Source organism: Alnus glutinosa, chromosome 3 (assembly GCF_958979055.1).
Source record: "Alnus glutinosa chromosome 3, dhAlnGlut1.1, whole genome shotgun sequence".
NCBI lineage: Eukaryota > Viridiplantae > Streptophyta > Magnoliopsida > Fagales > Betulaceae > Alnus > Alnus glutinosa.
This window is the reverse complement of record NC_084888.1, coordinates 13,055,934-13,128,022: the sequence shown is the minus strand read 5'-3', so window position 1 is coordinate 13,128,022 and position 72,089 is coordinate 13,055,934. Positions and strand designations below refer to the sequence as shown.

The window sequence follows — 72,089 nt, the reverse complement described above, 5'->3', positions numbered from 1 at the left end:
TATTTTCTTTTCTCGTTGTAAGTCCTCTATTTATTTTTATGTTCTTAATAAAATTGAATATTTTTTTCTTAGCAATGCGTAGCTAATTTTTTCAACTAAGGTCGAGGATGATACCTCATCTTTGAAGAGAAATAATATTCTCATGAGAGTTTATACTATCCGATTTTATTGGGTTTAATATTTCTAATGTCTTACTACTTTTCAATTATTGAGATGATTTATTGGATATCTATTATGATTTCCGGATGCATGTGATGATTTGAGATAATCTCATTTAATTGATTGCTTGAATTTTTCATTTGTCAAAACATTGGATATTCATGTGTTTTGTTCTACGAATACATTTGATGATTCGATTTAAACCGGATATCTTTTTTGATTTGTGCAAAGAACGGATTCATTGAATGATTTAATTAATTTTTGAAGCATAGTAGAATATACATAAGATTTGTACGGTGAGAACTTCAGATATGTATTAACAAACATGAGAATGTGTTGCTGTGATTTGGTGAGCGTGGATTCTAAAACCTTAGTACATTTTCTTTTGTGTTATTTTATTTTATTTTTCTTTTATTCACAAAACCCCAAAATTCGGAACTAGGTTAAGATAGAATTAGTTTAAATATAAATTAATTTTTGCAATACAATTCCCTGTGGATTTAACCTCGCACTTGCACACACACTATATTGCAAACATATCGTACGCTTGCGAGTTAAATAAATTTGCACATCAATTTCCAATGAAAATTGGTGGGGATTTCCGGTAGTTTTCTAAGAAGCTTTCAAAGGTAAAATCCCTAGCCATTTTCTTGTATTTTCAGATTACCCACTGCCTAATAGCACGAAAATTTCATGGTATTGTTAGAGCTTTGTTTAAGTTGGGATTTTTGGTGGGTTCCATGGGGGTTTGGCCCCGATTGGCTTCTGATGTTGTGTTTGATTACTGATTTTTGTTGTGTTGGCTGATTTGTGGTGTATCGTAGTGAAATATGAATCTCTTGGGTTTTGTGGACTTTGGTTAGGATTCACTTAGAGAAGAAATTCTAGGGTTTCATGGGGAATTTTGGGGTGATGGTCGGATGATGATTTCTTTGAGGTAGAGCCGGTTCTAGTAATTTTAGCTTGTGTTTTGGTTGCTGGAAAATCGGTTGGGTTTGTTGATGAATTCTCTAGACTTGTTGAAAAAACCGAATGGGTATTGTTTGTTGATTGGGTGATTTCCGATGGCTGTAATTTGATGGGTGAGTTCTTAGTTTTAATTTGTATTATTTTTATAGATTTTGATAAGAACCGATTGATGTTTGTTAAGTTTGGTGGATGATTTTAGTTTATGATTATGGAATTTGGTAGGTGACTTGTTAATTATTGATGATAGTTATTGTGAAATTTTGGTAGAAGGTAATTCCAATTAGAGGAGATTGATGCTTTATTGTAAGTGGTTGATGTTTGAATGGAAAGTGATTTTGATGGATGAAAATCCAAATCTAGTTTTATGCTTGTAAATGGCATAATTATGTTAGTTTATGTTTATTTGTTAGGGACTAAGTTTATTGATGTTTTAGGGTTGATGTTAACTAAATTGGAGACATGGTGGATTTGTGGTTTGTTGCGTTGATTTGCCATGGAGTAGTATTAGAAAAATGTATTTTTGGTTAGGTCGGCTTGTATGTATTTTTGGTTATGATGACTAAAAGAGATGTTGATATTAATATGTAAAGGAGGATTTCAAAGTAATTGTAGGAATATAGTGGAATTGATCTTTAGTATGAGTTTTGATGTGTAGTTGGTTGATGAGAGCTAATATGTGCTCCATGATATGCTTATGATGTTGGATATTTTAGGTATTGATGAAGTTGAATTAATTTGGGATGGGTTGTCAATCAATGGATGAATTCTTCATTATAGTGGTATAGGTAAGTTGACTATGAAATTGTATTAGGTTGTGGTTGTAAGTAATATGGTTCTAATCTTGGCGCTAATTGAGGAATGAGACAAAGTAGCTAAGTATATATAAGACTTAATATGGAGTACAAGGGAATAAATAGAAGATAGCTAAAATAAATTCTAGAACCCATCTATGCCTATAGTAATTAGTAAATGATTAAGTATTAAATGTAGTGGTTAAGGTTAAAAGAACATAGAGCGATGATGTCCAATACAATCTTAAGTCGATAAGTATACATAAATAAGTGATAGAGATGCATAATAGGCTTCAAGTTCATTTAGTAGTATAATTAGATATTTAGTGTATTTGTCTATGTGTTATAAAGTACCTAAGTGTATTGGATTTGTGCTTAACTTAGAAAGCATTCTATATACAAATGTATATGGACCGAATACACTTAACTAGCTTAAATGAATAAACAACTATAAGATTTATAGTTAATAACAATAATAGATAAACTAATGAATATAGTAATACATATTTGTATTAATAAACAAAGATATCATAAGAACCCAAACCTAATTGATAACTTAATAATAGTTTAGGATACCTAGTTAGCCTTAGAAGCGGGTTATGTGACGTGTGAGCACACAGGTAGTTTATGTGTCATAAAGTATAGATTTCAATAGCGTAGTCTAACATTACAAATGTTTGCAGGCTCGTGTCATAATTGGAGACTTCGATTGGTTCTCCAATGTTGAGTCCAAGTGACTAAAACACGGGAGAATATTCGAGTTATGAGTCCTATGCAACCAAGGTGATATTCTACTTATTGAGAAACTACTATTTTTATATATTATAGAATTGCAAAATATATATGTTGTTTTGTAAATCCGAACCAGTTGTATGTTGAATATATCTATTTTGGTTGATAGTTTTAGAATCTAATATTGTGTGTTGCATGATTTGGACGAAGTATGAAATTGTTTAGCAAAGTATGATTTAACAGCATGATACAGTAATGAAATACTTACTGGTCAAGCATAGAGCATAAAGCATTTAGCATACAACATACATCATGCAGTAACAGACCTTGGGGGACCCAAGCCCCACAGTAGCACAACAACATGCATAGAATATATAACATGATATATATTGTGTGTGGTTTTCATAATTACTATGTGTAGTTTACTATACGTATTAGTATGCCTTAGAGTTTTAATGGCAAAGAGCTTATGTATACTTCTATCGTCTGGTTGCATGATTTAAGAACATTAAGCTTAGATGTACAAGGGTATTCTCATTGTTCGGGTATGAGTAATACAGTGTCCTGAGAGTAGGTAGATGGATTGTCATTGACATGAAGTTGTAATGCCCTAGGATTTGATGAGAATGATAGTATGCTCGTACTAAAGAGCGAAATGGCATGTTTTAAGGTTGGTGTACTTGGATGTGACGCTATTGGTTGGGGTATTAGTGTGTTTTAGGAGTAGGTAGATGGATTGTAATTGGTACATCAGTGAGAAGTGCTTAGATATTGGAGTTTTACTCTGGTAACCGCATGGACAACTATGTACCATAGACATGAAGTTGTAATGCCCTGAAGCATGGTGTTATCACAGCTGGTAACGTCAGATCTCTCTCCATTTGAGCTACCAATATAAAAGTATTATTGTAGATGGGTGTGTACGTAGTTGTTTTCGAGTAATTGAAACTTCTACATATGGGTCCAAATATATATTTTAAATGTTTTCTAATAGTCGGTGTTTGCTATATCAGCTATGGGGGTTTTCAAACAAAGGTTTATAAAATTGGTAACTGTTATAGTGCTCGCAAGACTATAAAGGAAAAGTTGGTTCATTGCGAAAACTCAGTCAGTTTTATATCATTGAGGTCTCGGTATTATGTACTGAGAGGGTGAACTCATTCTTTCACCTATACAGATGTGGCAATCCCCCCACAACCGTATAGATGATATTCCTTTGGCTGCAGGTACTCCAGTATAGTTGATGGTCTTCTAGTAGTGCACTTGGGATATTATGGCTGAAGCTCGCAGCAACGGCTGTAATTGGTGGACCACGGGTTATCCACCTGTTTATAGGTTTGGTTTATGGCTTGTGACGCTTGTGTCACTTATTCTTGTAAAGCCATTTCTATTATGTATTTATATTGAGGAAAGACTTTAACAGATAGATGTTAAATGGCTCGTATTGTAATTAATTTGTGATAAATGTTTAAGATGTGATTTCCGCTATTAGGTTTATGTTTTCTGCTGCATAGTTAGATAGATATTATACTCTAATTTACCAGGTTGGCTTTGCGACATATCGTCGTGCCACTGTAATGAATCGTCTTATGTTTTATAAATGTTTTGTACAAACAAAAAAGGGTCGTCATAGTCAAGCTGTCCGGACACTGTCCTGTTTTGGGAAGAATTGCGCTATTTTGGAAAGGCGGTCGTAGAAAACCTTCCGGAGGCAGCTAAGTAACCGTCCGGACGTTACTTGCCAGAGTCCGATTATGAGTTGAATTAAGTTTTCTGAAGCCTATAAATAAAGGCCTCTAGGCTTGTAATTTGTAAAATTAAATATAGAATTTCATAGTCCTTAGAGAGGGTGTTTAAGAAGAATTGAAGATCTGCTAGCTTTCTAGTCGTTGCCAGTGTGTGCTCAATTGTTAGTGTGAAGTCTATCTTAGGGGTTGGCCCTAAGGTAAATGATTCCATTGAAGACCCCTTCAAGTAGGATACTTGGTTAGGAAGCGTTCACGATGGGTTTCATGTCAGAGTTATAGGGACGATCACTGCATCAGGGTATGTGAGTGTTAATTTTTATGTACTAGGTTTGTCTTCTGAATAGTGGATATCCTGGGTTTAGCTACCCCGGATTGATTTTTCTCTTCCCAGAGTTTTCACTTCGTCAACAAATATCTTATCTCTTTTATTTTCCGCATTTAAGATATTTTGTTGCACACGAACACACACTTGGTAATTTAGAAGTCATATTTTATTTTCAGATGTTTTGTATTGTTTTTGTGTTTTCTTGTATTTTACAGGTTTTTGAAGAAAATCTATCAAATTCCAAGATTATGACGAACTCGACAAACTCACTTTTGGAAAGATTCAACTCCAAATCAATTTTGAGTTTAAGAAAAGAGAAGTCAGCAAAAATTCGTTATTTTTGAAAGGAATTCAGAATGAGCACGTCTCTGTAATTTAATCATAACTTTTGGTTCAAGTATTGAATTGCAACGAAATTGATGGAGTTGGAAAGCTACTAAAAGATGGAAAAAAAAAAATATGTCACAAACAGGTTTTTCCTAATTCAGACGTTTACCATGCCAAAATTTTCACGCAATAAAGGACCGTAAATCTGTACGAATTTGGAATCATTTTCCTACTTGAATTGAAATTTCAGAAAAGGAAACGACTTGTACTTATTCTATTTGGACTAGAAGACCTATTTACAATTTTTCTAGGTTTCCTAGGGCTTCTAGAGCTTCTCTAATTCCTATAAATAGGCTTATAACCTTTGAAGAAAAAAGACACACAAGCTTTGAGGAAGAATTAGAAGCTACTTCAAGAAGGATTTTGGTTTTTCTTTCTTCCTTTATTTATTTTCTATATGTACATAATTTTAGTCAATATTAGTTCTAACTAATACTTTAATTAGGGCTCGATTGAAGCCATAATTATGTCTCGTTAAGGTTTTCAATTGCCGCTTTTACTACAATTCATATATTGATGCTTAACTTGATTATCTCTTATTTTCTTGAATTCTTCTCATGTTTATGATTGATCATCATATACATGTGGTATGAATTTGTTATTTATGTCAATTTGGATGATCGAGTCCTGGGCATAATAAAGTAACAAAAGAACCTCATCACAGGTTTTTGGATTAATCTACATGAAGACAACTGGAATAGAAACCATGTTCCAGCCTGAGTGTGTTTACCGATTTTCATAGATCTATGCTTTCTTGAAGAAGAACTTAGTAGATACCATGCTAAATCCTTCAAGGAAGAAAAGAGTTAGAGCAGATACCATGCCTAACTCGTTGCTTAGGGAAATCAATAGCTTTAGGAGAAGATATCATTCCCTTGTGGCTTGTAAACATTAAGTATCAAGTTATGAATTGCAGCAATGGCATTGTGAATCTTAATTGAGTATGATTAGCGGTGGATATTGAAGCCATACCTTATATCCTATTATATTTCTTCAATATTTTTGTTTCTTGTCTTATTAGATCTTATTAATATTTTTATTTCTTTTCACTCATCTTAATTATTTAGGAAAACTTTTTAAGTATAATTTACCAATCCTTGTAGGAATGATCTCGTATTTGCCTACTATACTATCGTTTTGATCTTATGCACTTGCGAGTAAAACGTACAAATATTTATCTATTTATTTAGGTAGATATTTGCACAACCACTCACCGCATAACAATGGTCAATCATAAATTAACAAGGAAAATTCATACTATGCATGATATAGGGCTCGCCTTACTCGAGTAGTCAAGAAATTACCTCTAAAGAATAAATATAATCCATCTTTGGTTGGCACAGACTGTTCACCTAACCACTAAGATGCGGTACAACCCGTCTTCCCTAGATATGGATTAGCTACGTCTTTAATAGGATACACACAATCAATGGAATAGTATAACCCATCTTCGGTTGTACGAACTATCTACTTAAATTACACTAAACTAGGGTGTAGTACAATCCGTCTTCCCTAGGCATGGTCTATTTAACCGTCTTGATCATATGTCAATTAAAACCGTTGTATAACAATCATTCACATAATCACAGAAAATATGAAGGATTGAGTTCAATCAATATAAAAGACTTTCTTAGACAAGATAAGAAATTCATAATGATTGAATATAAACATTAAGATCAATTCTCACAGTTATACAACCATCATGCATATAGAAAATCCCAAATTAAAATACAATTAAACCATTATTACTTGGAAAGGGCTACATCAGCACCCTAGTATGAATTTAGCCGCTCATTGTGGTGCTGAGATGGCCTCCTGCCATGTTATTCTCATTTTCAACTTGTCGAGTCTCCAAGAAGAATTTTCTGTCTAAAGCTGAGCACACCTTCTCTTGAAGCTTAGGGGTCTATTTATAGAGATTAAGAGAGGCCTAAAAGCTCTAGGAATCCAAGTAAAATCGGAACTTTGTCTTTTAGTCCAAGTAGGAGATTGAAAATTCAATCCAAGTAGGAAAATAATTCCAAATTCATTCAGATTTGTGGCCTTTTATTGTGGGATGATTTTGGCATAGTAAACGTCCGAATTATAAAAACTATATTTCTGACATATTTGTTTAAATTTTTATTATCTTTCCAACGCCATCAATTTCATTGAAATCTAATATCTGAGCCAAAAGTTATGATCAAAACACTGAGCCATGCGTAGAATCTAAATTTGAATCCAATCCGATTTTGACTCTTAGTGAAGAAATTCTAATTTAATCATTCCCTTGATTTGATTAAACTTTACCATATGATATAAGTCTTCTATTATGATTGGTTAAGCTTACCAATGTCTTCTACAAAATCAATGGAATTAATTACATCTTTATTTAAAACCTGAAAACAATAAAACAACACAAAATTAAACAAATAACAATGCTAATGAATTAACATATATAAGTTAAGGAGCTTGAATGTGCAACATTCACCACTTATCAGCTTCGACAGAACTTCCTCCCAAAAAAAGTGTTCTTGTAAATTTGCTTGAAGGACCACCTCCCTAGCTGCATTAACAGAGAAGTGTGGAGAAAATTGAATCAAACCAATATCAGACATAAGAGACTTCATTTGTGACTGAATGTACCCAAAATTTTGTTGATTCCAATACTTTAGAGCTTTTAGTTCTTATCCACCTCCTGCTCAAAGAGAAAGACGGAGAACCTTTATCAGGACCCAACCAAGCATTAGCAAAAATCGAATGACTATTTGAATCTCTAGTCCAAAATGCTTCAAACTGAAAAGGCTTAGCGAGATTTTGATAAGTACCGGTCGTGGATAACAAAATGGGACAATGATCAAAGTGAGATGCTAAGAAATGATTAATAAAAGAGTTGGGAAAAAGGTGAACCCAATCTTGATTAGCCAGACCACGATCAAGCCTCTCCCTAATATTAGCCCTTCCTAACCGGTGATTACTCCAAGTAAATCTATTCCCCACAAAACCAAGATCTACCAAAGCATTCGTATGAACAAAATCCAAAAAATCTGAATGAGAAGTGGAACCAAAAGAATAACCACCACTTTGTTTAGAGGGAGAAAGAACAAAATAAAAATCACCCATAAGGAGCCAAGCGCCATCAAAAGAATTACCTAGATCCGTCATTTGAGACCAAAAATAGAGCTCTCATGCATCTTGTTAGGAGCGTAAATGCAAGAGAAAAACCACGGAGTAGTAGGAGGCTCCAATTTCACCATGCAAGAGATAGCATTACAATCAAGTTTAACATGTTCAATATCAAAACCAATTTTCCAAGTCAGACAAATTCCACCCCTAGAACCAATCAGAGGAAATTCTAACTTTGTAACAAAACCTAAACCAATCATAGTAGCTTGAAATCTAGAAGATATCACTTTAGGCTTTGAAAGAAAGAGAAGATCAGGATGGTGATTACTAATCAGAGCCCGAATAACACAAATTGTTGGGGCACGTACATCAAATTTCAAACTTCAAATACATCAGATTTAAGCTTTAAGAAGTAAACCCAGACCTTCCTGCTTGAGTCATCAACAAATGTTATAACACCCCGCTTTTACAAAAAGCGTAAGTGAAAATTTTTGAATTTTCACGTGACATTACTAATTTATCAGAGGTAAATATTGGCAACGGAATATACGTAAATGTAATATTGACACTTCAGAGCTTCTACTGAAATACCTCAAAATATATAATAAGCCAGTCAGTAATTATACAAACAGTAGTAATAGTTATGCCAAACAGGGCTAGATAGTCATACATGCCAAAATATCTACATATAACTGTAGAATTAAAAATATTGTCTTGAGCTAGGTTAGATGAACTACAACAGGGTAGTCCCAAAAAGAAAGGTTGTCCAGCCTTACAAAAAACCGAATCAGGAACCATCTACGAGTCGGGATAGTCCTGATATCCTTCTTTTTCATAGCCTGAATCATTACACAATACAGAAAGAAGACAGCAACATAAAATACTAAAATGAGTCCACTGTTTCCAATAATATAATGAATGCTGATCTATTTAATAAATGTAACATAATGCAAGGGTTTCATGATTATATGTATACACAATATATAATCTATGGTCACGAGCCATAGACATAAATTGAACATAAAAATAATCATAAGGCAATGATATGACAGTTTTAAATGCAGAGTTTTAATTATTATGTTTTGCACTCCTCTCATGATGGAGCCAACGGCCTGGATTAACGTGTTGTGGAAGCCAACGGTTCCCCTCACTTAAAGCTTATTTGTTTGTTACTGGAATCCAAAGGTTCCAGCAGACTATGAGCCAAAGGTCATAACCCGTTTATTTATTAAGTGTCACTGAAGCCAAAGGTTCCACTGGCAGCCAGCCATCACCCCCCAGCTGGTCACTAGCTTTGTTATTAACCATTTTAGTTAAAATAGAAAATATGTAAAATCACATGCGCAAACAAATAAATAAAGCAGTAAACATATATTATAGGAAAGTCAACCAGCTTCGTCCTCAGTAAGTATAGAGATACTTACTAGTTTCTGCTTCAAAGATTTTCTTCTACAATTGCATAATTATCATCACGTAATAATAATAGATTAATAAAAGCATTTATGAAAACATTCATTATTATTACTATATCTTTTCCTAGAAATTGCAACGGCTACGGATTTAGATATAATAAACATGATCTCGTATTTATTTATTTTAGTTTAGTGCTTACTTTCACCAACTCTTCATAATAGTACTACTAGAGTTATTCATTCTTTAAGAAAATACTTGCACATACATACATACATACATACATACATACATACATACATACATACATACATACATACATATATCTTTAGCACATAGTGAACTTTTAAAACAAGAATACAAGTGTCATCTAATTAAGCACACATATGAACTTGCCTTTTAATTAGCACACACATCCAAATAATACACACACTTATAAATACATCCTTTATAGTGAAGCTTATAATAAAAGCACACACACACACTTATATTTTCTTGATCCATTTTAAACACAATTCTCCCACTCCAACTTACTTTTCTCATGTAGTAAACACTCACCCACATGCTTACACATATACTCATATGTCCATAATATAAGTTAGCCAACTTTTCACACAACTTACATATATGTACATAATTAAAAGTAAGGGCAAATCATAATTTCAAAATAACAATAGGACTACTTGTTCTATGAGAAGTTTAAGGAAGAAGATACTCACCAAAGCTTCTTCAAAAGACTCAAAGGGTGGAGAAGAGTTGCTGTCCAAAGAAAATTCCACTTATAAGGTTTGGTTCTTTAGTCTAAAAACAAGGATAGTTTCTGCTCATACTTCTCTACTGATTTTGTGATGAAGGGAGGGTGATTTGAGGCTTAAATTTGGCTTGCTAGTTGCTGGGAAGTAAGGTGAAATGAGAGGATTTTCGTGCTATAGCTATTGCACTAGAACAAGAGAGAGTTTGAGCTAAAACTTGGTTTCCTCTTCATGAAAATCAACTTCCCATGCATCCTATATATAGTGATCTTGAAGGGCTGAGATCAAGCCGTCAAGGAAACTCTTCAATGGCCAGATTTGAGCCAACCAATCACCCAAAATCGTAGCCCAAATCCTCTAGGCTACTATTTCACATCTTAGGTAATGATTATATAATATTTATAGAAATCTTGTTAGCTTTGTTGGGCTAACTAGACTAACTAAAAGGGGATATGATCGTGTGGTCCTAAGAGCAAGGTGTGGGTCCAAAAATCAATGGTTGAAAATTGATCCTTGTTGTTCAACAGAAACTGTGCTGCACTGGGTAAAGTCGCTCGATCGACATCGACCCATAATCGCTCGATCGACCATAAAGTCGCTCGATCGATTATATCTACCTGCAAATTTTAAGTCGCTCGATCGATCTACATTGCTTCCAAAGTCGCTCGATCGACTTTAATTAATAACTTCTTACTAATCCAATTTCTCTACATGCATAAATATATAATTTATTATACTACTAATTCTTAAGCCTTGTGCTTATGCATGCACGTATTGTAATAACTTAAGCATGGTGTTTATCCTGGGTATTACAAATGTAACATAGTATCGCGAGCCACCAAGAGATGCCACTAGGGAGGGACCCCACAAATCCGCGTGTACCAATTCTAGATTCTCTGGCTTAGGTGCTTTGCCAACTTTTATGAAACTCACCTTCTTCTGCTTCCCTAGGATGTGGCCTTTACATATGTCAGACTCAACTGACTTCAGTTTCAGTAGTTTTCCCTTAGACAATAATACCTTCATCCCTTCATCCCTTTCTCGCTCATATGCCCAAGTCTTAGATGCCACAATTTTGAATTGACACTGCCATCTACAGCAGCAACTGTATCTCTAATATTTGTAGTCATATAAAGAGTACATGCCTTGTATCCCTGAGCCAAAATCTTGGCTCCAATGCTAACCTTCCACTTACCGCTATGAAAGTTAATGGAATGTCCATCATCAAATTGCCCCACTGATATCAGGTTTTTCTTCAGCTTCGGGACATACTTGACTTGTTGCAGCTTCCATACCGAGTCATTGTGGACTCAAATGCGAACATCACCCATACCCACAATATCCAGTGCCGATCCATCAGCCAAGTACACCTTCCCGAAATCTCCAACAACATAGTTGTCGAGGCAGATCACTGTGGTATGAAATAAGGCTCCTGAGTCCAAACTCCAAGAGTCAAGAGGACTGTCAACAGAGAAAAGTAGAGCATCCTGCACTTCTTCTGTCACCACAGCATTTGCAGAATCGTCGTCAGTCTACTTCTTCTTTAGTTCTCTGCAGTTATTCTTGAATTGGCATATCTTGCCACAGTTCCAACACTTAGGTTGTCGCCCAAACTTGGATTTGCTCCTACCCTTTTTGGATTTAGATCTGCCATTCCCAGAGTTTCTCTCTTGACCTTTGCCCATTTCTTCAAAGTTTAAGGTTGTACTAGAACCGGAGGTTTCACCAGCATCCTTCCTACGTAACTCTTTCCTGCAAAGTTACTCACAACCATTCTTATGGCTTTCCAGCTATTTGGCAAAAACACAAAGACGATCAACATCATCAAAATCAATTTCCATAGAGAATAGTTGATTCATGATAGTGTTGAATTCATTGAGATGTTGAGCCACCGATGTAACACCCAAGGAGTTTATTAGGTGGACTAATAATATTTTAGTATAAATAATAGTTTTAAGTTGGATTAAATATAATTGATGTCTAATTTTATATCCTCAGTTTGAACTAAGAAGTTGACAGTTTGAACTAGGCTTTGATTCACATTATGGATAGTTTAACATTTAAGATTTAAATGTTTTGATTTAAAATAGATTAACTAAAATAGAGGGAAATTTGTATATAGTTTATACAAAGATTAATTAATAGGTCTTTAATTTAAAAATAAAATAATAAGAAAATTTTAAGATTGGACAAGTCTGTAATAGAAAGAACAAATATATATATATATATATATATGATGGGTCTTACGTCCATGGTGTTAAGAAGAAAATAATAATAATAATAATATAAATATAATAATAAGAAAAGTCTTAGAATAAGACTTTGTAAAGAGAAAAGGTTAGTCAAACTTTTTCTTCTTAAATGAAGACTTTTTCAACAATTGTAGACGGTGGCGAAGCTAGGAATCTGTCTTAGTAGGGGCGAAATTAAAATAATAAAATATAATAATAAATATTTTTTTTTGTTCTTTTTATATATTATATTTTTATTATAATATATAAAAGTATGGTAATTACAATTCAAAATATAAATTATAACATAATATATGTATCACAAAAAATGTATCTATCAAACTTCATAAATATATGCCTAATTGATATATCAATTAACATGTAGGCACTAATACAAAAAAAACAAACAAAAAAATAAAAAAATAAAATACAAAATACAAGGTATCTAAAACTGCATCATACACGCCCTTAGAGAAACAAAATCATTAAGTATCAAATCTGAATTGAAGCTTTCAGAAATTTCCATTTCAATGTAGACTTTTCACACTAAACAACTAATGGCCTAATGGCACATACTCTAATGATATTCTAATAAAATTATTAGCATATTCCAATAGCTATTAATCTAACAAATCAACAAACAATGTCTTAATAAAAAGAACAAACAATAACAAATAACGTACCTGAAAGTGGCAAAAATTCTACTGAAATTTGTCACTTGGCCAGTTGGCCCACTCTCAAAGTATAAAAAAAAAACCTTACAAAAAAAAAATGACAATGTTGTTCTTATCAAAATAATAAATAAAAAAAACTATAATATAAAAGAAGAGTCAATAAATTTATTTATAATCACATTGATGCCAAAAGAATAAATAAATAAATTGAATTCAACTATGGAAGTTTGAACAAAAATAAAAGTTATAATTTATTAAGTAATAAAGATGAAAGAACTTTGCAAATTGCAATGACCGTAAGTAATAAAGAAAAACAAAACAAAGAAAATTAACTTAAAAAAAAAAAAAAGGAAAAAAAAAAGTGGTTGTGGTCCATGTTGACAAGTCACGTTGCAACTTGCAATGACTAAAATTCTGAAAAAGTATCTAAAAAAAAAAATCTGAAAAGCAAAACAAAGACAACCTGTCAATCACAGATTTTCATCCTTATCCTGAAAACTGAAAAGCAAATGAAGAAAGAGAACAACTTAACAACCATTGTTTCACACAGTCACACTCTCAGCTCAGTAATAGAAAAGAAAAGAAAAAAAAAAAAAAAAAAGTAGAAGGCTTACGGTGCGAGAGATTGCCGAGGAAGAGGCGGAGATGCTGGAGGCCAAAGAACAAGATTTATGTTTTTTTTAAAAGATTTGTGTTCTTGGCTTCTGATGGTTGATTTTTTTTATTCAGAAGTTCTAAAGTTTCCCAAGATGGAGAGATAAATGTAATTTTTTTTTTTTTTTTTCACAAAATTGTTCCATTCCTCTTCCTGAGCATTTAATGGTTGTTGTTTCTTTTTTGACAAAATTTTCTTAGACGGTTGGTTTTTCCATGTAATTTTTTTTTTTCTTCTATTATCAGCATTGGGTGGGCATCAGCATCAGCATTTTCTTCTTTTTAATGTAATTTTTTTTTTCAAATATCTGTAAAAAAAAAAAAAAAAAAAAAAAAAAAAAAAAAAAAAAACTTTAGACATTTAGGGGAGGCGGGCGCCCCAGCCCGCCCCCCTTTGTCTCCGCCACTGATTGTAGAACATGTGCATTGATGCAGTGTCTTTGTGTGGAAGAATTTAGTGTGCTGAAGAAAATTCAAGAAAGGAACGTCCAAGCTTGAATTGAAAAGAAAGTGTGAAAGCAAACGGGATTCCGGTGCCTACACTGATTAACTTTTCATAAAATTCCAAACTTGTTCCAAAATGTCTGCCTATAAATAGGCCAAACCTGCGTAGTAACTTTTCATTCCAAAAAATTAACTCTCTCTCTCATTACGCAGTGCAATAGAAAAATAAAAGAAAAATAGATAAATATTTAAAATAGTGAGGGAACTTGGGAGTTACTTGAATTGGGATTGCTAGACATAAATTCTTTTATCCTTAGTTTACGTCCATTCTAGTTATTAGAATTTAAATTATGTTAATATAATGCCTAAATTATTGGGGGAAGTGTGATTGAATATCTCAGGGAAGGATATTATATTCAATCATTCTTTTAAAATTACAAATGCATCGTTATGCTGCCTAAATATTTTTAGGTATTTTACAATAGCGCCGTTGTGATGCTCGATTAATTTTAAGTCATTTTAGATATGTCATTATGATGCCCAAATAATTTTAGGATATTTTAGATATGCCTTTATTATGCCCAAATAATATTAAAATATTTATAAATGTCGTTATAGTGCCCAAATTGGATTTATGACATTGTAAACATGGCGTTATGCTGCCCAAATTTTTAAGATTTAGAATAAGACTTAAGAATGAGAAATAAAGAATATATGCTAATATGGAGGTACAATGTTAATGCAAAATATTTACGAAGGCACAAAAAGTCATCCTAAGAGAATAAGCCTGAACGGTAAGTTTAAACTTACTGACCTTGCATTATTTTACAAAAGCATGTTATATATGTTTTCTTGAACCCTGTTATTTTAATTACACGTATGAATATATTTTGAGATGTTTTACATATGTGTTAAATGAAATATGTTTTCAAAAGAATAGGATTGAGTTTTGGAAGGAAAATGTGATTTGCGAAAATGATAATATTATATGAAAATTATGTATGAATGCATGCCAAGGCCTACCAGTTAGGTAGGGATTATGAGCCTAACACCTCGAAGCTATGAGAGGGACAAATTATTAGCACCTTGCGGTTAAGTGGGGTATCACTTGACACCTCGAAGCTATGAGAGAGATAAATTATTAGTAACCTTGCGGTTAAGTGGTGTAACACTTAGCAAACTCCAGAGGATAAGTGTGAGTATAAATTCATTTTTTGAGATGTTATGCAATGTTATGTGCTAAAGTATGTTAATTTTAACTAATGTTTTACTTATCATGCTATAAACCGTTTTACTGCTTCGTATTATAAAATGTGGAGTTAATTATGTAGTAAGAAAATGCAAAGAAAGATTTTTATGTTTTATTATTATGTATCAAACTGTCTATCACCGGGTTTACTATTTAGCATACTTTTATTGAAAACAACTTTGTGAAAACCCTGCATACGTGGTTGTCTAGTAAGCATTAGTGATGAGATATTTTATAAACAATTGATGGCTCAGATTAGAAATGGTCAATTTGCTTGAACTTGCTGAGCCGTGGACTCACTCTTCCACCTATAAATTTTTATAAAAGCGGTTGAAGAGGAAGAAGAAGAAGAAGTGGACCTGTATGAATGTCCGGTCTATGACGACAAAGGCTGACTGGAGGCCTAAGTTTTTGGAAGAATTAGTGTACTTACTGTCAATGGTGGAAATACTAGTAGTTTTAAATGTGTGTATTTTTGTATGCCACTTATGGCAAATTCTGCTCTACAGTGTATTATTAATAACCTTGTAAAGGATGTAGCCTGCTGTTTGTGGCAGTCCTGAGTAAACTAAGTTTTTAATTGTTGATATATACAATATGTGAAGTTTTTAGATGCTCTGGTACAATTATACTTCTGAGGAAAAATCTGATATATATATATATATATATATATATATATATATATATATATATATATATTTTAAAAGTCTGCTGCTATTTTATGTAGTAGTGTTACATGTAATTTTAGATAATTACACTTACGACTTGTTTAGAAAGCCGGGGCGCTACAACTGAAGCCGCTTCCGCCATCTTTAGGTTGAATAGTTTTTTCATCCTGTGCACTTTTTTGTCAGCCGACGGCTTCTCATACATGCTTGACAAAGCTACCATTAGACCTGATGTGGTCTTCTCCTTTACAACGTTGTGTGCGACTAACTTTGACAGTGATAACCTGATAACTGCCAGGGCCTTACGATCAAGCATAGCCCACTCGCTATCATACATGTCGTCGAATTGTTCTCTTAAAAGAGGTTGATGAAGTTCTTTCCCATAAAGAATATCTTTAATTTGTACTTTCCAATACCCAAAATTATGTGTCGTCGAACTTCTCGATCCCTATCTTTCATTCTTCTCTTGCCATCGCTCACACTTGAACCAAAGGCTCTGATACCAGTTGTTAGAAAATTAATCCTATTACCCAAGACTCGTGAGATGCGAAAAATAAGAACACGGAATAACAAAGATAAGCAATCACACATGACACCAAGATTTAAGTGGTTTGGCTTAACAAGCCTACATCCACTGGCGGAGACAATCCAGAGAAAATCCACTATCAAAAGATGAGTACAAGAGAGTAACAAGGTGAGAAAACCACTTAAACCCAAAGCGTCAATACTCCCAATTCTCACTTTTACCCAAAAGGAGAATAATAACAAAAAATAAAAACTCTCTTTCTTTTGGTGCTATCACCTTCTTCTTTCTCTCAATTGTTTTTTCGCACAATAAACAAGATAACCGGATCATGCTTTTATAGAGCATGAAAGTCTGTTGCTCTCTCCTTTTCCGGCTTATATTGTAGAAGTAATCTAAAACCATAAAGGACTAGAAAAGCTAACGTGGCCCACACACTCCAACTTGGAAAAGGACTCCAAGACCGGTGCTGAAGAAGTATTCCAAAAACACAATGGAATTGAGAATACAACTGGCCCACTTGACTTGATAAATACCAAGTCACACATTCTCAACAGGCCCGTCCCTAAAGATGATTGGTCCAAGCACAAGCGAGCTTGGCAACTCAACTCAATGGCTGCACAAGACGAATAGTACAACTATGCAGCACACAATCTCTCCCCTTAGCTGGAAACTAAAAGGGATTGACATGTCAACAGACTTTTAGGAGGATTAAGCTGGGCATTAAATGCCCCCCTCACCTCCTCCATCGAAGGAACAGGTTGGGCATTAAATGTTGTCTGACCCATGACAAGGGGGAGGTAACCAGAACACTCCATCACTAGAGCTAGTGAGCTACCCCCACAAATCCGTTATACACATGGCAGGGTTGTACAAGGAAGACATTCTCATTCAGAGGAAAAGCAAAGGTATAAATAGGAAGGCAAGCCCCTAACTCGACACACACGAAAATATACCAAAATTCAATATGGCTCTTCTTGGAGGGAAGAGCTCTCTTCGAGTCTATATTGATTTTAGCATCGAAAGTATCCCTCGTCGGCTCACCACGACAAGCCTCTGAAGCTTTCTTTTCTAGCTTTTGTAGGTACTCTTTGTATGGAAGTGGCTGCACGAATTTCGTGGTCATCAGTTAGGGTCATCTATGGGAACCAGAGTTGTATGCTCAAATGGCACAAAACATAGACTAAGTGTCATGTTTTTAAAAAAGGTTGATCAAATGATGAATTGACAATGTCATAGCAACACAGTTAAATCATGATAAGATAATAGTGAAGTATATTACATTACAATCTAAAAAAGGGTAACATGGTCATTACATGGTGCGGAAGAAAAATAAACCAGAAGAAACACTGTTTTTATATAGCTTTTAGATAGATTACTAGTTAGGAAGGCACGTGCTTGGTTCCCAGTGTGATGTATCCTTGTTATTATAGCATTTTGATGAACATTAAAAAATATGACAAAATGAAATTCAAGCAATTGTGACTTTTGATCAAAGAATAGCATATGCAATACATATGGAAACACTGAAAGTTGTAAATGTACCCCATTAAACAATTTCCACTACGAACCCAAAATTTAGCTTAAATTCATCCATATATTCAAACAATACATAAATACATAACACAAACATACATGCACATCCATGTTTCCATACACGGACATATAAACATGAATCACAAATGATGAACTATTTTCATCTTGCAATTTCTGAGGTTTTCAAGGTGGTCATCCAAGTATACCCTTTTTCACCACCAGTAAAACCCATCATGTTTACCATAGCTCAAAGATGGTCATCCAAATATCGATCAATCTTCTTTTTTCCTTTTCACTTATTTTTTTTTATGAAATTTCATCATATTTCCTTAAATAACAACCTATTTCCTGACAAAATAAGCTTGTTTCTTGATGAAAACTATAATAATTACTCATTCACCTTCCTAAAACCTGAAGGTGAAGAAGCTATTGAAGGCATTGGAGGCAAGGTTGCCGTCACTCGGGACCTTGCAAGTTGAAATGAGAGTGGCTTTCTTGAGTTCATTCTCTTCAAGAGACTCATTTTTCAAATGAGCACCTTTCATACAATAGAAGGAAAATCAATGTTAGAATCAGATATTCCAAGTATGGAATTTGACTAAAAGGGCAAGCCAATCTACATCAATCTAATCATAATCGAAGTACAGAGAAACAAATATCTAGCAAATATATAGATGGTATATACATATAATGAAAAAAAAAAAAATCTTTCTTCTAAAATGTCTAGGATAATCTTCAAAACATTAAGACGAAGGAATCTATATCACCCAAACCATGAACTACATAATTTTTCTATAAAGAACATGTCGTCCTTTCAGAAGTTGACAACATCATTGCTGGAAATAAATGCCCTAAATAGCCCACATTTCGAAACATAATCATTTTAACACTGAAGTAGAATAATTTTCCTAAAAAGAATACGACATTTCAATAAGTTCTAGACCATCTAATCAATTATGCAAATTCTACTCATAACAACTGGGAAACTCACAATTCACAAATCTATCATGGAAAGCATGTGAACATCGAACCAAAAACTTGTGGCATAGAACCATGGCAATGCCTAATTGCCTATAGTTGTTCGTGACCTGCAAAATACATGTCACATAATGTCAGTTATATAAAGAACCTTATCAAAACACAAACCCATGACCCCAAATGGCCTAAAAATTCAAAATTATCATCAAACCCATCGACCAAAAAGATAAAGATTTTCTTTCCTCTATTCCCTTGCCTTTGCTTTCTTTTCTTTTATTTTCCCCCAACAAAACAACTCTCAAAAAGCACAAAACTTTAAAATTAGGCTAAAAACTCAAGATTCTTATCAACCCCATCAAAACTAGAATCTCACCTTAGGAGAGCAAAACCCTTAACATGATCCTTCTCCTTATGCAATACACCAATATAAACAAAAAGTAAAGTAACAATTCAGGATCAAAATTTATTTCAGCACCAAATAATGCATGGAAAAAGAAAAGATTGTGTTTTCATCTAAAATGGTAATTAATGCGAGGACAACATAATATACTTTAAAACTAATGCACTAAAAGCATCTCCAACAGATGAGGCAAATGCCTCAAAATAGTCAAATTTGACTATTATTAGGTTTTTTTCCCACTCCAATAGATGAGCTAAAGTAGCTAATATCTTTATAGAATGAATAGTGAATAGGCTCTATAGTCTATTCACTGCTCATTCTCTAACTAATAAAATAATGAAAAAAATATATTTGCTGCAGTTCGTATCCCATTTTCTCTCCCTCACACTTTTCATTGATTCTAGAAGAAAGGCATTCCCGAACGAAATGGGGTGAGCTTGAGAGGGAGAGAGTGGAGTGAGAGAGAGAGAGAGAGAGAGAGATAACAGAGAAAGAGAGCTGAGTGAGAGAGAGCAGAACGATGGAGCTGAGCGACAGAGCATCGAGTAGGTGCTGGGTATTTGGTGGTTGAAGGGGTCGCGACCCAGCCGAGACCACAGAGCTTCAGATTTCCATAAAGCAACGGTTGAGGAGATACCACTAAGCAAGTGAGTTTCATTCGTTTTTTTTTTTTTTTCAATTGATTTATATATGAAATTGGTATTTGAGTTGTGGGTTGGATTTCTATTTATGATATTAGGTTGGATTTCAATTAAGTTCATTATTTTGAGTGATAATTGTATGTTCAATCAACCTACGAGATAATCATCCATGAATGAAAGAAATGAAACTGAAATGTGATTCTTGTAGCCCACATACAGCTTGTTTAGTTTGGTATTGGTTTGGTTGAGTGGAAGAGTGTGGGTTCTTGTTTGGTATTGTTTAATTTGGCATTCCCTGTTTTGAGTGTAGGTTCCAGATTGTCAGTATTTTGTTAGTCTTCTCAGTTTGGGGTGATGACCGTGACGACCTTTTTTTTTTTTTTTTTTTATACAAATGTAAAATGAGTCATCGCAGTGGCACGACTACGTGTCGCTCAGCCAACATATGGCACATGTCCCATAACGTGCACCTGATAATCAGAGTAACATCTATTTAACTATGCAGCGAAAAACATAAACCTGAATAGTGAAAATTACAACTTATACATCTATCACAAATTAATTACAACAAAGAGCCATTTAACATCTATCTTTTTGAGTCTTATTAACACAATAATTACATAACAATAATGGCTTTACAAAGAATAAGTGACATAAACGTCACAAGCCATACTAGACCTATAAAATAGTGGATAACCCGTGGTCCAACAATTACAACCGTCGTAGCGAGCTTTAGTCATAATATCCCAAGTACACTGCTACCAAACCATCAACTATACCGAAGTACCTGCAGCCAAAAGTACATTATCTTCCCGATTTTAGTGGTATCCACATCCGCATAGGTGAAAGAATGAGTCCACCGTCTCAGTATAAAACATACTAAGACCTTAGTGATATTAAACTGAGTTTTCATAAAGAACCAACCTTTTATTTTATTTTTAGTCATGCGAGCACTATATCAGCTACAATTTACCAATAGCTAATACAGCAAATACCGACTATCCAGAAAATATTTAAAACATACTATATAACTGTGACCATATGTAGAAGTTCCAGTCTACCGCTTGGAAGATTCTACATATAGACTTCTCTATAATAATACTTTTCAACGGTGGCTCAGACATATGTGCACACGATCACTTCATTACAGATATCACGTCTACACATAAGTCTTAAGCAATAAAACATGGCATCTTACTCTTCCATAGTAGGAAATCATCCTTCAACAAAATACTCACAACACCATCTCTAATTGTATTTCAGCTTCATGCCTTGACCGTCAATAGATAATGAGAGCATTAGAGTTTAACTCAATTATGCTAACACGTCTTTCCTGAAGAGCAATAATAGTCAACCTTCTTACTCATAGACATGCTATTACTCGCACCTGGACAGTCATGAATCCATGTACATTCAAGTTCAATGTTTTTTAACACATGCGACTATCTGATAGAAATATACATAAGTGCTTTTCATTTAAGACAATTATGCTTACCAACACATCTAGTAAAAACTACTCATAACATAAAAACATCACTCATAAAACAATGATATATATGATATGCATGAAACTGGGTTTATTGGGGCTTAGGTCCCCCACAATGCTGATAGCTGCTGTTTAACTATGTTTACTGTTGTTTACTGCGATCTGTTACTGTTGTACTGTTGTTGTATGTATGCTCTATACTACATGCTCTATGCTTTGTGCTTGACTAGTATATATTTCACTACTGTATCATGCTATAAAATCGTGCTGTTACTAAATCATGTTCCCTTAAAACTAAACAAATCCAACATTTTATCAAACACTTTGAAATCATTAAAATCATAGTTTTTTCATAAAACATAAACAGTTTCAACATGACATGTTCTCAAATAATTTGCATAATTTAAATCTCAACCGCAGCACACACTCAAACACTTTAAATCAATTCAACATACTTCACCCATGCATCATTTCTTAAATATCATTGATATAATTGAACATAATCAAACTATTCAAATTATCCAAAACATATATTTCATCATATGGTCGGTTCGGAATTATAAAACAATATATATTTTACAAATCCATAATATATAAAAATATATTTTCTCAGTGAGTAGAATACTCACCTTGTCTGCATAGGACGCGTGACTCCAACATTTCCTTGGATTCTAGTTACTCGAACTCTACATTGGAGAGCCAATTAAAGTCTCCAATCCGGACACGATCCTGCAAACATTGGTAACATTAGACTACGCTACTAAACTCTATACTATGACACATAAGCTACCCGCGTGCTCACACGTTGCGTCACTCGCTTCTAAAACTATCTAAGCATCCTAAACTATTATTAGGTTAACATGATTTTAGGTTCGTATTTATTTCGCTTATTATCTTTAAGACACATTTTCTAATTTATTCGTCTATTTTATTATTTCATCACATTATCATTGTTAATCATTTAATGGCTCGTTTATTTATTTACTAAGTTAACAATATATATTTGACTTATATAGATGTATATGTATATATACATACATATATACATATACACATACAACGCTTAAACTTAATCTGATGATATCCTAAAACACTTAGTGTACATGGATAGGTGAATTAGCTACTTGGTCACCCCATATTGGATTCATATTAATTTATATGTTCCTATAAGCTTGCTAACTTATATTTACCAACTTAGAGTTATTTGAGTAGTTTACATCATAATAGTTGTCTCCTATGATATTAGTCTTAGACTCTATGTTTATGTCTTAATTCGTTTCTTATCCTTTAAATACAATTACTAATACATTTAACACTTTTATCCTTATTAGTTCTTAGCCATCCAAGTAGCTTAGATTATAGGACCCTAATCTTAGTTAACATATTAACTTAACCACTCATATTAGATTAGGTAACAATCACATATTGTGTAATATATATATATTCATTTACTAACGCTTGAGGCATATACATAGATTTTTTATTAAAACTACATAGACACATACATTCCCCAAAACTACATTCTCTATTGACTTTATACACAAACTCAAATAAAACCCTCTCAACCAAAACTACATATATAATCGACCACTACAAGGAATCACCAAATCCATCTTATAAAATACAATCCCATATACCATTGAACTCAATTCATTACATAATGGCAATGATATATTTCCTCCTAAAACCTCCACATAACTAACAACCAACATCATCAAATTATTAACCCAAAACCAGATTTGGGTTCCATCAAAATCGCTCATCAACTCGATCAAAGCCCGTAGCCATAAACTCCATCAAAGCCCTTCCAAATCAGCCCTTCCAAATTACTCTATGACAGCCCCTCATTCACAACCAAATTCCATCAACAAACCTCAAGAAAGCATCATCAAAGAATCATAACATAAACCATCTAAGTTCCAACAATTCTAATAAATCAACCTAGCCATTAACAATTCATCTTTAGACATCAAAATCAACTCCTCCACTAAAGCTAAACTCATAAAATATAATCTAAGCCAACAACAATTGTATAATCAACATACACATACAAGCATGACAAGAAATCTAACCATTAATCACAACTCACTTTTGGCTATAACAATCTCAAGCAATAGGGAATCCAACCAATGAATTACACCAATTGAAATAACCCAATCAACTAAAACTTAATCTCTAACTAGTAAGCATAAACCAACATCATCACCCAATTTACAAATCTCAATCGGTTAAACCAACCAAAATAACAATCCATCAAATTTAGGGTTTATGCCCATACTTCAACAATTAACAAATTAATCCTTTGATTCAACAACTCATAGCTAAAATAATATATAGGAATTCACTATATATAAAAGCCCCAAGCTAATTTTAGGGATTCAGTCGAACACCCAAAAATTGACCTAATTTAGGCAAAATTAGGGATTACGAATTTACCTTAGAATAATCGGTAGATCAAACCTTTGATGTTGATAATCGCTACTCTAGGCTTGAAGATGATGGAAACTTTCACTTGGAAGCAAGACCCATATCCAAAGCTCAAGCTTCACGTGAAAAAGAGTAGAGAAAGGCTAATATTTTACATTTTCTCTTCACTATTCTAAATTAAATCATCAAGTGTGATTTTACCACATTAAGTGGTCTTACTTAATTTAATTCCTAATAAACTTATTAAATAATTTCTTGGACATTACAATTACTGTTTTGGGTGATTTTGGTTATTTGTATTCCTGTTTTGAGTGATTCTTGTATGTTCAATCTACCTACAAAATAATCATCCATTAATAAAATAAATGAAAAGAAATGAAAAGATTGTGTGCTGAATGTTTGATCTTATTTGTATGCTCTTTGTTCATATAATGCAGCCTAAAGAATGTGTGAAAATTCAATATTTTTTCTTTCATTGAGTGTTGGCAAAAATATAATAAAAAAAGAATTGAAAAGTAATATTTAAATGCAAGTAGAGAGTAGAATAAAGAATCTGTTGGAGAGAATATAGAAAAAACAATAGCTAAAGTAGAGAGTTGTACTTTTTCAATTGCTATTTTCGCTATTATTGTTGGAGATGCTCTAAGAAAAAAATCAATAAATCCTTCCAAAAAAACTGTTATCTACAAACTCAAAGGGAAAATGGTAATTTTAATGTAAAAGACAAAAATATCCAATAAATTTCTTAGGCAACTGAAGGGAGTAAAATAGCAATTTAATAATCTAAGGAAATGATAAAAGACAAAAATAATCCTGCCTGATGTAACTCTAATAAAAAAAAAAGAGAAAAGGACAGAACCGTAACCTCACCCTATCAAATAAAAAGAACTGTTGAAAAGGCTTTACTATGTAAAGATAAAGATATTTTAGATTTAGATTTACAGGCGTGCTTGTTCTGTTCTTACATCTTCATCAATGGCTCGCGTAAGTCTCTCTCTCTTGTGATTACAAATCAACATAATTTCACAGCATAAAATATTCATTGAAGATTTAACATCGAATTACAGAGTGATACAACTGGGAGTGCAGATCTTTGTTTGGCTGGTAAGCAGTGGCGGAGACAAAGGGGGGCAGGCAAGGGCGCCCGCCCCCCTAAATGTCTAGAAAAATAAAATAAAATAAAATTACAGGTATTTAAAAAAAATTACATTAAAAAGAAAAAAAAAATGTTGATGCTAGCCCCCCCCCCCCCCCCCCCCCCCCCCCACTAATAACAAAAGGAAAAAAAAAAATTACATTTACATGGAAAAACCAATCGTCAAAGAAAATTTTATCAAAAAAAAAAAAAACCGACAACAATCATTAAATGCTCACTTGCTCAGGAAGAGGAACGGTCGAACAGAACAATTTTGTGAAAAAAAAAAAAATCATATATCTCTCCGAAGAAACTTTAGAACTTCTACACAAAAAAACTAACCATCAGAAGCCATTAAACCAAGAACTGCGCCTCCAGCATCTGTGCCTCCTCCTCACCCCTCGGCAATCTCTCGCACCGTAAGCACTAAGCAGCAAGCCTTTTACTCTTTTTTTTCTTTTCTAGTACCGGGCAGTGAGGCAGAGTGGATGAGACAAACTGTTCTCTGCAGAGTGAAGGAGACAAACTGTTCTCTCTTTAGTTTCTTACTTTCTTCTTTGCTTTTTTCTTTCAAGATAAGGGATGAAAATTGAAATATGTGGTTCACGACTTTTCAACGTTGCCTTTTTTTTTTTTTTTTTTTTTTTCTTTTCTGTTTTGTTGATTTTCTTTCTTCTTTTTTTTCTAACTAATCCTGACTTTTCAACGTTACCTTTTCAGATTTTTTTTTCTTTCTGTTTTGTTGATTTTCTTTCTTTCTTTTTTCTAACTAATCCTGACTTTTCAATGTTGCCTTTCAGATTTTTTTTTTTTTTTTTTTTTTTTTTTTTTTTTTTTTTCTGTTTTGTTGATTTTCTTTCTTTTTTTCTTTTTAACTAATCCTAACTTTTTAACGTTGCCTTTTCAGATTTTTTTTTTTTTTTTTCTTTCTTCTTTTTTTTCTAACTAATCCTGACTTTTCAATGTTGCCTTTTCAGTTTTTTTTTTTTTTTTTCTAACTAATCTTGACTTTTCAACGTTGCCTTTTCAGATTTTTTTTCTTTTTTTTTTTTCTTTTTTCTTTTTCCTGTTTTGTTGACTTATCTAACTATTCAGATTTTTTTTTTTCTTTCTATTTTGTTGACTTCTCTGACTTTTCAGATTTTTTTTTTTTTTTGACTTATCTGACTTTTCAGATATATATATATATTCCTTTCTATTTTGTTGACTTATCTGACTCTTCAGAATTTTTTTTTTTGAATAGTTGCAATGTGAGTCATGTGACTTGTCAACGTGAGCCACAGGACCACAACCGCATTTTTTTTTTTCTTTTTTCTTTTTATTAAGTTAATTTTCTTTGTTTTGCTTTTCTTTATTACTTACGGTCATTGCAATTTGCAATTTGCAATTTGAAGCATATATAGTAGTATTTGTTTGGATTAAGATATGATGATCTATAGTTGTTGATAGTTTTTTTCTGCAATGTTTAACAGTCTTGTTCTGTTGGTGTGGCAAAGTGACAAGTTTCAGTAGAATTTTTGCCACTCTCAGGTCGTTATTTGTTATTGCTTGTTCTTTTTATTAAGACATTGTTTGTTAATTTGTTAGATTAATAGCTATCGGAATATGCTAATAATTTTATTAGAATATCATTAGAGTATGTATCATTAGGCCATTAGTTCTTTAGTGTGAAAAGTCTTAACACTAATAGATAAATAAATTTTCAGGTTTCCAAAAACTTTTAGATTACAACATGAGCAAGTCAAAAACAATTGATGCATTTTTAAGAAAAAAGATGCTGATTCAAATTCTAAAATGTATTCCTCAACATCTAATCATCAAACTTCAGCTCCTGGACAAGTTGCTTCTAAGATGCCAAGAATTGAATTTCAAGAAGTTGAGTTAGTTGACATTTCTACACTACAACATGATCCAGGGTTACGTCCTCAAATGTGGGAATATCTTGTTAATCAACAGGATGAAATTAGACATGCTTATCTTAAAGACGGTCCATATAGATTCATTCCTCCTGATAGTTCTGGATATCCGTTTTCAGGAAAAGGAAAAAATCGTCGGAGATTTCAATCATCTTGGTATAAAATGTTTCCTTGGTTAGAATACTCTCCCACAAAAGATGCTGCTTATTGTTTATCCTGTTATCTATTTTGTAAAAAGCCAACGGAACGGTTTGGAGCTAATGCATTTACTATTGACAGATTTCGTAATTGGAAGAAGGTTAATGATGGTATGAATTGTGCTTTTTTGGTCCATATGGGAAATGGGCCATGTTCGCCTCATAATAATGTTGTTAAGTATTGTGACACTTTGATGAACCAATCTCAACATATTGATAAGGTGATAGATAAGCAAACTTCAAAAGAAAAAATGAACAATCGATTGCGATTAAAGACTTCAATCGATTCTATTCGGTATTTAATATCTCAAGGATGTGCTCTTAGAAGTCATGATGAAGGTCCCAATTCATTAAATCATGGCAATTTTCTTGAGTTGATAAAACTTATCTCCATTTACAACGAGGATGTTGCTAAGGTTGTTTTAGAAAATGCTCCACAAAATGTATACTTCACATCATGTTCAAAAAGAGATTTTACATGTCTTGGCAAAGAGGGTACGAGTAGGGCTGGCAATTTTGACACGACCCGACAACCCGACACAAACACGATACGAAATTAGCGGGTTTGGATCCACCTTAAACGGGTTTGGGTCATAAACGAGTCGACCCGTTTATATTGGTCTTGCGGGTCGGGTCGCGGGTGACCCGCCAGACACGATTAGCTATTTTTTTCTTCTTTTTTTTTTCTATTAAAAAAAAAAAAGGGGAGAATGGCGCGGAATGGCCGAATGGGAAATTGCCTTGGGGGGAAAACCGGGAATGGGCCAATGGGGGGGGAATTATCTGAAAAGTGAAACTGAAAACAATAAACATAGTGAAACACTGAAACTGAAAACAGAAAAGTTGAAAAATCAAAGAATCAAAAATTCAAAATTCAAAACAGTGAAAAATAAACAAAACTGGAAAAAAGTGAGAAAACTCAGAAAAGTGAAAGAAAAGTAGAAAATGGTGAAAAGTGAAAACCCTAGCCTTTTCTTTTTGGATTTTTCCTTCAGCTCACCGCGCTGCCACCCTCTCTTCTCCTTCTGCCTCGCCGAGTCACCGCGCCGCTGTCCTTCTCATCTTTTTCAGCTCTGCACCGCCGCCCTTCTCTTCTCCTTCAGCCTCGCAGATTCGCCGCAACACTCTCTCTCTCAAGTCTCTGCAATGAGTGCAGTCTGCTCTCCCGGTCTTTCTGCCACTCTCTCCGGCCGATGTCGCATCCAGTACCGCCGGGTCTGCCGGTATGTTAGTTGATTTCCATTTTTAATTTCTTATAGCCATGATTATTGTGGTATAAAATCATAGTCCGATAATCTGTGAATTGTGATGCTTGCCTGCTTGTTCAAAATCTGTTCAGAATTTTTTGTGAAGATATTTTTTATTTCATTATTTGAAATGGGTTTTGTTTGTGATTGAAAATAATTATTCTTGAGGAGTTTTCTGTGATGATGGCATTTGAATTGATTTGCTTACTGTGAAGGACTGAAGACCCACATATCATTGCTAAATAAACAAAACAAGGTTTTTCCCATGGAATATGGGTGGGGATTATTTGCATGATATGGAAAATATGTTTTGAAATACATATTTGCGTTTGTTTTGTACGTGGTTAAATGACTTATGCTGTCTAAATGAAAAATTGTTATATTTATTTCTTTTTGTGTGGATTTGCAGAGTCATTTAACGACGGACAGACCCTCGTGAACTTTTAATGTATAGATATCTTTCTAATTAATGACAGACCCTCATGCTTCCTTTTCATTTCCTTGAACTTGGGTTCTGATTACTTTGTAGGACAAGTGCCAAAATTGCTTGAATCTAACAGTAGTACTGTGGAAGAGAACTCTTGTGATTGCCTAGCTAGCCTCTAGATTCCTGAGGATCTCTTGATTTTTTGTGATTCATAGAAATGAAATAGTTTAGCTGCCATTGCATTAGATATTAAATTTTAAAAGTGTAATATTAATTATCGTCTAGATTTGAGCATGTATTCTGAATGGTATATAATTAAATATATGAACAATGCAAAACCTTTTTTTTTTTTGTTTGGTCCCAATATTATCACGATCAACTTGTTAAAGTGATATCATTCCTAAAGTTCGATCCGACATGGATATATATTGATGGAGCACTCATTCTCACTTAGCTTGTTACGTACACACATGTTCGATTCTCTTGTTTTTAATCCCTAGCAACTTAGCAAGGGGTGGGATGGAGATTTCATGAAACTGCAGGCAACGATAGTAGTGTTGTTCTGTTTTTTCCTTGATTTGTGACGTCCTTCAAGTACAAGGCATCTTCTCTTCGCCCAGCTGAGAAATAAAATATCGATATATAGATATTTGAGTTCTTGTCATTTTTGTGAGGGTTTTTGAGTTCTTGTCATTTGGGTTAGCACTCTAGTTTAAGTTGGTTTATGACAAGTACAAATTTTAAAAAGTAGGCTCTTTATAAGTTATTTTTGTTTCAACTTGAAAGGAACCTTCTTTTTTTTTTGGAAATGATTGTCACTGTTGAAGTGAGTGCCTACATTTGAATATCTTCTTTCTATTGCTATACTGAGTTTGGGATTCTTGTTTCCATTGTCTTGTAAATTGTAATTAAGTACATCTTGTTTTCCACTTTTCCCCCATTTATTTTAACTGCCTATATGTTAAGCTCAGTTTGGTTAAAAGGGTTCCTTTTTTTTTTTTTTCTTCATTCTAATTTACTAACGATATGTCATATGTGTGTAGGTAATTAACGAAGATTCGGTTATATTCGATGACGATGTGGTTGAAATAGATACAAGGGAGGATCCTTCTATTCATACAAATCCGATAATGACAAAAAAGGTCCCGAAGAAGCGTAGGAAGATCTCAACTGTTTGGACCCATTTTGATGAAGTTTCTTCTACAGATCCAAATGACACAAGAATATGGGCAAATTGCAAGTTCTGTGACCATAAGTATATAGCTAACAGTTCACATGGAACTGAAAATCTACAGAAGCATATGAAGGTTTGTGGAGGGAAAACTGATCATGATATTCAGCAGATGCTCCTATCTAGAGATCAAGGAACTCTGTCTGTAAGTGGCTCAAAATTTTATCCTAAAAAATATAGAGAATTGTTGGTTGGTACAATTATAAAGCATGACTTGCCTTTCTCATATGTTGAATATGATGGTGTAAGAGAAGTGCATAGATACTTGCGTAGTAATATACCATTAATTTGTAGAAATACTGCCAAGGCTGATTTGATTAAGATGCATATGTTGGAGAAACAAAAGATTAAGTCTTTCTAAAATGTTTGTCAATGGAGGATTAGTTTGACATCAGATTTGTGGACTTCTTTGACAACCGATGGGTATATTCACCTCACTGCACATTTTATTGACAAGAATTGGGCATTATCTAAAAGGGTGTTAAACTTTTCATTTATGCCCCCACCACATAATGGTGTATCTTTGGCTGAAAAGATATGTAGTTTGCTAGAAGAGTGGGGGATTGATAAAAAGGTTTTCTCTATAACATTAGATAATGCTTCTGCGAATGATTTGTGTGTTGTGAATCTCAAACCCAAATTAAACATGAAGAAAGCCCTTCCTTGTGATGGTGTGTTGTTTCATATGCGTTGTTGTGCCCATATTCTTAACTTGATTGTGCAAAATGGATTGAAAGAGATATCGAGATAGTGTCAAGTATTTTAGAGGATCACAAATGAGAAAACAAAGTTTTCTTCAAGCTGTCAATCAAATGTCATTGGATAGTAACAAGGGATTAAAACAAGATGTGCCAACTAGATGGAATTCGACATATCTTATGCTTGAGAGTGCAATTCATTATAGGCGTGCTTTTGCTTATTTGGAGATGATTGACAAAAATTATATGTTTTGTCCTAATGCACTTGAGTGGGAAAAAGTGATTGATATTAGTAGTTTCTTGGGATGCTTTTATCGTGCTACATGTGCTTTTTCTGGTACCAAATATCCCACAGCCAATCTATATTTTCCCGTGGTAGCATTGATTTATTTGAATTTGAAGCAAGAGCTTGTGAGTGAAGATGGATATAAGAGATTAATGGCAAGTCAAATGATCTCTAAATTTGAGAAATATTGGCCAGAATTCAGTTTAGTGTTGGCCATTGCAGTTGTTTTAGATCCTCGTTACAAGCTGCGCCTTGTAAAGTACTACTATACTAAGATTTATGGAGCTGAATCTCAAGAGTATGAGAATGTGACCAAAACATTAACCAAATTTTTTATGGAGTATAGTGCGGCTAGTGCTCCTGCAACTTCAAGCTCCACAGTTGTTCAACCTCAAGAAGGCTCAGATTGGGAAAATGTAAATAATATCACAAGTTTCTTACTTTCTTAGCTTGTTAGTAAGTAGTAACTTAGTATATATACTCTTAATCACTTATTAATTTTATGTTTATATTATCTCTTTTTATGTAGGATTTTCTAGCATTTGATGGAGTCGATCCTGATGCACAAAAGACTCAATTGAAACTTTATTTGGATGAACCCAAGCATTTGGATAAGAATACGACATTTGACATCCTTTCATTTTGGAAAGGAAATAAATTTTGTTATCCTGAAGTAGCTGCCATGGCTCGTAATGTTTTAAGTATTCCTATTTCTACTGTTGCTTCAGAATCCACTTTTAATATTGGTGGATGTGTGATTGATTAGTATAGGAGTTCACTCAAGCCTTATATTGTTGAGGCATTGGTTTGCACTAGAGATTGGTTATATGAAGAGCAAGGTAATGTTAGTTATTTGCATATTTAATTTCTTCATTTACTTGTATTTTTTTATCTTACTTTAATGACATTAATTTCTTTTATCTTTTGATATAGAACAAACTTCAATGAGTGTGGATAACGAAGAAGAGGATGTGTTGACATTGGATAGTAGCAGTTCTTGTGAGATCCTATGTTCTTTCTTTTGTTCTTATGTTATTGTTTGTGTTTTAGCATTTGAGGTAGAATGGCCAAACTTTTTCACATCCCAATGTAATTATTTTGTTTTTTTTCCTTTAGGTATTGGAGTTGAATGACAAAGATGGACATGACAAACTAACTTGCGTTGGACCCAATCTGATGGACAATGAGCATATTCATTCAAGGGATCAAGACTCAAGAGTGGACAATTATGATGTGATTTTTTGTATTTGAGAATTTTTTGCCATAGAAAAGGCTCTATGTTATTACTTATTAGAACTCTTTCTAACCTCCAAATTTTGAACTATCGTAGAAGTTCTTTATTGCCAAAAGATTAATTGTTAAATGTTAATGCTACTTTAGAAATTATTGATAGTTCTTTGCTTCAATGGGGTCAAAGTTGATGTGTGCTTCATCCTCTCCAATATTGAATTCATTGCAGAATCACTTGCTTAGTGATCCCTTCAAACTCTCAGAATATTTCATTTTTGTATTTCCCTTTTTGCTAAGGTTGTCAGCATCACTTAATTGCTAGAAAGGTTACTTCTTTCATCATTAGAAGTGTTTGTATAGTCAACCAGAGATGCTGGAATTGCTAGTTCTGGGTGATTTAGTACGTTACACCTCTCTAGTTGAGTCTATTCCTTCTAAAGTTGACAGAATAATTTTTTTTGTTTTTTGTTTTTTGTTTGCCTTCCATTCCAAAAGAGGTTGAGTGTATTCATTCCAAAAGAATAATAAATAAAATAAGTAGACAGTTGAGATGGCTGCCTACAATCAGGTACATATAATCAAGAAATTTTAATATTCATTCAATTGTCTGATCTTTTATGGGTTTTCTTCTCTTCTATTCTGACCTGTAATGCATATTTCAGGTCAAGGTTCATCTCTAATTATATGTGTGGGAATATTGACGGGCTACACAGAAACATTATTCAATATGCTATCTCAGCTCTCAGGTACATGGCAAGAGATTAACTTAGATTCTATCAATATCTTGAACTTGTGACCCCCACCCCCCTTCTTGTAGTTTTTTTCTATTATTTTATTTTTTATTTTTTATATATAGATATATTTATTATTTTCTAACTATGCCCCATCTAATTGTGGAGATATCATCAGCAGAGAGTGCAATAGAATGTCAAGTTTTGTTTTTTCTGTCTGTGCAATTAAATGGCTCTAAAGTGCATAGAAAAGAAGTGGTAGAACATGTAAGTCAAATGTTTGTGACTTGCATGGCTTTAGCAGCATGTTTTTGGTCCTCTCTACCTTCCGATCTCATGAGTGAATTCATTGCAACTTATCCTCCCTGGAATCAATATTTTAGTCACCTCCTCTCCAACCTTTTTCACTTTTGCATTGGTTTTGTTTTGTTTTCTCATTTTTCTGTTATATTTAGTTTATGGTAATGAAGATATTTCAATTGGAAGTACCTGCACCTTTTATGTCGGCACAATGTACGATTGAGTCATGCAAATGAATCAGTAAACTTTTTAAGATTTTTATTTTATCTTATCTTGATATGAATATTTTGAAATAAAGAGTTGCAAAATGCCATTTCAACATCAGTATCATCATCTGACAGAAGTATAGACTATAGAACCATTGTTTATTCCATATAATGTAGCCATGTAAGGGTGGCATGAAGTACAAATTCTTTTTATGTAGAATGAAGTTACAACTCTAACCTTGATCTACTATGACATAAGTTCTACATAATTAATTTTCTTATTGTACAATTTTTTTTTCCAAAAACTATAAAATCTAAAATGTATTGTTAAGCTGTCCCATGCTTTGAAGTGTTACAATCATCCAAAAATGATGTTATTTTTTCTTTATATTTAGACTTTAGTTATCAATTCTGATCCTTTAGTTCATATTTTTAAATAATCTCATAACTGGTAATTCTGTCCAGGCCAACTTGTAGGTAGTTAAATTCAGTCCTCTATTACTACTTATCAAAAAAACAAAAGCATTCTCTGTTACTAGAAAATTATGCAATGATCCTTTCACCTGAAAATTTCTAGTAGGTGTTGAAAGTATTTAAGAAATATAATGTCATGGGTAAGGTAGCCGTGGATACAGCTTCAGCTTCTTGTAGAAGTATCAACGCTCTTACTTTTCACCCAACCATGGATCTGACTGAACTAAAATGGGTGCTACACTGATTTTGCTAATGCTTCAGCCTTAATGTTTCAAACTTGAGTTTCTAGTAAGTTGTTTGATTTCTGGTTTTTGGCAGTTCTTTGATGGACATTGCACAGGGGGCCTGTTGTTAAGTGCTTTGGCAACTACATCAACCATACTAGATCATTACTTGCGCCGTATAAATGCGGGATTTGCAATTGGTTTTACATCTGTTTTGATCATTGTAAATTTGTAAGTATTACCAACTTTAGGCTCCATCATTGCATAAAGTTGTTGAGCCTGAAGATATCATTCAGAAGACTGGTGTCTTGCTTCAGGAGATATATTGGTGTCATGCCTTAGAGATAAAGATGGAAATGCTGCAGGTAGAGTAACTTGAGACAATCTTTTGTCTAACTTGAGACATACATGTAAAAATAATCTTTTACTATAAGCATGCTAGTTTTGGAAAATCTTGTGTCTCATCTATGCTTCTTTTGTTGTACAATTTCCTAGATTAATTATTGTAAACAATCTGTCAACATGCAAGACAAGATTGATAATGCATAACACTGGAAAGTTTTTCGAAGATTTCATGTAGATGGTGACAGTTTCATAACATATTTGAATTGTTGGCATTGTAAATTGAACATGTCTAAAAGGCAGATTTGATCATAATATAACCTTAGCTCCCTTGAGGTCTATCAGGTGGGAGAAACCAGGGCATAGTCCACTGTTTGGCTACGATTTCTGGTACCAACCACGACACAAGACAATGATAAGCTCATCATGGGGTGCCCCTGCTGCTTTCACCAAAGGTTTCAACCTTCAACATGTTTCTGATGGTTTATATGGGAGGCATCTGCATGTGTACAGCTGGCCAGGGGGCGAACTGAGAGAAACATTGGATCTTGGCAGTACAGGGCTCTTACCTTTGGAGGTGATAGCGTAGAAATTCTACAGCATTGTTTCCTATATCAGAATCTGGCCAATGTTATTATTTGTTAATTTAATTTCTATTATTTTTGTTATCAAAATTTTATTGTTCTGGACCTACTTCGTCTCAATCTAACGGATTTTGTAGATAAGGTTCCTGCATGATCCTTCAAAAGACACAGGGTTTGTTGGTTGTGCCTTGACAAGTAACATGGTGCGATTTTTCAAGACCCAAGATGGCTCATGGAGCCACGAGGTATGCATCATGAGATGTGCATGTGCTCAGTGCTCACTATCTAGAAGTTCTAGAACAGTGGTGCTGCCTCTTGATATATATTTTTTTCTCTCAGAAAATTAACTACTACTGATTTAATGAGGTGCTGCATACTGCATTTTGTAAGAATGCTGAACTTCTCTACAATAATAATTAAATTTCCATATATATTAAAGCTCCAAGCTGGCTCTACAGAAATCATTCGGATCTGGCTATGAAACGCAGTTATATCTTTGTTGCTTACTCAGCCAAGTTTTCTTTTTCTTGCTTGAGGTGTGAATGGTTTTTTGTTTTCTTTAAAATGCTAGAGCTAAAAATTTGACTTGAATGCTTGGTGTTGGCATATCTAGTAGTTGCTTCATATATCACAATTAAATTGCTCTTTTGCCTTTCTTGATACTTGTGTCAGAATTTGAGGTCTTTAGACTGATTCGTGCATACTGCATATAGTTTTAGAGTCAGGATGAGCTAAACGGGTCGGGTCGGGTCGACCCCCGATATGACCCGTTATGCTAAACTGGTTTCACGGGTCGTGTCAGGTGACCCGTGAAATAGCCGTGTCATGTCGTGTCTGGAGCCCCGACCCGTTAACATAAACGAGTCGTGTCTGGTACCCATTTTGCCAGCCCTAGGTACGAGATGCAATTCGTGAAGAAATTGGTAAATCAAAATTTTGCATTATTGTTGATGAGGCACAAGATGAGTCTAAGAGAGAACAAATGGCTATTGTTTTGAGATTTGTTGACAAAGATGGATTTATACAAGAACGCTTATTTGATATTGTCCATGTTAAAGATACATCGGCGTTGACTTTAAAAAATAAAATATCTGATGTTCTTTCTCGATATTGTCTTGATATTCAAAGTATTTGTGGACAAGGGTATGATGGTGCTAGCAATATGCGTGGTGAATGGAAAGGATTGCAAGCATTATTTCTTAATGATTGTCCTTGTGCATACTATGTTCATTGTTTTGCTCATCGATTACAATTAGCATTAGTTGCTGCATCTCGAGAGGTAGTTTATGTTCATGAGTTCTTTTCAAATTTGAATTTCATTATCAATGTGGTTGGTGCTTCATGTAAATGCCATGATGAACTACAAGCAGCAGAAATTGCACATTGGATAGCTATTGATGAACTTGAAACTGGAAAAGGAGCTAACCAAATTGGCACTTTGAAACGAGCTGGTGATTCTCGATGGGGTTCTCATTATCATTCTATTTGTAGCCTAATAAGGGTGTTTGGTCCTACTTGTTCAGTGCTTGAAAATATTATCAAAGGAGGATCTACTTACTCTCAACGTGGGGATGCTAATGCTGCTTATAAAATGATTACACCCTTCAAATTCATATTCATTTTACATTTGATGATGAAAATCATGGGTACTACCGATTGTCTTTGTCAATATTTGCAGCAAAAAATCTCAGGACATCTTGAATGCTATGAAGCTAGTTTCTAGTACAAAAACACTCCTCCAAAAATTTAGAGATGAAGATTGGGATAATTTGCTTGAGGAAGTAGTATCTTTCTCCAAGAAATTTGAAATTGACATTCCAGATTTGAGTGCTCGTTATGTTGAAGGTCGAGGTCGTCATCAACGGGATCACATCACGGTGGAGCATCATTATCATTTTGACATATTCAATGTTACTATAGACTTTCAATTGCAATAGCTCAACAGTAGATTTGATGAAGAAGCAATAGAACTCTTGACACTTAGTTCATCTTTGAATCCAAATGATACTTATAAATCCTTTAACATTGATGATATTTGTAGTCTTGTGGAGAAGTACTACTCTCTTGATTTTTTTGAGCAGGAGAAAATTCATTTGAGATATCAGTTCAAGCATTTTGAACTTAATGTGCTTAATCATCCAAAATTAAAAAACTTGTCTTCCACTGCAGAATTATGTCGAGGATTGATAGAGACAGGAAAATCATAGATATAATATCTTATTGATAGATTGATTCGTCTTATTTTGACTCTTCCAGTGTCTACGGCGACTACTGAACGAGCATTTTCAGCTATGAAGATTGTTAAAACAAGATTTCGTAACAAAATGGAGAATGAGTTTCTTGCATATAATTTAGTTGTCTACATTGAAAGGGAAATTTCTAAAAGTTTCAATTCAGATTTAATACTTGATGATTTTGTTTCTCTAAGGGCGCGTAGGATGCAATTTTAGACACCTTGTATTTTGTATTTTTTTTTTTTTTTTTTTTTGGTATTAGTGCCTACATGTTAACTGATACATCAATTGGCATATATTTATGAAGTTTGATAGCTACATTTTTTGTGATACATATATTATGTTACAATTTATATTTTGAATTGTAATTACCATACTTTTATGTATTATAATAAAAATATAGTATATAAAAAAAAATTAAAAAAAAAATATATTATTATATTTTATTATTTTGGTTCTGCCCCTACTAAGATAGATTCCTGGCTCCGCCACTGCTGGTAAGAAAATGTGATGAAAGAGAAAAGAGAGAACAAATCAAAATTTTGAATCCCTGGTTCATTCACTACCATTAGATCCGTAAAAATGGCACAAATTTTGTATGTTATGTTGGTTTTAGTTTTGTTTGGCACAGCTAGTTTGGATTGTTCGAGGGTGGCTTGGAATCTAAATCAGTATTAGTTTGCTTGGCAACCGAACAAGGTGTGAGAACAAATTCCCCTCATTGTTTCGCTGTGTCCTTGTGTTAATACGTTTGGATCTAAAATTTATTTGTATTGTATGATGTTATTGAATGTTTATGAATTGTTTGTTATATTACCTGACCCAAGGGTTCACTTGATAGACCTAAAAAATGTTGTCATTTTGGGATTTTGATTAATGTGTATGACCTTATGACCCTAGTTAGGACGTTTGGAAATGGTTTTGGAAATGATGTGGTTGATCTAGGTCAGATTGTGTGATTTTTGTCAATTGGGTAGTAGTAGTAATTGGATGATGGGAATCACATCTGGGTGTATTAGGTGGACAAGTGCACAAGAATTGCATGCTGTAGTAAGTGTTGTAGTGGCCTGCTTGGTGTGCTGTCTAGAACTGCTATACTTGCGGGGAAGTGTGAGGGTTACTTCTTGGTTGTGTGAGATTAAACTGCATAAAATAGAGAGTGGGTAGTTTATACTGCTTACTTACTAGGTGAAACTGAGCTTTATAAGTGATTCTAGGGAAACTCCAACTTGACTAGTCCTTTTGGGGTGATAGCATAGATGTGGCTAGCATTTTTCTCTGGGTTATTACAAATGGTATCAAAGCCAAGTTAGTAACGACATGTGATACTGGAGCACTGCATGGCGTGGCCCTGACGAGAGAGTCAGAGGTTTAAAGGGAGGAGTTTGTAATATCCCGGTCTCATATTAGGAAGATAAGTAACCCATATAAAGAGTGAGTGGTTTATAAGAGATATTCATGGGTGCTAAGTACCACATTACTTACTTACTAGGTAAAACTGAGCTATAAGTGATTCTAGGAAAACTTCAACTTGATTAGTCCTTTTGGGATGATAGTGTAAATGTAGGTAGCGCTTTTTTCTTGGTCGTTACATTTAGCCAATTGCATCGACACCTTCTTAAGGTTGCTCAAGCCCTTCGTTTTCAAGCGCACTTACCCTTACAATTTTGGGGTGAGTGCATTCTTACCGCCAGATATTTGATCAATAAAATGTCATCCCTTCTTTTATCTGGAAAATCTCCTCATGAAATTGTATTTCACTCAAAACTAGATTATTCTCAATTGCGTTTCTTTAGGAGTTTATGTTTTGCTCACAATTATAGCATTAAACATAAATTTGATCAATGGGGTAAACCTGACATTTTTATTGGTTACCCTTATGCTCAAACAAGTTTCAGAATTTTTAATATTGCCACTAAAACCATTTTTACTTCTAGAGATGTCATATTTCATGAAGGAATTTTTCCATTTCGTGATTTATCGAGTTTGACATCCTCATCTTCTGATGTCACTCCTTTACCTTTGAGTGATGATCCCAATTTTGATTTTCCTATTGCTAAAAGTGATGTATTCACTTCTCACATTGAACAATTGGATTTAGAACCACCTAGTTTTGGAAAGAAAAAAAAATCACATCACTTCCCCTACTAGTTCACAAATTAATCAGTGTAGTCACATTCGGCGACCACCTTCTTACTTAGCTGACTATCGGTGTTCTATTGCCAGTCATGACCAACTACCTTCTCCATCTGACTTTAAGTTGAAAGATACACCTTACACGCTCCATCAATATATTTCTCTTTCAAATTTTTCACTTTGCACACATTGGGTTTCTTTCTACTATTTGTTCAATAGATGAGCCTAGAACCTTCTCCCAAGCAGTGAAGTGACCATTATGGTGGGAAGCTATGGAAAAAGAAATTGAAGCTGCTCTTGAAAAAAAAAAAAAAACAATTCTTGGAGCCTCACTTCTTCCACCCAACAAGAAACCAATATGTAAATGGGTGTATAAGATTAAATACCAATCAAATGGAATAATTGAGCGTTATTAAGCCCATTTGGTAGCAAAAGGTTTTATTCATTGTTTATTAATCATAATGGCAATTCTTCTAACTTTGTCTCAGTCTATGTTGACAACATCATCATTACAAGAAATGATGATTTGCCTATTAACCAACTCAAGCAATAAATTCTTTATCAAAGATTAAAGCAAGCTTAAATATTTTCTTGGCATAGAGGTTGCCTGTTCTAAAAAGGGCATATTTATTTCCCAAAGGAAATACATCTTGTATATTCTCATGGATACTGGTTTGATTGGAGGATGTGTCTCTCATTTTCCCATGGAGCAACACTTGCGTTTATCACCTTGATGGTACTTTACTTCCTGACGCACTCCTTATCATCGATTGGTGGGACGTCTTATATACCTTACTGTCACACGACTAGGGATGTAAATAAACTAGTCCGTCCAACAGCTTGCTCGATACCCGCTTTGTTAAATTCGACTTGAACTCGAGCTCGACACTGTACAAACCCGCTCGTTACTGTAAAAATCCGTTCGATTAGTAAGTGATACATATCCGACTCGCTCAATAAAACTCGATAAGGGCTCGCGAGCCTAGCTCGTTTAAAGCTCGACCCAACCCGCTCGCCCGACTCATTAGCTCGATCATATATATATATATAAAAATTAAGTAATATATATTATATTTATATAGGTTATTCAATATTTGTATTTATATTACCCCATTTTATCATTAGCATATGAATATAACTATATGATTTAAGTATTATTATTATATATTTATGAATCATTAAATCACATGATCTAAGATTTAAAATTATATGAATTATGTGATCATGTGATAGTACTTAGCTCATATGATCTCATTTAAGTATTATCATTAAATGCTTATGAGTTGTGATGAAGCTCGACTCAACTTAGTAACTCATTCGTACATCTTTGTGTGTGTGTGTGTGTGTGTGTGTGTGTATTTGAATATGTTAATCAAGATGAATTATATGCATTCAAGTATGCATATTAGTAATTGAGTAATATATGTTATATAGGTAACTTTAGCGTAACATACTAATTAGTTTATAAACTAACATATTATTTAGTTAATTAATATATACTAAGTAAATAAGTGACTTAGTAGATATTGTTAGAATACTCAATATTTTGTGTTAATATATCTATATATATATATGTGTGTGCATTATATATTAGCATTAAGAATTAACATACTAACTAGTAACGAGTTAGTTAATATGTTAGTAGTTAACTATAGGTTATTTTGATAATAATATATATATAGGTTACTTAATATTTGTATATGTATTATATATATGAATGTATGTATTTGTGTGTGTATATATATTAGTATTTACGTACTAACTAGTTAGTTAATAAATTAACATATAACTTATGTTAATTAACTTAATTAGTAACTTAGTTAATATATACTAACTTAATATTACTAATTAAGTTAATTAATATAAGTTATAAGTTATAACTATATTAGTTAGAATGTTAGTTAATAGATAATATGTTAATATGTTACCATGTTTGTGCATATTAATTATCAATTATAGTTATAAATGTATTAATTAATTGTATATGATTCATAAAGTATAGTTAAGAAATTAGAGTATTATTAAGTAACTAACTAACTATTAAGTAACTAAGTAACAAACTGACTAAGCATAGTTAAGGAATTAGAATTGAGGATTTAGGGTACATAATATTTTGTATATATCATATTTTATTAAGTTATTAACCCATAGTAACTAGTTACTTAATAAAATAACATTTTAACTAGTTCGTCAATACTTAATTATATACTAACTTATATTTAAATTATGTATTAATTACTACATTTTCATATTTACACAAATTATAATATAAAAGAGGGTTGTATTGGCATTGGCATTGTTGCAAGAGACTATGGGGGCCATGTCTTGAGAGCAAAAAGTATGCATTTTCCTATGGCAATTGATGCGAAGATAGCAGAAGCGATGGTGGCCATTCATGCGGTCCTGTTTTGTAAGAAGGTGGGTTTTCTTGATATAATATTTGAAGGGGATGCTTTACAAGTAATACGAGAAATGAATTCAAAACCCCCTTATGCTAGCCGAATAGGCCACTATGTAGAGAGTTTTCAACAGGAACATGTTGGTTTGAGATATTCTACTTTTGCATACGCTTATCGGGAAGCCAATAGAGTAGCTCATGCCCTTGCACGACATGCAATTTCATGTAAGATCGATAATGTTTGGTTAGAGGATACTCCTCCTTTTATTTTGGCGATTGTAACTAGGGAATTGGTGGTCCCTAGACCCTAATTTGGGGTCAATTTTTCAATAAAATAGTGTTCTAATTTGTTCAAAAAAAAAAATTACATTATGTATGTGTGTGTCTATAAATAAATTACATTAGTATATTAAATTACATAATCATACTGTATATAGAAAATAGATATACATATATACGTAATACATTGGCACCGCTGCCAATTGTATATAATTGTGTTTTAATTTGATATTATTGGAATTTGATTAATATTATATTTTTTAAATTTAACTTTTTATAATAGAATATGGCAATTTGGTTGTTAAAAAAAATTAAAAAAGAAAAAAGAAAATGGCAATTTGGCAATTTGGCAAATCCATCAAAACGACATACTCCCCTAAGCAAAACGCACTTACCCATATAAGTGAGCTCCTTCTGCACGCTTCCGTTTGTTTCTCGTTAAACCCCTCAACTTTCTCTGGAAAATCTCATCGTCTTGTACTTTCCGATCATGGAGATGGAGCGCATGAACGAGTTTCCTCACACGCAGATGGATCGGCGACCTGCGAAGAAGGTGCGTATGGGCTGGGACATTCTTCCTCAGGTCCCAAAAGTATAATCTTTACACTCCCACCCTATCGATCTCTCAGATCCATTTTGTTTCCTTGAAGGCCGTATCATTTTTTTGTAGATCTGGTTTGATTTCTCTGTATTGGTTGTGTTTTGTTACAAATTTTCCTTTTCTTTGCTTAGATCTGTTATTCGGTATATTAGATTTTTTGGTTTTTCTTTTTCTAGATTTTAAGATCATAGTTTGTCTATAAATTAGGTTTATTCGGATGAAAATTGATTACCTCAATCTAAAGATCTGGATCTGATAACACAATGCATAACTGCATACACATACGTGTCCTTGTTTCGCTTAGAATACTCTCAATTCGATGGAAAAATGTGTACTTTCTTGCCGAAGATTATTGTGGTACGTATGCTGAATCTGTTTGTGTTTAGAATAAAGATTATTTGGTATCTTTAGAATAAATTTTGTGTTTAATAATTTCTTTAAACACATTTACAAATCATATTAAAAACAAACTAAACGAGCCCTAAATGAGCCGAGTTGCTCAAATAAGGCTCTAATGGGTTTTTAACCGGGCTTAGGCTTGAGCTCGGATCAGTCTCTTTTAAAATATTAACTACATCTCAAGCTCGAGCCGAACTGAGCCGTTCGAGTACCCAGCTCAGCTCAGCATGGTGTACTTAGCGAGCTCGAGCTCGAGTTAGGGTGTTTATCTAATGAGCCGAGCTCGAACAAGGATTCCAAAGCCTGGCTCCAGCTCCAGCTCCAGCTCGGCTTGTTTAGAGGGCCTCTTAAACGAGCCAATCCCGAAATTGTCAAACTCGACTCGGCTCGCCTCGATTACATCACTACACACGACCTGATATTAATTATTCGGTCAATATTCCAAATCAATTTATGCACTCTCCTCGAACGTCTCATATGGATGTTGCGCACCGTGTGGTTCGCTATTTGAAGGGTTCTATTGGTAAGGGAATTCTTTGCAAGGTTATTGTGATTCAGATTGGACAGGGTGTCCTGTTACTCGACGATCCCATACTGGCTATTACATTTTTCTTGTTTCCAATCTCATATCTTGGAAAACCAAGAAACAAGCTGCAGTTTCTCAGTCTTCTGCTGAAGTTGAATATCGAGCCATGGCTACTTTAACATGTGAGCTTCAATGGTTAAAATATTTGTTGTGTGATCTTAGTATTTCTCACTCTTCAACATTTGCAATATTTTGTGACAACCAAGTTGCCTTACACATCGCCAACAATCCAGTATTTCACGAACACACCAAGCATATCGAAATTGATTGCCACTTCATTTGGGAAAAGCTATAGTCCAAACTCATTGCTCCTAGATATATACCTGCATCTAATCAACCTGCGAATGTATTCACAAAGCCATTGGGTAAAGATGCATTTCATGGTTTAATTTACAAGTTGGGCATTATTTCCATACTCAATCCAACCTGAGGGGGAGTATTGACGTTACTATTTGCTCCACAAATCTGCATTGAATTGAATTGAATATTGACGTTACTACTTGCTTAATAGTGACATTACTATTTGATGTACACGGAAAGTCATATGTAATTACTTGCTTTTGTAAGAATTGTAGACGTGTATATATGTGTACTATTTCTTATGTTGAATATATTGAGGAAACAATATCCAAATATGTGTCAACTTTAACATGCCGGGCAAGGTTGATGGCAGGTTCTCTATTGCCACCACCTGGCCTTACAACATAGACATAGATTAAGGGAGGAAATGTTAGACAAAGAGCTGGTGGTATGATTTCTTATTCCGATGGATTCTGCATTGATCCATGAGACATATGGCGTAAGGATTGCTTGTTCTAGTTTTGTTTCTGCTTTTTTTTTTTTAAGGGAGGCAATTTAGGTTTTTTTTTTTTTTTTTTTTTTTTTTTTTTTTTTCATATTTTGTTTGTCATGTTTTGTGCATGCCTCTGCAATGTGAAGGGATTTATTACTCTATTAATCCAGTTGTTTCTGTGTTTTACAGGATTTGTGCCCTTCAGTAAAAAACATTCTTCTTCTAGACTCTGAAGGGAAGCGTGTAGCAGTAAAGTATTACTCAGATGATTGGCCTACAAATAGTTCAAAATCAGCTTTTGAGAAATCTGTGTTTACTAAGACTCTGAAGTCCAATGCTCGGGTAGAAGGTATGATGCAATATATATCATATAACCAACACTTTTTGGATTGGAACGTGGTTTCTACTCTTGTCATTGTCCAAAGGTTAGCGATTTTTGTAAAGGATAGTAGTGTCATATCCCTGGCTTATAATTTATTTGTCAATAAAACTCTCAACATTAAACAGCAAAACTGTACTTGTTAACCCCAAGGGGTTGGCTCAGTTGGTGGAAGCCTGGGACTTTGAGGCTCCTCATGGTCCCAGGTTTGAAACCCACTAAGTGCAAACTACCTCTTAGGGCCAGCCTCCTAGGCGAAGCCCGCGACTCAACCAGTCCTTGCTGAGAGGGGTGTGAGGCATGGGTCCCAGGTTTACCTGACAGGGGTGTGTACATGAAGTGACCCTGCCTTGGAGGGGTTTCCGGTATAAAAAATAAATAAATAAAGAATTGTTCTTGTTTTAAAAAAAAAATGATTAGTTATATAAGTAGGCAAGCACACTCTCTCATTTATATTTTGCATTTACAGCCAATTGTTTGCTATTTTTCTCACGTCAGAAACTTTTTTCTTATGCTCAACTATAATTCAGTTTTAGTCTTTGAACCGAATCATAATGTTTCCTCCTATATATTTCAGAAAAAATGGTGCCTCACATCAATGTACAACCAAAACAAGCGTGTATTGCTTGTAAATTCATGCCTGCAATGGTATATTGAGCCTTGGAACAAGTTCAGTTGTTGAGTGCCGCAACCTATACTTCTTCATGCAAGACCTTTATCCACTCTTTAATTACAAGATTTTGTATAGCTGCCTTAGATCTCAAAAATCATCTTTGTTGAATTTAAACCACAGCATCTTGCAATTAACACGTTTTATGCTCTACACAATGCACAGCTACATGGCAAATCAACCAACTAACATTTTTTTTAGACTGTAAAAATGAGTAATATCAATGTTCTTTTTAGAATGTTCTCTAGGAACCAGTTGCAGGTGAAGGGTGTAAGCTAATGACTTTCTTATAAATAACCTTGGCTAAATTAGTGATCAGCGGTTTTCCCATTGAACTGGAAAACATCTCTAACTTTCAAGGCATTGTTTCTATATGCTATTTGTGTACTAACAACAGTTAGCCTTATGCAACTGCTGCATCAAAATTATATTTCAGGTTTGGATATCTTAATTCTGCTTGCACCAAAGCTTTGAGAATAATGATATAACCATCTTTTTATTTTATTTTCATAAGTAAAAAGTAATATTATAAAAAGCTTAAGGCGCCTCAAAGTACACAGGAAGTATACAACAAAATGCACCCAACTAAAGCGAGCACAAGAAAAATCCAAACAATCCAAAAAAACAAAACCCACCCAAGAAAAACCCAAGCTCCCAAACCCAAAGCCCACAAACAACAATAGCCCTCAAACCCGAACCCCACCTGAAGCACTCAGCGCTAAAAAACGTGGGCCTTGCCTTTCCCGCGCCTGTAGAGTCATAATTTCTAGAGCATTCAAGGTTTAGAAGCTCCCTTCTCCCTCTAGACTTAGAGAAAGCACCCTTAACCTCCTGCGCATGATCTTCTTCCATCTTTTTATCAGCATCAAGAGGATTAATAAAGAAATGATGACCTATCTGCATTTCTCAGTTATTCTATCTATTCTCAGGGTTGAAGCCACTAAAATGCATATCCTTGTGAACATACAATTTAAAAAGGCCAAACATTTTCCTTTAGTTTACGATAGCCATTATCTGTTATGTCTTTCATCAATTTTTCTTGACCAGAAAAAAGTTTCCTTTAGCTAGCTCTAGACAGAAACAAAATATTATATTTGCCCTAGAACTCTCCTCTTAAAGCCTGGTAATATGCTACATACATGAGACCTGAATATACTGCTGTATTATGATCTGCAGCGGAAATATCTATGTTTGAGAACAACATTGTTATCTACAAGTTTGTCCAGGACCTTCACTTCTTTGTGACTGGAGGTGATGATGAAAATGAACTCATCTTAGCCACAGTTCTTCAAGGATTCTTTGATGCAGTTGCCCTTCTCTTGAGGTATTTTTATCATAAATTTTGCTTTTCTTTGTGATTTTGATAAAGAGATTTATTAACTTCTGCTTCTCTTGCATGTCCTTGCTGTAGGAACAATGTTGACAAAAGGGAGGCACTTGAGAACTTGGATCTCATTCTTTTATGCCTTGATGAGATTGTTGATGGAGGGTATTTTTATCATAATATTGCTTCTTAATTTCACATACTCAGCATATAACCACTTAATCAATCTCTGCATGTTCTTTCTTCCAACTTTTGATCAGTGTATTTGAGATCAATACTAACAAAAAAAAAAAAAAAAAATTGCGTAAAAAAATAAAATAAAATAATGAATGTGAGATTGGTGGTAGATCAAATGGATATGGTAACCGAGAGGAATATACTTTATTCACCATATTGCTTTAATTATTGTCTTGATATCAAAATACTCGGTGGAATCCACAACATAAACCACCATGCTTCCTCTTATGTGGAGGATTTTTGCTGCAAATTTGTTTGCTCAGTTTGTTGTGGGGTTCATTACACTATTTACCACAATATTGGGCTTGTTTGGCAAAGACATGTACAGAGCAGAGTAGTGGGTTGTTAGTTTTGGAATTAGTAAAAAGTGATGATGTAATATAAAATAAAAAGAATTTGTATAAAAAAATGAAAAAGTTTTGTATCGTAGTGAATTGAATTTTTTTATTTGAATAGTAATAAAAAATTATTGATGTGATATAAAAAGTGAAAAAAGTGAGAATGTTTTGATGTTGATTGGTAGTAAAAAATATAAAAAAATATAAAAAATACATGAACAGTAACAGCATTATGCTCTTCTGTTATGTAACTTATCAAACAAGCCCATTGTGATGGTAAAGGAAGATGTTTATTAAGGCAGGTTTATCTCTTTGGCAGGATGGTACTTGAAACAGATGCCAGCATTATTGCAGGAAAAGTGGCTACCCACAACATGGATGCTGACGCACCTTTGTCTGAGCAAGTAATGCAGCTATCTATCTTTCTGTTGGCTATTCGGCTTCTTTTCCCACTAATAAACAGAGTAGTTGATCTTAACCCACCCAAATATAAAAGAGATATTAACGGATTGTCATGTGATAAACCAAAACCTCAAAATTTACATCTTATTATTTTGTGAGATACCTAAAAGATACTAAACCAAGTGAAAACAACTCCATTTTAGCAGACTTTTAATTATTTGTACAAACAACTGCTAGGCCAACTGCAAGAAGATGACTTTCTTTTCTATTATGGCCTTTTTCCTAACAGAGAGATGATACACATCCATCTTTTGCTCATTTTTTATTCATCTCTTTTGTAAATTCATCATTGAACATGTTGGTTCTATGTGGTCTCACATATTCAATGGTTGAGTTGCTCATTTCTTTTTCTTTTATGGAGATGGACAAAAGATACTAATCAAACATTTCTCTTCCTAATATTGCACACTTTTTATTTATTTGTACAAACAACTCCATTTTGGCTCATTTTTTTTTATGTTTCTAATCTAACCCTTTGTCTTTCTTTTCTAAATATTGCAGACTATAACTCAAGCATGGGCAACAGCACGTGAACATTTGACAAGAACCCTTCTCAGTTGATTAATGCCCGCACGCAGAGAAAATGAGTTTGAGATTCTTTTGGTGGCTTAAATTTTTTCGTCTGCAGCTTAGAAATTCAGTTCTTTTTCTTTGTTTAGCCAATGGGAGATGAGCATCACGCATCACGCATTGGGCTTCTTATAGACTTTTTATTTTTATTTTTATTCCAGTCAATCTTTTCTTTATTTCTTCAATATCAAGTTGTGTCCATGTATTTTGTTATTTGCCTGTGTGGTGTGGCACGATGTAATAAATAATGATTTAATTTATGAACAATCCCGAGAAGCTGGTAGAGGAATAAAAAGAGGTAGAGGAATGCTTAAAATAATATTATGTAAAAATAGACAAAAATGATATAATATTAAATAAGAAAGGCAATAATAGAGGGTATGATTTTTTTTATAGAATAGAATGTTGTAAAAAGATACGCACGATGGATTCTAATTAGTTGATGAGGTTTAATTGAGTTGGGACTCTTGTAGGGGGGGTATGGAGGAAAGTGCTATTATTCGAGTAATTTTATATGTACATTAAGTGTCTATAAAAAAAATGAGGTAGTTTTAAAATTATTATTGAACATGTAATTGATCAAATAGTAATTTTAAAAAGTTACTTTATTTTTTTTATGAACACTTAATATATGTAGAATTATTCTTATATATTTCTTTGTCTTTTTTTGATGATGTGATGTTGTAAAATTATTATTGATTTTTTTTTTAATTAAGATTTATGGATCGACAATATCGCATCAACGGATAAGGACGAGAATATCAAGACTTAAGTGGCATATCTCTTTAACAAATGATAGAGTTTTGTTATTTTTCACACTAGATTTTTATATTAATTAATGACATGCTTTAAGTGTTTAATATTACTTATTTTTTTAAAATTATTGATTAAAAAACCCTTAAAACACGTCACATCTCAAATTCGCCCATGCTTGTTCGATTGAATTCTAAAATGACAGTTTCCTCAAAACAGTGTCGGTTTGAATTCTAAAATCAATAAATATAGGGTTTTGGGCCACTTGCTTTTAAAAAGTCTATTTCTACGGATCTACCCAAAAAGCCAAGAAGCCAACAAAGACCCAAGACACCCAACTAAATAAGAAATACGGACACAAATCTTGGGAATTAAGGAAGAGATCAAGAAAAAGAGGGAAATACACTTTTCTCACAACCTTAACAAACAACACATACATTTTTTTCTTTTTACAAAATTAATGCTTAAATTTTTACTGGTGCAGGAGTTAATTTATTATATATATATATATATATATATATATAGTAGACAGGACAATCGACTGCTGCAGTCCCTCCGCATGTTGTTCTATTGTATTATTTTTATTGTAATTTTACTATTTTACCCTTTGTAATTGGCCTATAAATTAGGACCAAGTCTTTGGAATAAGGCATAAGCTTTTAGGCCGAGAAAAACCTTCCTAATCTAGCTCTCTTGCTCTCACTATTTGCCTGTTCTTGTTATCCTACTACCCTATTTGTAATATTTCATGTTAATCTATAATTATTTCAATATTTTGAAATAAATTTGCAGTTGTTAAAATTATTGTTTCAATACTCTGTTATATGTCTAGGAATTTATCAACAAACTGAATGACTTTGTCCATAGGACTAATGTTGGATTGATGGATATCAAACAAGTAAACGTCTTGAATTGGGGTATCAAATTATCAAAATGTCTCATGAAATGGCATTCCGTCAGGATTCGTATCAAAACGGGTACTTCGCCCTTAAAAAATCATGTGACAGGTACTTGTTGCGGGCTCCGTCAGGATTTAACAGCGAACCCTGACGGAATACCCTTCCATAATATGTTTTGATAGTTTGATACCCCAATTCGAGACGTTTACTAGTGCGATACCATTCCGGCAAAACGCGTGGTAGTTCAATACCCTTTTATGAAATTATTCCTAAGATTTATCTAAAGATGGATTGACAATGTCACATCAACGAATAAAGACAATAGAATGTCAGGTAGCATATATCTTTAACAAATGATAGAGTTTTGCTACTCTTCACACTAAATTTACATACTAGTGGTATGTTTTAACAAATTGTTAACATTTTTTATCTTTCCAAGTTACTGACCTAAAAAATCTCTTAAAACAAGACGTGCGCTGCCTTACCTTGTTTGTAAAGAATTTACTGGTTTGAGAAGCTTTAAGAGACGGAAATGGTTGTTAATGAAACGAGGAAGATGAAGAAATGTTTGGATAATTTTGATATTGAAATGCAAAGCTCTTCCAGATGCTCAAATTCTCCTAATAAAGGTCAAGATTCAACATATTCTCAAGTCTCCCTTTCCTCTCATCCTAACCTTCCTTGTATAGGAAGTTTGGCTAGAACCTTCCTAATAACCGATTAGCAACCCATCTCTGTCTCCTTTTAACGACTAACAATTCTAGATGCTGAATTTGAACAGAAAAACTAAATTAATATATATAAAATAACTACTAGAACTTCTAGAATTTTCCACGCAGCTGACCCAGTCTTTTTCCTTCCACGTCATCCTCCTCACCACACCCTGACCGACTGTAGCTTGAAGACCACCACGGCAGACCCATAATTAACATTGTTCGTTTGAATTCTAAAATGGTATTTTTTTTTTTTTTTATTTTTTTTTTCTTTCTAAAATGGTATGTTTGATGTTTCCTCAAAACCGTGTAGGTTTGAATTCTAAAATAAAAAAATATAGGGTTTTGGGCCACTTACTTTTAAAAAGTCTATTTCTACGGGTCTACCCAAAAAGCCAAGAAGCCAACAAAGACCCAAAGTCACCCAACTAAACAAATCTTGGGGAATTAAGGAAGAGATCAAGAAAAAGAGGAAAATACACTTTTCTCACAACCTTAACAAACAACACATACATTTTTCCTTTTTACAAAATTAATGCTTAAATTTTTTAAGACTTGCTTGGTATTAAAGAGTTAATTTATTATATATATAGTAGACAGAACTATCGACTGTTGCAGTTCCTCCGCATGCTGTTCTACAGTATTATTCTTTTTGTAATTTAACTATTTTACCATTTGTAATTGGCCTATAAATTAGGATCAAGCATTTGAAATAAGGCAGAAACTTTTAGACAGAGAAAAACCTTTCCTACTATCCTATTTGTAATATTTCCTTTTAATATGTAAGTATTTCAATATTTTGAAATACATTTGCAGTTATTAAAATTATAGTTTCAATATTCTGTTATATATATATATATATATATATATATTCCATGTTTTCATACACTTCTGGAAGGTCAGAAAAAAACGATGTGGCACGTGTGGAAACCGCGACAGGAGACAACGGGCGGTTCTACTATTGGGGCTGGCAGAAGCTACACGTTTGCGTGCTGCGTGTGCCCACCCCATGACCCCACCCACTTGGATAGTTGGATTGGAAATTTGGAAGAAGTACGTGGAAAATTCCTCGTAGAAAAAAAAACAGCAGTACAACGGGGGACCCATTACTTGTCACCTTTGCGTGTTATCTTCATACCTTCTTCTGCAGGAGCCACCTGGGTTTTTCAATTTCTGGATCAAATAACAGTAAATTACTTACAAATATATATATTTTTATTTATTTTTTTTTAAAAAAAAAAAACAGTAAATTAATACTTTAAGTTGCATAATTTCTTTCTATTCTGTTTCTTAACATATGATAATTACATGTTTTCTTGTATTATTAATCCTATTTAAAAATAAATGTGAGAAACCAAAAATATATGCCGTTTTAAAAAATAAAAACCACATACTAAAAAAACGCGTCTTTTAGAGATTGATTGAGATGAAAATATTTAACCATTAAATATTTAGGAAAATGAAAATTAAAGGTTTCTCATAAATTCATGTCCACATATTTGCTGTACTCCAACGCAAATCATATTAATTAATTAATCTGTTCACATTTACTTTGAAATCGCTACAATTAAGTTGTAATAAAGTTATTATCATAGAAAGAGACTTTCCTGCATGCCTGCTTTTATACGTAACGTGTGTGTCCTTTCTTCCACTAAAGTCAAACTTTAGGCTTCCTTACACTAAAAGGATAGGTAACACTTAAAAGAGCATAGATATATTCCATGCCTAGTCTTAAAATAAATAATAATAAGTAACACTTAAAAGAGCATAGATATATTTCATGCCTCGTCTTAAAACAAATAATAATAATAATAATAATAATAATAATAATAATAATAAATAGCAATTCTACTGGAGATGACCTAAGCCTTTTAATGTAAAGAAACGGATTTAAATACTATAATTTAAGAATTTATAATTTTTTTAAAATTGTAAGGGATCCTAATCTCATTTATTAGATATATAGACTAGATTAAAAAAATTTGTTCCAACCTAACTTAAAAGGAAAAAAAAAAAATAAAAAATTGTTCATATTTCTCATTATTTTCAAATCCCATTCGGTATCAAATATTTTATCAATTAAACTAATTGATACCCAAAAAAATAACATATTTTGGGCAAAAATAATAATAAATAATTAAAAAAAAAACAGAAAAATAGTGTTCACCTAATACTCTCACATGGGGGGGCGGGGGGGGGGGGGGGGGAAATAGAGTCAAATGTTGTATTAATTATATTTTATCCCCTTAAATGACTGTCTCTGTCAGGCAGGCTCATGGCTGATCCACGTGGAAAGGAGTGGGAGGCCTCACCGTGGGTCCCATGGCGGCAATTGTCTTAATTAATTAATAATTAATTAACAACATAACCTCCAGAACCGACGGATCCAAGCGGGGATTACGAAGATTAAAAATTTAAAATTATATGCAATCTGGGTTCAATTTTACCACCAAAAATTATACAAATTGTCGTTTGTTCAGATAATCAAGGCCTAATTTATATATTTTGTTTTTTTAATTTTTAATTTTTTTTTTATTGTTATAATGCAAATGATTAGGTTAATTAGAAGTTACAACGAAAAGATTTAGCTAATTAGCTTGGTCTTGTCATGAATAATGTCAACATCGTCGTTAAAACTCATTATTGGGTTTGTTAAAGTACTTGTGGGGACGCTTTTTCTTTTTTCTTTTTAAAAGAGCCTGGAAAGATATTTTAATTTGACATAAATATAAAAATAATTTTAAATATTTTTGTGTTTTGAATGATTTTGTTAATATTTTTATTTTTAAAAAAAAAAAAACTGATGAAGAAAATTTTAACAAATATACCAAAGAGGATGTCTCATATGGTTTCTTATAAGATAAATGCTATATATTTTTTTTTTAATTTCTAGTTTGTTAAAAAAAAAAAATCTCTTCATCATTCAAGAAAATAAAAAAGATAAAATTTGTTTTTAAATTGGGTTGAAAAAAATTGTTCAAGTCTCTTGAACTAACATCTATCATTAAATATGCATGATTATTGCGTACAATTTAAATAAAATTAACATTTCTCGCATGCATTTTATTTTATCCATATTTTTTTAAGAAAAAAAAAACTTTGTTAAAAAACAAGTTGACTTTGTAAATATACGTCTTTTGGTTTAACAACTAACCCAAATACCTTGAAGAAATTGAATTAAAAAAAAAAAAAAAATCCAAATACAATTTTTTTTTTAATTTTTTATTTTTATATTACATCAAAATATTTTTAAATAAAAAATAATAACACACCCTCAAAATAAATATATTAAGAAAATCAACCGTTAATACTTTCCTCCTATACACATTCTCAAGATTCTTTTATAATAGATCGATAGGTAATTTATTATTTTATTTAATTTTCATCGATCTCCTTAGAGAGCGGAGAGTATCTAAGTTGCCAAGTGGGACCTAGATATTTGTGAGAGGGCCCCACAGGGGGACAGCAAGGTGGGGACCATTAGACAACCAACGGGGTCTAACAAAAATTTGTTTATATTTGTTTTTTACTACTAAAATCAGCAGGGTTGAGAGAAGGGGGGGGGGGTCCTCTATTTTCTCTGACCATGATGATGATTACGAAGAACCACCCAGTCAGTCAAGGAACTGCCACGTGGGACTAAGAGGGACCCACGCGCTGGCAGCCATGGGTAGGTTTTTAAAAAAGACTGGTGGGTTCTCCAATCGGCTGCTGTCTTTTTTAATTCTCCTTGCCAGGTCATCCTATGGGCATGCAAAGAATAATCACAAAATTCCATTACACAAATATAAAAAAATTTATTAAAAAAAAACTAAAAATGTATTTAGAATTTTTGAAAAAAATTGTAAAACAAAAGAATAAAAATGGGAGAGAACGGTAAAATATAAATATAGGAAAGGAGGGCCCGGAAATTCCTGGCATTGTGTTTCTTTGGACGAAGAGAGGCCTAAAACCCTGTCATCTCTCTCTCTCTCTCTTCGCTGGGGAAGACTTTGTCTTCCTCTTTGATCTGCAACTAAAGAAAGTTTTTCTTTCTTGCCCTTTGGGTAAATGGGTTTCTGCTAATTTGTATTGAAGATTAGTGAGGCTCATGTTTCCAGGTACCATTTCTTGTTTTCTTGTAGTATTTATTTATATTTTGTGGGCTTCTTTGTTGCTTCAAAAAATTTGGGATGTTTTTGGATTCTTCTGTGAATCTACAGCTTGTATTAATGACCGTTTATATGATTCTTTAGCTGGACATTGTCAGATTTTCATTGTTTTAATTCACGTTTTTCTGATTTTTGGGATTTTTAGGCGACTTCTTCCATTTATGTATCTAAATTTTGTATATAAGAGAGAAAAAATATCACTCTGTAATCTTTATAGTGAATTTGTCGTCAAATTTGTCTATAAATCTTTTCTGCTCCTTAATTGTAACATATTCACGTAGCTTGGATATCTGGATATGCAAAGCGTTTGTGCAGATTTGAATAGGAGGCCATTTTATGGAATGTGGTGCTTTTTAATGCATGAAGTTTGTTTCTCTGTGTTATTCTAAGGATATTGTGTGCTGTATGTAGTCAAATTTACGACCTCCTGAATTAATTTTCATCTGGGTCTGTATAATTAGGCCTTAGAAGAAGAAATTGGACATAGGGGACAAATCCTTAGCTTCATTGTGGAGGAAATTCGGGTTTTCTTTTAAAGGTATGTGTCAATTATAACTGTTTTGAGCTGAAATTGGAGACATGACAAGGGGAAGGATAAGGGAGAAGCTCCACCGGAGCCATCTTTACTCATTTTCATGCCTCCGGCCAAGTACCATGGAGGCTGAGGGGCTGAATTCAGTTCACGGCTCACGAACTGTACACTGCAACGAACCTCAACTCCACCAGAAGAAACCTCTGAATTACTGCTCGAATTATACTTCAACCACAAAGTATAATATTGTTACATTCTTCCCCAAGGCAATCTTTGAGCAATTTCGAAGGGTTGCTAATGTGTACTTTCTTTTGGCTGCGGCTCTTTCGCTCACAGCAATTTCGCCATTCAGTGCTGTAAGCATGATTGCTCCGCTGGCATTTGTTGTTGGGCTCAGTATGGCAAAGGAAGCCCTGGAAGATTCACGTAGGTTCGTTCAAGATATGAAGGTTAATCTCCGGAAAGTCAGTGTTCATAAAGGGAATGGCGTTTTTGGTTATAGGCCGTGGCATAAGATTCGAGTGGGAGATGTGGTGAAAGTGGAAAAGGATCAATTTTTTCCTGCAGATTTGCTTCTCTTGTCATCTACTTATGAGGATGGGATCTGCTATGTGGAGACTATGAATTTAGATGGTGAGACAAACTTAAAAATAAAGAGATCTTTGGAGGTAACCTTGACTTTGGATGATGATGAATCCTTCAGGGATTTCACAGGGATAATTCACTGTGAAGACCCAAACCCCAGTCTTTACACCTTTGTGGGTAATTTGGATTATGATCGTCAGGTTTTTAATCTTGATCCTGCTCAGATTCTCCTTAGAGATTCAAAGCTCAGGAATACAGCTTATGTGTATGGTGTTGTGATCTTCACTGGTCATGATAGCAAAGTCATGCAGAATGCAACAAAGTCTCCTTCGAAAAGGAGCGGCATTGAAAAAAAGATGGACTATGTGATATACATCCTTTTCACTCTCCTTGTACTGATCTCAGTGATAAGCTCGATAGGCTTTGCTGTCAAGACTAAGTACCAAGTACCTAAATGGTGGTATTTACAACCTCGGAGTACTGATAATATATTTAATCCCGAGAAGCCCGGCTTGACTGGGTTTTATCATCTGATCACTGCTCTCATCCTTTATGGATATTTAATACCGATCTCGCTTTATGTTTCAATTGAGGTTGTCAAGGTTTTGCAAGCAACCTTCATGAACCAAGACATACATATGTATGATGAAGAGACTGGGAATCCTGCTCAAGCGCGGACATCGAATTTGAATGAGGAGCTGGGCCAGGTAGACACAATCCTCTCTGATAAAACTGGCACTTTGACCTGCAATCAGATGGATTTTCTTAAGTGCTCCATTGCCGGAACTGCATATGGTATGCGTTCTAGTGAAGTTGAACTTGCTGCTGCAAAACAGATGGCTATCGAGGAGGAAGCCGATCTTTCCAATTTTCCCATGCCTGTAGATAGGCAACATGGTTCAACGAAGAATGTCAGAAGAGGTTCCGAAATTGAACTGGAGACTGTTATTACTTCTAATCATGGAAATGATCAGAAACCTACCATAAAAGGGTTTAGCTTTGAGGACAGCCGCCTCATGAATGGAAATTGGTTGAAAGAACCAAATGTTGATGTCCATAAACTGTTTTTCCGGATATTAGCAATTTGTCAGAGTGCAATTCCTGAGCTGAATGGAGACACTGGGAATTTTACATATGAAGCAGAGTCACCTGATGAAGGGGCTTTTCTTGTTGCAGCAAGAGAATTTGGTTTTGAGTTTTGTAAAAGAACTCAATCAAGTGTGATCATCCGTGAAAGATATCCTAATCCAAGACAACCAGTTGAAAGGTAAGAATAGGACTGAGCTATATAATATAGACCTCTTGTTAATCTTCCTCACAATTTTGTTGTCTTAGTGTCTTTTTATCTTTACAGGGAGTACAAAATTCTGAATATACTGGAGTTCACCAGCAAAAGAAAGCGAATGTCTGTAATTGTGAAGGATGAGGAGGGAAATATTCTGCTTCTATGCAAAGGTGCTGACAGGTAATGCTCACAAATATGGATTAGGATCCTCTACAATTATTTGCTCAAATTTGAGAGAATTCGAGCAGATGATTGTAGAGGATCCTTATCCCACGAAATGTCCTTCTAAACTTGACATTCCTTCAGATGTTCTGACAGCCAAATAGATGGTGTAAATGACCCATGTAAAATCAATCAGCTTCTATATGGCGCTGAGAGTTGTTTTTTTTTCTTCAAAAAAGCTTTATTGAGGCTAAACCAAACTATCTTCTATAATCTCTTAAGCAACTAGAACCTCGGAATCCTGAAAATTGAGCTTAAGCTTTATTTATATTTCTTGCCCTCTTCTACTCTTTTATCTAAACCTCTTTGAGAACTTTAATTGTGTGGGAGAACAAAGCAGGTTGTTTTTTGACTCTCTAACACCCATGCATTTTTCCCATGTACTATGCAGCATCATTTTTGAGCGACTTTCAAGGAATGGAAGAATATACGAGGAAGCTACTACCAGGCATTTGAATGAATATGGAGAAGCTGGGTTGCGTACATTGGCACTTGCTTATAGAAAACTTGATGAGTCTGAGTATGCCACTTGGAATGATGAGTTTCAGAAAGCTAAAACATCTATTGGGGGTGATAGAGAGGCAATGCTTGAGCGGGTATCAGATATGATGGAAAGAGAGTTGATACTTATTGGTGCTACTGCTGTGGAGGACAAATTGCAAAAAGGGGTAGACATAGCCATCTTTTATATCCATATTATTAATATAATGCTCTTTTATTTTTTATTTTTTTTGCTTTAGTTAATTCCAATTTTCTCCTTTTTAGGTACCCCAGTGCATTGATAAACTTGCACAAGCTGGTCTCAAGATCTGGATTTTGACAGGCGATAAGATGGAAACGGCAATCAACATAGGGTCTCTCTCTTTCTGATCAATTAAAGTGCTGTCCTCAATTCATAGCTCTTCTTTTAAGGAGCTTGCAGAAACTAGACTTCTTACTCAGATGTTCCATAGAAAAAATGTAATGAAAGTTATTTTGCGTGATGCAGATTTGCTTGTAGTTTGCTTCGACAGGGCATGAAGCAGATCTGTATAACGACAATGAATTCAGACACATTAGTGAAAGATGGCAAAGAGGTATATTTCTTTGAAAATGGTTACAGGAAATTTTCTTCATTGGATGTTAGACATTTTGGTTTTTGTCACTGATCAGGCTGTGAAAGAGCACATTTTGAATCAACTCACCAATGCCTCTCAAATGATAAAGCTGGATCAGGATCCACATGCTGCATTCGCATTAATTATCGATGGGAAAACTCTGACCTATATTTTAAAGGATGAGATGAAGCATCAATTTTTGGGATTAGCAGTTGATTGTGCATCTGTCATATGCTGTCGCGTCTCTCCCAAGCAAAAGGCAATGGTAGGATCCTCCTTTCTTGTCTGTCAATATTCAACTGTCCTCAAATATCTTCCATATTGCTTTTCAATCATCAAATCATTGATATTCTTATGAATATGGCATTTTATTTACTTGTAAAAAAATAATAATCAATTATGGCATTTTATATGTGCTCTTTCGTTTGGTTCTGTTTTCATGTGTTCAATTTTGACACCAGGTAACGAGGTTAGTAAAAGAAGGAACTGGGAAAACCACCTTAGCAGTAGGTGATGGTGCAAATGATGTGGGAATGATCCAAGAAGCTGATATTGGTGTTGGCATTAGTGGGGTTGAAGGTATGCAGGTTGGTAACAAGTCTAACTGGCACTTTCTGCACAATGTCTCTCTTTATGAGTTTGTACATTCTTTTTTTCAGTTCAATAATTCATACGCTTATCAGCTGTCTCAATAGTTTACCCAAATACACATTTCATCTAGCTTTATTGTCTGTGATTCCCAAAATTTGGTTTAGATTAGCTGAGGAGGGGCGTCATTCTTGTTTGTTAAATTTGGTCTCAAGCTGAACTTTAGACAGGAACTGAGCTCCTTCCCCCACGCGGTACCTTTTATTTTGTTAGTAAAGAATAATGTAAAAAGAACTTGGGGGACCAATTTCTGACTAAATCTTTCTTTTCTTTTCCTGATTGGATGAAAATTTTGTCCCCTAGAATTTTCTGGAGAACTGCCAAATTTGCCATGTGATTACTAGAACTAGTACTATCCATTTGTATTTTGAGTCTCCCTCTTGGGAGGTTGCTTCTGTTGCTGATATTTGATGCATGGGATTTTCATAATGAACAACTTTTTGCAGGCTGTAATGGCTAGTGACTTCTCCATTGCCCAGTTTCGGTTTTTGGAGAGACTTCTGGTAGTCCATGGACATTGGTGCTACAAGAGAATTGCTCAGATGGTAATAGTCAGTCAGTACCCATCTTGATGTTTGATTGTCATTTATATAATTTGTTTGCTACTACGCATGCCTTTCACACTTCGCGTGGCGCGCACACGTGTGACAATGTAATGTAGATGCATCTGTATGTGCATGTGCCCGTTTCATCTCTAATCCATCCTTGTTTAACCTGTTGTCTTTTGCATTCAGGTTTGCTATTTCTTCTACAAAAATATAGCATTTGGTCTTACCCTCTTCTACTTTGAGGCATTTGCAGCCTTTTCTGGGCAGTCAATTTATGATGATTGGTACATGCTGTTGTTTAATGTTATACTTACCTCATTACCTGTCATTTCACTTGGAGTTTTTGAACAAGACGTGTCTTCTGAGGTCTGCCTTCAGGTTAGTTCTGTTAGTAACGCCCACAGTAGTATTTCATCCATGTTCCTGTTACCCTGTACTTACACATCCATCCACAATGCTTTTTTTCAGTTCCCGGCACTATATCAGCAAGGCCCTAGAAACCTGTTCTTCGACTGGTACAGGATACTGGGGTGGATGGGCAACGGTGTCTATTCCTCCCTCGTTATCTTCTTCCTCAACATTATCATCTTCTACGATCAGGCATTCCGAGCTGGAGGCCAGACAGCTGATATGGCAACTGTGGGTACAACCATGTTCACTTGCATCATCTGGGCTGTCAACTGCCAGATTGCACTCACAATGAGCCACTTCACATGGATCCAACATCTCTTTGTCTGGGGCAGCATCGTCACTTGGTACCTGTTTCTCATACTCTATGGCATGACATCACCACTTATTTCTGGGAACGCCTACCAACTTCTGGTTGAAGTTCTTGGTCCTGCTCCTATATATTGGGCAGCCACCCTTTTAGTAACAATTGCTTGTAATCTTCCTTACTTTGCCCACATATCTTTCCAAAAATGTTTTAACCCAATGGATCATCATGTCATCCAAGAAATCAAGTACTACAAGAAAGACATCGAGGATCAACGCATGTGGACTAGGGAGCGGTCCAAAGCAAGACAGGATACCAAGATTGGGTTCACAGCAAGGGTGGAGGCTAAAATCAGGCACTTGAGAGGGAGGCTGCAGAAGAAGCACTCCAACATGGTTGCCTCGTGACATGTCCCTGACTTTTCATTTTCTGAAAAAATTTTCCTAGGGTTTGTGGCCTTTCATAGTTTTACCATTCTTTGTTTTCTTGGTTTTTTTTTTTTTTTTTTTGGTCATATTCATCACAGAAACGCATTAGATAGGGCCTGTTGTATGTACAATACTTATTGAGTTGAAGAATAGTTGATTTTTGCCTAAAAGCTATGCCTCTTTAGTCTCCGCTTAGCCTCTCTATGACAGTAGTTATACATTATACTCAAGAGGTAGGCATGCTGCACATGGTTTTGTTCTTTGAACTAGCCATTAAATTACTGCTGAACTTTGTAAAAATCCTCTGATTCTTCTCTTGTAACTCTTGTTGTATACTAATAGTGGGTTTGATTTCAAATCACCAAGAGAATAGTGGACCAATTCAACTTTCCTGTGGTCACCTTCATTTGAATTTGTCATTAATAATTTGTGTGCTCAACGCAATCACATCATTATTATATAATGGTCCAATTACTAGTACAAACCAATAGCATACAATCAATATGTCCACATGAATCAAACTTCATGCCTTTTTCTTTTGGAAATAATATATACATATATATTGTTATCCTAAGGCCTATTTTCAATTAATTCCCTACACTAGAGGGGGCAAGGTGCTTTGAATACCTTATCCGACAAAGTAGAATCAAGAGGGTTAAATTTTTTTAGATGGCCTAAGGTGGTCATTTGCCCCATTCTCAACCCCTCCTCTCCATTTCAAAAAATGGAGGTGAGTCGGTTCCTTGATTTAGGATGGGTAAAATGGTTAAAAAAACAAAATGACCATTTTACTCCTCCTAAATCAACAAACCGACTCCTCTTTATTTCATTTCCTTACTATAGAGAAGGATCCTCTCCATTTCAAATGAAATGAAGAGGAGCCGGTTAGTTGATTTGGAGAAGGATCTTCTCAATTTTAAATGAAATGGAGAGGATCTGTTTCCTCTTACTCTGCCCTTTACAACAAGGTAAAGATTATAGATTTATAAAAAGTGATTTGTGTTTTAAATTGTTTGTCATTGTATTTTTTGTAGAATAAAAAATATAAACTTACAAACATGGCATATTTAGTCCTCTATGGATGTCTTGATGGGTGAAGCCCATGCAGCCTTATTGGCCTCCAAATTGGCTGTCTCAATAGACTACTCTCCCATTATCATTGAAGGAGACTTTCTCCTCACTATTCTGGCTTTGTAGGATCATTTTCTTTTCTCAGTTTGATCTTTGCACCAGTAATTTTTGACTTTCTTGTTCAATTGCATTCCATAAATGTTTGGAGTGCTCTTAAGATATTTAGATGTGCTAATCTTGATGCACACTTTGTAGGTGGATGGGCCGCTTCCCACCTTGTGTTCGGAAGCATTGCAATTTTTTCACCTTTCATTTCCTCTATCAGATTAAGGAGTGGAAAAATCCTCCTTTGTAATTTTCCCATTTTCCCCCTTTCCCATATTAGAATAGAAAAAAATAAAAAAAATAACTGCAGTCAAGACTTCATACACAAAACTGTAGAACTCCTATCCAGTTAAACTAAAATAATTAACAAAACACTAAAAATTATTTTTAAACTAATTTAATTGCCTATGAAAATGTAAAGCGTCACACACAAATATATATATATATACAAATTTCCTTCAAATCAGTTTGTAGAAAACTCATACAAGTTGGCTTTTAAAAGTAACACGTGTCTTTTAAACTTTTAGAGAAGTACATGAAAAGCAAATGCTTTTAAAAAAAATATGTACTTCTCACATGCAAATGACTCATGTTACTTTTAAAAACTAGTTTGTAAATTTTTTTCTAAGAAATATTTTTTAAGAAATTTATGTCATATATATAGAATACCTCGGTCCGGATGGGCTGTAAAAAGGAGCTTTTATAGCTTCCAATAAAAAGCTGACACATCATCTAAAAACTCCGAAAGCAATAAACATGAAATAGACAAGAAAATACTGAATTGTTTTTCCAATGAAACAAAAAAAGATCCGGCCACTTTGACCGCTGCCAAATCCTTCTTTAATGGAGGATCTTCATCCCGACCATCAGATCCTTCTTCTTCTAAGTCTTATGCAGCTATGGTGGAAAAAAAAACTATCGTATGCCAACTTTACAACATAGCCCCTTCCTTTAAAACTTATCCCCCAGGTCTCTTGCTCTTGTGCGGTTACTGGCTGAAGAAATTGTTGCTGTAAAAGAAGAGAAGATTGAGAGCCGTGAGGTTGGAGAGGTCAGACCAGTTGCATGGATTGGATTTGGAGTTCCTGGTTGTGCCTAAGGTGGCTTTGAAAGCTATTAGAGCTTCCAAATTTGAGTTCGCATAAGCTTTTGAGTGAAACAAGTGAAGGATGAAGATGATGAAATAATTTGTTAATGGCTACTCACTTTGTTGCCTGCAAGTTGAGTGAGAGAGAGAGCGCTTCCAAATGGGTTTCACCATTGTTGTAACGCATAACAGGTACCCGACACGACCCGTGACCCGTTTAAGCTAAACCCAAACACAACTTGTTTATGTTAACGGGTCGGGGCTCCAGACACAACACGACCCGACAATTTCACGAGTCACCCGACATGACCCGTGAAACCCGTTTAACATAATGGGTTGTATCGGGTCAACACCACCATACACGTTTGACCCGTTTAGCTTAAAAGTGCCTCTTTTTTGTTTTTTTTTTTTTTTGTTTTTAAAGACAATTAAGCATATTAATTGTGCAGATACAAATCCAAATGTCAGCTTATCCATTTCCTAAAGAAGTCCACCACTTTGGATTTTCCGATAGCCTTACACTTATGTAATATTGACATGGGACAGCAAGGTCGCAGCTCCAGGCAACACTGATGCAGGGAGAGAGTTGGCTCTTATACCAACTGATGTAGGAAAACACGTAGGAAAAATTAGATCTTGTAAAAGAAAAGATAAACGATCTTGAATTCACTAATTTGCGCACAAATATTAGGAGCAAAATCATTCTTTAGACCCGTTGATTCACTTAAAATACTAGGAATAAAGGTATCAACAATTGGTTGATTCAAAAGAATACCCAAACAATGAAAGAACAAGAGAAACTGATACAAATTGCATCAACAGCACAGCAACAAATACTATCTTGACAGTCCTGTTACTGCAAAGTACATGCTTTTAACTAGTCACACACTAAAGTTAAGAAAAAAAATAAATCAGTAAGTTGTGGATTCAAACACTATATTGCTGTCTCAGGCAATGTCAAAGTTTGATTTGTGTCCAATGACTTAATATGCTTAATTGTCTAATCAAATAATCAACAAAAAAAAATAAAAAAGTTAATTGTGTCTAGCGAGTCACTCACGGGTGACCCGCCAGACTGAGTTAAACGGGTTGATTCGTTTATGATCCAAACCCGTTTAAGGTAAACCTAAATCCGCTAATTTCATGTCGTGTTCGTGTCGAATTGTCAGGTAGTGTCAAAATTGCCAGCCCTATTGTTGTCTGCAAGTTGTGAGAGGGAGAGAGACAGAGAGTAATCGAACCAACAAATTTGACTATACCATGAAGGGAAAAGATAAAAGTGTCGCAACTTCTTGATGGATTGGCTGCTTTTATTTTATTCTAGAGATAATTGCATTATTGATCCCTATGTTATGTCATAATTATAAATTACTCCTTATGGTTTAAAAAGTTTGTGGGAAGTCTTTGTAGTAAACTATAATTACAAATCAATCCCTGGAGTCAAATTCCGTTAAAATTTTTGACAGATTCTGTTAAATGCTACGTTAGTACCACATCAAACCAATAAGTTGGCGACACGTGTCCATTTTAATAAAAAAAATATAAATTTATTAAAAAATAAATAAATAAACTTATTTAAAAAAAAAAAAAAAAAAAAAAAGAAAAAAAAGAAGGAAGGGGTGGCCCAACCATCTTTGGGGGTGGCCGCCGAGGGTGGCTGGGCCACCCCTTCCTTTTTTTTATTTTTTATTTTTTATTTTTAAATAATATTTATTTTATTTTTATAATAATTTTTTTTATTATTAAGATAGACACTTGTGCCATCTTATTGGTTTGATGTGGCGCTGACGTAATATTTAACAGAATCTGTCAAAATTTTTAACGGAATTTGACTCCAGAGATCGATTTGTAATTATAGTTTACCACAAGCACCTCCCATAAACTTTTAAAACCATATAGAATGATTTGTAATTATGGCATACCACAGGGACCAATAGTGCAATTATCCCTTTATTCTATTTGGTGGTTTTGACTGATGCGTCAAAGTTTTATAGGACGCTGTAAAAAAGGCTTTAACAAAAGGTCCGGATAGAAGGGCTCTAATTTGAGATATGATACATTACTACCTTAAGACACAACTCTTGATTACTTTTTTCCATGTGTTAACTTTTACTTTTAATTTTTTTTTAAAAAAAAAAAAAAAAGAAAAGAAAACCCTAAAACTAGTTAGGGAACCACCTTACCACATGGATATGGTGGTCAAAAATTATATCCTAGGTGGCAAAACATCGTATATTCTCTAATTTTATATCATTCAATTTTCTGCGTTAAATATCGATTTTACACACCAAAAAGGAAAGAGTAAGGTGAAAAAGAGAAGGTTAGTTTAGTAAAATAACATCAGCTAGCGTCTTAGGGTTTCATATACGCTCATTCTTGACCTATAAAATGCCTCTCTCAGTCGACACCTCTCTCCTACGGTAGCAGAGATCAGTGCAGATCTACAGACCACCGTCATCAAGGTTAGCCAATACCTATTTCTTTCATCCATTCTTATTGTTCGTTCATTATACTGTATTTGGCTCCCTTTTTGTTATTGTTTCAGTGGGTGAATGTTGTGTTTGGTGGTTGCCGAGAATCCTCGTAGGAAAATAGAAGAAACGAAAAAAAGATATGATCGTTTTGAACCTCCGAGCCTATCGTTATCTGGGTCCTGAGTAATACTGTTCTAGGCCAATTACTTGCTTTAGGTCCATGTAACCCATCATTAGGAATTACGATTTCATTTTCTAGTAGTTTCTTAATTTTATTTTATTTTTATCTGTTTTCTAAAGTCAAGAAAGATAAGTGAAAATTTATGCTTTGTTTATTGCATTGATTTCAATATTCTGGAGAGATCCATACAGTAAGAGCAGCACAGAAGATTATAGCTGAATTGAAATGCTCTAGGTTCTGTTTGGCTAGGATTGGAATTACTTTTGGTCGTTAACAGGACATTTTTTCTACACCATTCCATTTTCTTTCCTTTATTAGTGTCACCAACCCATTTTCATTAATACTGAAACATCTATGAGAAAAATGACTTGGAATGTTGGGCCTCAAAATTTGCCCATAAAGAACAGATTTTTACATACCCATGAACATCATATGAAGACAGAGAACTCAAGGGGAGAGCAGCATAGCAAATGAACTATTTCTACATCATTTCAGTTGTTGTCAAACCCACCTTACTTGAGGTATTTCCAATGTTAGATTTCCACTCTCGGGCCAGTCTTTCAGAGCAGAGACCCCAATTAAAGAGAAACCACATGTGATCTATACAAATAGTGGATTTGCAAAACCCCGTGATTACTGTAGAAACTACATGACTACCACTTTTATGTGCTGCAATGGAGTAAATCTATTATGTTTTTTTTTTATCAACACTCCAATCTAGTGAGAAGAGTGTAAAAAACTTGACTATGGGCATCAAAATGTAAGGGCTTTTTGAAGTATTATATTGTCTATCGAACTTACCAAATAATGGGTCTTGATCTTTTACATTATTGCTTTAGTTTGTGTCAGTGTGCTTGTGCATACATGCTACAAGCTGGAGGTGCCATGTGTCTCCAAATGTCTTAAGCGCATGGGACACAAAACACAAATCTTACTCTTCCAACACTAACATAGCTAGTCTATTTGTATACCCTTTATACATAATGTTTATATGTACACGTTTGTGTTTGCTCATTTTTTTTGTTTTGTTGAGAAAACATGCTTGCTTGTCTCTGATTTTTTTGTTTTGTTTTGTTTTTTTGAGGATTAAGTTTTGTTATGGAAGTTTTTTGATGACTTGATTTTGCGGGAGGTCTAGTTAATTTGTATATACAGTTTTTGGCCTAGAAGTTTAGCTTAATGCAGCACAGTGAACAAGCACTTTTCCTTATTTGTTCCTCTTATTATATGCTTGTAGAAGGAATTCGCAAACTTAGTTACAATGGCAGTCACATTCTACGATGTCAACTCGCCTGCTGGCCTGAAGAAACTTGATGATTACCTCCTTACTCGCAGTTACATTACAAGGTAAGTTTCATTGTGTCACTTTTTTTCTCCATATCTAAGTGTTGCTTGTATTGTTATTCTGGACTTGGTTGAGTCGTAATTGAGAAGACATGAACAATTATGGCAGTTTTATTTTTAATTTTTTTATAAATTCTGGATTAATATATGGTATGTAAATTCTATCTTGCTCTCTTCAGCTACCAAGCTTCAAAGGATGATATTACTGTATATGGAGCTCTTTCAAAGGCCCCATCAGCTGAATACGTTAATGTCTCTCGGTGGTACAACCATATCGATGCGCTCTTGAGGATCTCGTAAGCTCTTATTAATATTTTTATTGTTAAATTACAAGTTAATTTCCATATTATTTGTTTCTCAAACCATTTATTTGCTATTGTAGTGGTGTTTCTGGAGAAGGGTGTGGTGTCACTGTGGAGGGATCTGCTCCTATCACTGAGGAGGCAATTGCAACTCCTCCTATTGGTGACACAAAGGCAAGTGCATTCTTCCTTATTTTTTGGTCAATTGGACGTGATGTTTATATTGCTCCTGGATGCTTTCTTGGGGTCAATCTGGGTTGTGTTAGTTGGCATGTCATGACTACCAGTGCTTGCTGTTGTTTTCTTTTCATTTTTAGAGATTTCTTTAAGAGAGTTTAATCTCATACTAGATCAAATATAATGCTTTCAGGCCGCAGCTGCTGAGGATGATGATGATGATGTGGACCTTTTCGGTGAAGAGACTGAGGAGGAGAAGAAGGCTGCGGAAGAACGTGCTGCTGCAGTTAAGAAATCTGCCAAAAAGAAAGAATGTGAGTTTCTTCATGGCTTATGTTTATGCAGCTTAAGTTGCTTTTAAATATGTTCTATTGTCTTCCTGCCTGTCTTCCCTTCCTCTGGTATTCACAAGAGTATTTTTTTGAACCACCTTTATCAGCTGGCAAGTCATCAGTTCTTTTGGATGTGAAGCCATGGGATGATGAAACTGACATGAAAAAGCTCGAGGAAGCAGTGAGAAGTATTCAGATGGAAGGGTTGTTTTGGGGAGCCTGTATGGTTTTTCATCTTGATTCTGCTTGTTATTACTTTTGAACTTTAGAAAGGAAACAAACCTTAAGGCTTTGTCTTTCCTCCATTATTAGACCATGCTTTTTGTTAATTTATGACAGTTGCCTTCTCATTTCTCTTGTATTGTGTTAATCTTTTGTTATCTTAACATCATATTATACATTTCTGATTCTGACATTAATTTAATGATTGTCACAGCTAAACTCGTAGCAGTTGGGTATGGTATCAAGAAATTGCAGATAATGCTTTCCATTGTGGATGACTTGGTATCTGTTGACGATCTCATTGAAGAACGTCTTACAGTTGAACCTATTAATGAGTATGTCCAGAGCTGTGACATCGTGGCCTTCAACAAAATATGTAAGTAGGGTTATAAGCTTTTTCTCATATCATTCAATATATGCCAGAACAACTGTTGGGTTGAGTAGTGATCAACCCATCACTGTATGGATTGCCTGATTCTGTTCACAGAATTCTTGTACACCTAATTTTCACATTTTGTGAGTTTTGATACATTGTTTGTCTCTGCCTGATTCTTCTTGCAGAGAATTGGAGGATAAGCCTGTGTGTTTGTTGGTGCTGGGGAGGTTGAAGACCTGAAGTTATGGCGACTTTGTATTCCTATCTTTGATCCTCAAAACTCTAATATTCCAAATTTTGTTTGTTGGGACGTGCGTTTTTAGTGATTGATTATGCTTCCAGAGAAGCAAATGGTGTCTACTACTATATTTTTATGATCTTGGTATATGGAATATAATGACTTAAAACCATATCAACAGAATGCACAATTTGTGGACATTTTGTTCTTGAATCATTTCCAAAGTCCTTTAGGATTGAGAAGGGACGGCTGCCTGATACAACCGGCCACTTTAACAGGATGGTGATGATGGAAAAGCCGGTTGAAGTGAATAATCACAATATTCGGAGGAATAAACCATTGGCCAGCCATTGCACAAATGAACGGATGGAATTGCCAACGGTGACTTCCACCATGCGAAAAATTGTCGGGTCACGTGGTATTTATTAGGGCAGCTACTAAATTAATTAAATTTTGATATTTTTTTTTCCTCCACTCTTTCTTGTCTACGCAAATTAATAAAATTTGATTATGATTAACTTGTACTAAAAGGTGTGGTAGCTAAGCATTTTTCATCTAACAAACACTTAAATAAGTGCTTACCCAATTCCCATTCCCATTCTCCACCTTCCCTTCTCCTTTACCCAATTCTTTGAGTTTGACCCTTCCTCGTCCCCATCCCCTTCCTCTTATTTGCTTAGGAAAAGAGAGAGAGAGAGAGAGAGAGAGAGAGAGAAAAAAAAAATAAAGGCTTTTTAGCATTAGTAAAGGGACAAAGTTTTCTTTCAAATTTAGTTGGAGGAATTTCTTCAAATTTAATATAAATTAATATATGTACTTAAAATTAATATAAATTTCTTCAAATTCAAATTAGAGCACGTAAATAAAGGGTTGTAAATAAACTAGTTCATTTGATAACATGCTCTATATCTGCTCGTTTAAACCCGATTCGGGACTGCAAAAATTCACTTGTGATTGTAGAAACTTGCTCAATTATTAAGTAACACATTTCTGACTCACTCGATTAAAGCTTGCGAGCCTAACTCGTATAAAACTTGACATAATTATATTGAGTAGTTAGTGTGTGTATGTGTATGTGTATATATCTATATAGTTTGTATGACATATCACACATGGTTAACAATAGTTATATACTATATTTTTCCTCAAAAACAAAAAAAAAAAAAAGAAGTTATATACTATATTTATACTATAATTAATTAGTTATATATAGTATACTTGGACTTACTACTTGCTCAGATTATACATATATTATAGTTTATATTTTCTAGTTATATATAATAATATGTTGTTAATTTGTTACCTTTATACTATAGTTATATACAGTGGCGAAGCCAAAAATTTGTCTTAATGGGAGCGGAATTAAAATAATAAAATATAATAATAAATATTTTTTTTGTTGTTGTCTTTTTATATATTATATTTTTATTATAATATATAAAAGTATGGTAATTACAATTCAAAATATAAATTATAACATAATATATGTATCACAAAAAATGTATCTATCAAACTTCATAAATATATGCCAAATTAATATATCAGTGGACATGTAGGCACTAATACAACAACAACAACAAAAACAACAACAACAACAACAAAAATTACAAAATTACAAAATACAAGGTGCCTAAAATTGCATCCTACTCGCCTTTAGAGAAACAAAATCATCAAGTATCAAATCTAAATTGAAGCTTTCAGAAATTTCCCTTTCAATGTAGACTTTTCACACCAAACAACTAATGGCCTAATGGCACATACTCTAATGATATTCTAATTAAATTATTAGCATATTCCGATAGCTATTAATCTAACAAATCAACAAACAATGTCTTAATAAAAAGAATAAATAATAACAAATAACGTACCTGAAAGTGGCAAAAATTCTACTAAAACTTGTCACTTGGCCAGTTGGCCCACTCCCACAGTATAAAGAAAACCTTATAAAAAAAAATGACAATGTTGTTCTTATCAGAATAATAAAAAAAAAAAACTATAATATAAAAGAAGAGTCAATAAAATTATTTATAATCACATTGATGTCAAAAGAATAAATAAATAAATTGAATTTGACTATGGAAGTTTGACCAAAAGTAAAAGTTATAATTTATTAAGTAATAAAGATGAAAGAACTTTGCAAATTGCAATGACCGTAAGTAATAGGAAAAGTAAAACAAAGAAAATTAACTTAAAAAAGAAAAAGAAAAAAATGTGGTTGTGGCCCACGTTGACAAGTCACGTTGCAACTTGCAATGACTGAAATTCTGAAAAGTATATAAAAAAAAAATTCTAAAAAGCAAAACAAAGACAACCTGTCAATCACAGATTTTCATCTTTATCCTGAAAACTGAAAAGTAAATGAAGAAAGAGAACAACTCAACAACCATTGTCTCACACAGCCACACTCTCAGCTCAGTAATAGAAAATAAAAAATAAAAAATAAAAAAAGTATAAGGCTTACGGTGCGAGAGATTGCCGATGAAGATTAAGTAATAAAGATGAAAGAACTTTGCAAATTGCAATGACCGCAAGTAATAAGAAAAGTAAAACAAAGAAAATTAACTTAAAAAAGAAAAAGAAAAAAATGTGGTTGTGGCCCACGTTGACAAGTCACGTTGCAACTTCTAAAAAAAAAATTATGAAAAGTATTTAAAAAAAAAATTTGAAAAGCAAAACAAAGA

At 34.0% G+C, this 72,089-nt stretch overlaps 3 protein-coding genes and 1 long non-coding RNA gene across 8 annotated transcripts; 3 read left to right on the top strand and 1 right to left on the bottom strand.

The window, feature by feature from the left end:
• Positions 1 to 20,900: 20,900 nt before the first annotated feature.
• Positions 20,901 to 25,979, bottom strand: LOC133862569 (uncharacterized). 2 transcript variants are annotated; one of them, XR_009899242.1, is made up of 3 exons: positions 25,767 to 25,979; positions 22,492 to 22,591; positions 20,901 to 21,163 (listed from the first exon to the last, which is right to left on the bottom strand). It is a non-coding gene; the product is annotated as an uncharacterized LOC133862569 (long non-coding RNA). The 2 variants fall into 2 exon arrangements; XR_009899243.1 differs by lacking the exon at positions 25,767 to 25,979 and adding an exon at positions 24,299 to 24,420.
• A 16,983-nt stretch (positions 25,980 to 42,962) lies between these two features.
• On the top strand, positions 42,963 to 49,242 carry LOC133864227 (coatomer subunit zeta-1-like). 2 transcript variants are annotated; one of them, XM_062300510.1, is made up of 6 exons: positions 42,963 to 43,117; positions 45,133 to 45,292; positions 47,169 to 47,316; positions 47,404 to 47,481; positions 48,211 to 48,295; positions 48,855 to 49,242. In XM_062300510.1, exons 1-6 carry the CDS (start codon positions 43,055 to 43,057, stop codon positions 48,912 to 48,914), a joined length of 594 nt encoding a protein of 197 aa, XP_062156494.1. In that variant the 5' UTR covers positions 42,963 to 43,054; the 3' UTR covers positions 48,915 to 49,242. The 2 variants fall into 2 exon arrangements, with proteins under 2 accessions (XP_062156494.1, XP_062156493.1); XM_062300509.1 differs by having other exon boundaries at positions 42,999 to 43,156.
• A 5,958-nt stretch (positions 49,243 to 55,200) lies between these two features.
• On the top strand, positions 55,201 to 61,669 carry LOC133862800 (probable phospholipid-transporting ATPase 4). The gene is made up of 11 exons (XM_062298673.1): positions 55,201 to 55,388; positions 55,901 to 57,823; positions 57,911 to 58,021; positions 58,455 to 58,731; positions 58,829 to 58,917; positions 59,052 to 59,139; positions 59,216 to 59,425; positions 59,622 to 59,747; positions 60,255 to 60,353; positions 60,543 to 60,734; positions 60,825 to 61,669. Exons 2-11 carry the CDS (start codon positions 56,019 to 56,021, stop codon positions 61,476 to 61,478), a joined length of 3,651 nt encoding a protein of 1,216 aa, XP_062154657.1. The 5' UTR covers positions 55,201 to 55,388; positions 55,901 to 56,018; the 3' UTR covers positions 61,479 to 61,669.
• A 4,419-nt stretch (positions 61,670 to 66,088) lies between these two features.
• On the top strand, positions 66,089 to 69,608 carry LOC133864424 (elongation factor 1-delta-like). Of its 3 annotated transcripts, XM_062300758.1 has the most exons (8): positions 66,090 to 66,224; positions 67,655 to 67,764; positions 67,941 to 68,057; positions 68,144 to 68,237; positions 68,434 to 68,554; positions 68,680 to 68,793; positions 69,009 to 69,170; positions 69,356 to 69,608. In XM_062300758.1, coding segments are annotated over exons 2-8 (696 nt in total). In that variant the 5' UTR covers positions 66,090 to 66,224; positions 67,655 to 67,678; the 3' UTR covers positions 69,358 to 69,608. The 3 variants fall into 3 exon arrangements, with proteins under 3 accessions (XP_062156740.1, XP_062156742.1, XP_062156741.1); XM_062300756.1 differs by lacking the exon at positions 69,356 to 69,608 and having other exon boundaries at positions 66,089 to 66,224; positions 69,009 to 69,178; XM_062300757.1 differs by lacking the exon at positions 69,356 to 69,608 and having other exon boundaries at positions 66,182 to 66,224; positions 67,658 to 67,764; positions 69,009 to 69,178.
• Positions 69,609 to 72,089: the final 2,481 nt, after the last annotated feature.

Coding starts and splice junctions, on each gene's coding strand:
- LOC133864227 (XM_062300509.1), top strand. CDS start 43,055: ATGGAGATGGAGCGCATGAACGAGTTTCCTCACACGCAGATGGATCGG. Junction 43,157..45,132: donor TTCTTCCTCAGGTCCCAAAA/GTATAATCTTTA, acceptor TGTGTTTTACAG/GATTTGTGCCCTTCAGTAAA. Junction 45,293..47,168: donor GTCCAATGCTCGGGTAGAAG/GTATGATGCAAT, acceptor TATGATCTGCAG/CGGAAATATCTATGTTTGAG.
- LOC133862800 (XM_062298673.1), top strand. CDS start 56,019: ATGACAAGGGGAAGGATAAGGGAGAAGCTCCACCGGAGCCATCTTTAC. Junction 58,732..58,828: donor AGGACAAATTGCAAAAAGGG/GTAGACATAGCC, acceptor TCTCCTTTTTAG/GTACCCCAGTGCATTGATAA. Junction 59,426..59,621: donor CTCCCAAGCAAAAGGCAATG/GTAGGATCCTCC, acceptor TTTTGACACCAG/GTAACGAGGTTAGTAAAAGA.
- LOC133864424 (XM_062300756.1), top strand. CDS start 67,679: ATGGCAGTCACATTCTACGATGTCAACTCGCCTGCTGGCCTGAAGAAA. Junction 68,058..68,143: donor GATGCGCTCTTGAGGATCTC/GTAAGCTCTTAT, acceptor TTGCTATTGTAG/TGGTGTTTCTGGAGAAGGGT. Junction 68,794..69,008: donor AGGGTTGTTTTGGGGAGCCT/GTATGGTTTTTC, acceptor TGATTGTCACAG/CTAAACTCGTAGCAGTTGGG.